The 72,089-nt window shown below is 34.9% G+C and overlaps 2 protein-coding genes and 1 pseudogene across 4 annotated transcripts; all 3 read left to right on the forward strand.

The window, feature by feature from the left end:
• The first annotated feature begins 20,542 nt into the window (after window positions 1–20,542).
• Window positions 20,543–20,660, forward strand: LOC132625600 (5S ribosomal RNA; annotated as a pseudogene).
• Window positions 20,661–26,446: 5,786 nt separating this feature from the next.
• LOC132625564 (putative late blight resistance protein homolog R1B-23) lies at window positions 26,447–39,005 on the forward strand. 2 transcript variants are annotated; one of them, XM_060340155.1, is made up of 11 exons: window positions 26,447–29,274; window positions 32,753–32,957; window positions 33,957–34,045; window positions 34,137–34,232; window positions 35,614–35,710; window positions 36,117–36,209; window positions 36,347–36,642; window positions 37,382–37,497; window positions 37,572–37,758; window positions 38,157–38,229; window positions 38,598–39,005. In XM_060340155.1, the coding sequence occupies exons 1-11, from the start codon at window positions 26,576–26,578 to the stop codon at window positions 38,634–38,636; spliced, it is 3,990 nt and encodes a 1,329-aa protein (XP_060196138.1). In that variant the 5' UTR covers window positions 26,447–26,575; the 3' UTR covers window positions 38,637–39,005. The 2 variants fall into 2 exon arrangements, with proteins under 2 accessions (XP_060196138.1, XP_060196139.1); XM_060340156.1 differs by lacking the exon at window positions 36,117–36,209 and having other exon boundaries at window positions 26,449–29,274.
• A 4,057-nt stretch (window positions 39,006–43,062) lies between these two features.
• LOC132625583 (putative late blight resistance protein homolog R1B-14) lies at window positions 43,063–47,374 on the forward strand. 2 transcript variants are annotated; one of them, XM_060340196.1, is made up of 3 exons: window positions 43,063–44,228; window positions 44,568–46,068; window positions 47,115–47,374. In XM_060340196.1, the coding sequence occupies exons 1-3, from the start codon at window positions 43,367–43,369 to the stop codon at window positions 47,122–47,124; spliced, it is 2,373 nt and encodes a 790-aa protein (XP_060196179.1). In that variant the 5' UTR covers window positions 43,063–43,366; the 3' UTR covers window positions 47,125–47,374. The 2 variants fall into 2 exon arrangements, with proteins under 2 accessions (XP_060196179.1, XP_060196178.1); XM_060340195.1 differs by having other exon boundaries at window positions 43,063–46,068.
• Window positions 47,375–72,089: the final 24,715 nt, after the last annotated feature.

The raw sequence follows: 72,089 nt of genomic DNA on the forward strand, positions 1-72,089 counted from the left end.
GATTTTCTCCAACTTTTGCTTCCTTATTTCATCCGCTTTTCTCTCCCCATTCAAAATTAAGAGATATTGTTACCTAAATTTGTCCAACTTTTACTCAAAAAATCCATTATAATCGATAATTTTTATGTACAAAGTTCATACACCAAAAAACATATATGCATAATTTTTGTATGCAATATGTATAACTGTATAGATTCTTAAAAGTCCATTATAATCGGTAATTTTTATGTACAATGTTCATACATCAAAAAACATGTATGAATAATTTTGGTATGCAATATGTATAACTGTATATATTCTTATAATTTTTATATATGAAATATGTATAAAAATTGTATGTGTATTTTGATTATTATAAAGTACATATAAATTGTATAAAATCTAATCAAAGTATGTATAAATTTGGAGAAAAATATGTATAATAAACTTGTAATTGATACAAACCAGATTCGATACAAAGTTCATACACAAAAAAATAAATATATATTAATTTTTATAGGCAATATGTATAAATGTATAAATTCGTTATAATTTCTACGTATGAAATATGTATAAAAGTTGTATGTATATTATGATTATGATAAGGTACATATAAATTGTATAAAATCTTATCAAAGTATGTATAGATTATGAGAAAGTATATATGTATAATAAGTTTTTTGATTGATACAAACCAAATTCCATCCATATTTCATACACATATTAGTTTTTAACATTTTTAAGACTAATTGATATCGAATTTGTTCGCATTTCATACACATTGTGCGCATATATCTAAAAATGACATATGGCAGACTCCATACACATTTCATACATATATTAGTTTTCAACATTTTCTAAAACTATAGTATGTATAATTTATACAGATTTTCAAAGCGCACATTGATCATATGTATCTCAAAACGATACAAATCAATTTTTATATACAATTAATACACAAGTTAGTAGTAAAAACTACTTTGTAATATTGGTTTGAAAATTTATACTAAGAGAGAAGATGAATTTTAGATATGAAAATGGTGTCTATCATGGGGAGAGAGAGAGAGAGAGAGATTTTTAAAAAGAAGATGAAGTTGAATGGTAACTATCCTAGAATTAATTCCACATTTAAAATAAGATTTTCTTCTTTAAAAAAAGCCTAAAATCGTGGGTATCCCATTAAGCCCAAATCTGATATACTTTGTAATTTTGTTGGTATGTTTTGTAAATAGGGAGAATTATCCTTATATTTTGTAATATATAGTCTTAAATAGGTATTATTAGCATTAAAAATCATTCAATACATAAGCAAAACAAGAGTTTCATCCAACACTTTAATCATAGAATATTTTCATAAACAAGATTCAAGCAAAGAAAATAAATATTACACACTTAGATATTTATTACAAAGCAAGAAATCAAAGAAATGGAGAAAAGTTTAAAAAAGTTCTTTACTCAATCTTCAAAACTTTAACCCCAAAGTGTGGTGCAAAAACCCTAAGCTCTCCAAGACTTATATGAAATGGCCAAAGATCATAAATGTTTGCCCATGTCTTGCTTTTGTAGTTCCCAACTTTTTCCAAGTCCAAAAATAACAACATAAGCCCCAAGTTTTCAAATTTGCAAAATTCTCCCGTTTTTCCACTGGGATTTTTGCAAAACTGTCCAGTTTTTTTTTTTTTACTTTATTTTCACTTGGTTTCTTGCGATGCTCTTCTCAATCATATAAACCTATAAAATAGAAGTAAACGACATTAAATGCATTATTTTCTCAATCAAAACATAGCAACAATCTAAGATTAAAAAGACGATAAGTTGATAAAATACAAACTTATCAAGCATCAACTCAAAAACTCATAATTAGTTTTATTACTAAGAAAGAAGATGAAATAGCTAAAAGCTTAAAGCCCATTTATAAAGAACAAAAAAATATTTAAACAAAACATGAAAAAACATGCAATAAACCCCTGATCACACCCCACTTAAGCATTAACTATGCGCTAGACCAGCCGTGCTAGGAGCCCTCTTTGCATAGAAGTGTCATCTAATATTATTTGTACCCTTTTTAATTTTTCATACTAACTAAATATGCATATTTATTTATTTATTTCGGTGAAGGGTGTCCGTTGGCACCCCTTAAGCCTACGTGCATCCACCCTTGTTCATGAATAGGATATCCTGTTGGTAGAGGTGTATATGGACCGGATTAGTTCAGATTTTTTAAACACCAAATCAAACTAATTGCGTCAGGTTTTTAATTTTATACACCAAACCAAACCAATAAAATTCGGGTTTTTCACCCTCGGGTTATTCGGTTTTCTCGGGTTTTGTCGGATTTTTCTCGGAATAGTCTTGATACAAAACATATAACTTTTACTTTAAATATTTCTTTAATCCTAGTAAGATACAACTATATGATTAAGGTGTTTCATAACAAAATAATAAAAAATGTGAGAAGAGTGATGACATTGTATTAAAATATTCACCAAAAAATAATAAAATCGGTTAAAATAAATATTGTTAATTAATAAGCCATAAAGAAAATAACCATAATCTAAAAATATTAAGTCATGCTAAAATAAGTACGGCTAATAAGTATTAATTACATGACAAGAAAAAAACTTAGGTTGTGTAAGTTATGTATTTTCACTCTGTATACCAATTATGCAAAACTAAATAGCTATCCGACATTATTGTCATTTCTTGTGGTAACTTGAATTTCTTTTGTTAGTATTAGTATTGAGTTGATTTTGGTTTGGACTTTATATGAGTTACTCACATCTATAGGATATAAAACTTATGGACATTCAAAATTCTAAATTCTAAATTCAAGCTTGAATAATATGATAATAGATTAAAAACTACGAAAAAATTTAAGAAATATTTATAAATTACATTACAAATAAATATTTTTATGTATAAAATATTTTTAAAATTAAATACATGTAATGTCGGGTTAGTTTGGTTCGGTTTGATTTTTTTTAGCTAAAACCAAAACAAACCAATTATGGTCGGTTTTTTTTCAACACCAAACAAAGTCAAACCAAACCACTAGTCGGGTTTTTTTCTCGGTTTGACTCGGTTTATCGGTTTGGTGCTGTTTGTCGGTTTACTTTGTACACCCGTACCTGTTGGTAAGTTTAAATTAGCTTAAGGATGGAATAGAAATATAAATTTTTATACTATGTTTGAAGACTACTGGGTTTTCTTTTATATACTAGATGGTTTATGCCCGTGCTGCGCACGAGCCCAACATTTCGTATTATAGTGTATCTATGTATATGTAGTTGTGTTATATATATATATATATATATATATGTATGTATTCTATGTTCAAAATACGATTAATATAACATTGTAGTTTGTGCTCCATATCTAAAACTTTATTTTATTCGTGTTTGCTATGGAAATTTATTAATACTTTTTAAAACAGAAGATTTGTTTAAAAGAAAACTATTTTCCTCTGTTTGAGATAAAATAATAGCAATATTTAAGCATCAGTTGATACTTTCAATTTTAATTCAATTAATTTAAAAGTGCAAAATACTTATTATTTTTTATCAAATTTTAATTTGGATAATTCTAATTCAAATTATTAAATTAATTTTACATATTTGAAACGAAACAAAGTAGAAATTAACTTTCTATTTAAACGAAGAAATGTTATTTTTTAATTTTTGGGAAATATTCTCGGTTTAACTAAAATTAATGAAAGGTATAACGTGGACTGATCCACATTATACAAAATTATTTGTATAATGTGGATCAGTCCACGTTATACCTTTTATTTTTTTTTTAATTTTTTCGTGTGTCTGAAAATGGAAAAAAAATTGGGGTATAACGTGGACTACTCCACGTTATACCCATTTTGGTCTGTAAATTTTTGACTATCTCCTTTTAATTTATACTGTATATTTTTACACTCTTTACGTTCCGGACTCCATTAAAGATGGTCTTATTTACAAATAATATAAGACAAAAGGGCAAGGGCAATAATAGCCTGCAAAAGTAGGAATGGACATGGGAAAAGGCAAGGGCAATAATAGCCTGCAAAAGTAGAAATGGACACGGGACCAACCACAAGAGATCGTTAAAAGATCACACAATAAACCAATAATAAATGTCCACCCAGAGTGCTCTTCACAAAATGAATTGAGGAAACAACCAAAATCCAATTTACAACATTCACGTGTAAGCATAAAACATTGAAATTTCCATTGAGCCCCTGTGAGGACGACGATCCTTAGTAGAAAAATATCAGGTTCTATATAAAATACTGACGTTTCGGAGTTTTGATACACGACTAATTATTGGTCAAAGTATGGAAAAAACATCAAATTTTTTCAAATAAAACTTACTTCGGGTACCTTTTCAACCCCTAAAATGACAATCCGAACGTATATGTATTCTTGATGTATTGAGCCTACATTATTGTACGCAAAAAAAATATTAGGTTCTATATAAAATATAGATGTTTCGGAGTCGTGACACAGGACTAATCATTAGTCAAAGTATGGAAAAAACACTAAGTTTTTCAAACAAAACTTACTTTGGGCACCTTTTCAACCCTAAAATGACGATCCGAACGTCTACGTATCCTGGATGTATTGAGCCTACATTATTGTACGAAGAGAAAAAATCAGGTTCTATATAAAATATTGACGTTTCGGAGTCTTGACACACGACTAATCATTGGTCAAATTATGAAAAACATAGTAAGTGTTGCAAAAAAAAAAAACTTTAGTGCAGTAAAATACTGCGCTAAAGCACTTAACGGTTCCGTCTCCGTGAACTGTTTTATATTGCGCTAAAGGTATTTGTGTAACATTTTTTTTGTTTGGGTATTTTGGTTCAAAATGATTTTTTTGGGGACATTTTGGTTCAGGACTCCTATTTTGTAAAACGGTGGAGAAAAAAATTAATGAAAGGTATAACGTGGACTGATCCACGTTATGCAAAATTATTTGTATAACTTGGATCAGTTCACGTTATACCTTTTAATTTCTTTTTCAATTTTTTCGTGCGTCTGACAATGAAAAAAAAATTGGGGGTATAATTTTAGTCTGTAAATTTTTTACTATCCTCTTTTGATTTATACCGTGTAGTTTTTACTCTTTAGGTTCCGAACTCCATTAAAGATGTTCTTATTTACAAATAATAAGACAAAAAGGCAAGGGCAATAATAGCCTGCAAAAGTAGAAATGGACATGGGAAAAGGCAGGTCAATAATAGCCTGCAAAAGTAGAAATGGACACGGGACCAACCACAAGAGATCATTAAAAGATCACACAATAAACCAATCATAAATGTCCACCCAGAGTGCTCTTCACAAAATGAATTGAGGAAACAACCAAAAGCCAATTTACAACATTCATGTGTAAGCATAAAACATTGAAATTCCCATTGAGCCCCCGTGAGGATGACGATCCTTAGTAGAAAAATATCATGTTCTATATAAAATATTGACGTTTTGGAGTCTTGATACATAACTAATTGAGCCTACATTATTGTATAGGTTCTATATAAAATATTGATGTTTCGGAGTCTTGACACACGACTAATCATTGGTCAAAATATGGAAAAAAAAACACTAAGTTTTTTCAAACAAAACTTCCTTCGGGCACCTTTTCAACCCCTAAAATGACAATCCGAACGTCTACGTATCCCGGATGTATTGAGCCTACATTATTGTACGCAGAAAAAAATATCAGGTTCTATATAAAATATTGATGTTTCGAAGTCTTGACACACGACTAATCATTGGTCAAAGTATGAAAAAACACACTAAGTGTTGCAAAAAAAAAAAAAAACTTTGACGCAGTAAAATACTGCGCTAAAGCACTTAACGGCTCTGTCTCCGTGAACTGCTTTAGCGCAGTATTTTACTGCGCTAAAGGTATTTTTGTAACATTTTTTTTGTTGGGGTATTTTGGTTCAAAATAATTTTTTTGGGGGCATTTTGGTTTAGAACTCCTATTTTGTAAAACGCTGGAGGAAAAAATTAATGAAAGGTATAACGTGGACTGATCCACGTTATCCAAATAATTTTGTATAACATGGATCAGTCCACGTTTTACAACATATATTTGCAAAACGTGGACTGATCCACGTTATACAAAATAATTTTGTATAACGTGGATCAGTCCACGTTATACCTTTTATTTTATTTTTAATTTTTCCGTGCGTCTGACAATGGAAAAAAAAATTGGGATTTTGGTCTGTAAATTTTTTACTATCCCCTTTTAATTTATATCGTGTATTTTATACCTTTAGACTTCAGACTCCATTAAAGATGGTCTTATTTACAAATAATAAGACAAAAAGGCAAGGGCATTAATAGCCTGCAAAAGTAGAAATGGACATGGGAAAAGGCAAGGGCAATAATAGCCTGCAAAAGTAGAAATGGACACGGGACCAACCACAAGAGATCGTTAAAAGATCACACAATAAACCAATAATAAATGTCCACCCAGAGTGCTCTTCACAAAATGAATTGAGGAAACAACCAAAATCCAATTTACAACATTCACGTGTAAGCATAAAACATTGAAATTTCCATTGAGCCCCTATGAGGACGACGATCCTTAGTAGAAAACTCATGCTTCTATTATAGTAGAATACTTAATATCATGCCTCATAAGTTCTCTTATTTATAAACTATGCCCCTCCAAGGATTTATTTGAGAATGTCCTTGCTATAAGATATTATTAATAGTGACTATTTTATTCCTTAATCTTTAGCATTTTGGTTAAACGTTTTGAGAATATAATGGTTTGGATTTATGCTATTAGTTTATGTCTACACCATTGCCATATCTTTAAATTTTTGTAATCAGAGAATAGCGGGCACTTTAGTTGCTATGCGGAAGACATTTTGAACTCTAAAAAATATTCAAAAGAGTGAAGAACGTGTGTTTCAATTATTATGTATTCTTTGCAAAATACGGCTTTGTGTAAGAATTATCTACTAATCTTTATTTCTCCCATTTTTTGCATGTACTCGTTGGAGGAGTCCGGAATCATAATAGCCCTAGAAAAAAGATTTTGAACCAAAATACCCCAACAAAAAAAAAAGTTACAAAAGTACCTATAGCGCAGTAATTTACTGCGCTATAGCAGTAACGGAGACGGAGCCGTTAACTACTATAGCGCAGTAATTTACTGCGCTATAGTGTTTATACAGAGCTGCTATAGCGCAGTAAATTACTGCGCTATAGTGCCTTTGTTTTTTTTTTTTCCAACCCTTTTAGTTAACCATTCTTCCATTACACTTTTTAACGTATTTTGACCATAGATTAATCATGTTTCTCGACCCCGAAACATCAATATTTTATATAGAACCCTACTTATTTTTGTGCGATTAATAAGGTAGGATCAATACATCAAGGATACGCAGAAGTTCGGATGGCCGTTTTAGTGGCTGAAAAGTGCTCGAACGCCATTTTCGTTTGAAGGTTCGGCGACATTATCTTGAAGTTCTTTGTGAATACTTAAACTTGTTCATCAATAATTAATCAAAAGTTTCTCAAAATGACAGCATTCATACAAAAAAATAAACTTAATTAAATTGCACCATTCATTCATAACCTTGAGTAGATGAAAATACTTAACATACTAATATTCTTCAAAATAACAGCATAAAATACAATCATCAAAGTACGAAAAAATCTTAAAAAGCATTCATCAATTAATGCCCTTGAGTTGATCTTCCCCACCATCGCTAGAAGTGCCACCACCACTAGAGGTACTTCCACCACGAAAGTTTCCTCCACCACGAGAGGTACTTCCACCGCGAGATGTAGTTTGACCACCATGTCGTAAGAGACACTTGCGCTTATCATGACCAACATAATTACAAAATGAGCATTTTCGAGTGTATCTCCCCGGTGGAACATCCATTTCATTATGAATAAGCGAGTATGCACTCTTTCTGAATTTACGGATAAATGCTTTATTTGCAACCATTGAAAATGGATCCGGTGGCCAATAACTGTCACTGCCAAGTAGGTAGAACCTTCCAGCATACGTTCTTGCATAATTTTCAACTGTATATTGCTCAGCCATGTACGAGGAGGCATTATTTCCCATTGCGATGAAACACTTGAAGGCATGAGAACATGACATGTGATATGATTGCCACTTGCCGCATGTGCATGTTCTTGGAATCTCACAAATTGTGTGGACGTTACCTCATTTACCTTGGTGTACACTTGTTGTGAGTTCAAATATGCGCTCTGCAGGGTTGTACTCCATCCAGTCATGTTTCTGAGCCTTATATTTGTGGTGCTCGAACAGTTTTGACGGTTTTGGCAACCATCTTAGACCTTCTGTTGCATATGCTTTGGCCTCTTTTGATATAGTGACGAACCGCTCCACAACTTGCTTAAATGTCATTCTCACCATTGCGGTGACAGGTAGTCCGCGTGCAGATTTTAACAAACCATTGAATGACTCAGAGCTATTTGTTGTCAGCATACCCCATCGCCTACCTTCATCGTGGTGTAATGTCCATTTGTCTTTATCAATTGCATTCAACCAGTGGAAGGATTCCTCATTCGCCCGCCTAATAATGTCCATCTGCAGGTTAAACTTTTTCTCCTGATGCTCCGTTGCAGCCGCCCACATCCAATTGCAAAGTGCTGGGGTTCAATATGCCTTTTGGAAGTTTGCCTTCAAATGCCTTAAACAATAACGATGGTAGGCAAAGGGTGGCTGCCACCCATGCAAATTGAACATATTGTGCAATATGCCAGCATTTCTATCTGATATCACACAGATTCCCATGCGATCCTTAATAACGTGTTGCCTTAAGTAGTCCAAAAACATACCCCACGTACTAATGCTCTCATTAGCTGCAATTGCAAAAGCTAGAGGGAATATAGCTCCATTTGCATCAATTCCAACTGCTATTAGCAGCTTTATGTCATACTTCCCATACACATGTGTTCCGTCTATTGATATTACAGGCCGACAATGAGCAAAACCATCAATGCATGGTTTGAATGCCCAAAACACAAAATCAAAAATATTACCGGGCACACCAGGTTTCGATTTGAGCTTCCATTCAACAACAGTACCATGATTGAAATGTTGTAGAGCCGCCATGTATCTCGGTAACTTCTTGAAAGAGCCCTCTCAATTGCCATAGACTATCTCATGTGCACGCCTACGCCCAAGATACGCCTTTCTCCTAGTAACAGTTTTGCTATATACTTTCAGGACGGTTGTAATACAATCTTTAATAGGGTACCTGAAAAAGTTGAAATATCAGCATGTGACAACGACGAACATTATATTAACACCAAAAATAAAATAAACTTAGGTGAAGGGGATACCTTGGGTTTTTGTCCAATGTCGGCAACTAATACACGCGCAATCAAATTAGTATCTAGATTGCAATGATCATCTGGGAGGTCACCCATATCACAAGTGTGCTTTGTGTAGAACTTTGAAATAGTCCACATCTTTTCAGCAGTTTCCTTACCACGAAGCATCCATTCGCAGCCTTGATATTTTCGCTTACAGACCAATCGCCAAACTTTTCATGTGGAATCGTCAACTTTAAACTCCCTCATCCCCTGGATGCAATAAATCTTAACAGTCCTTTGCAATGATTTTTTTGAGCTGAAAATCATCCCTTTTTCAATATGAACCTTATGTTTTAAAATATCCACTGCTCTTTCCACAAACTTCGCCGAACATGATCATCATCCCTAGTAAAGACAAAGGCATCTGGGCGATCTTGAAGATGATCAAGATAGGGGATCTCATCGGAATGCCACTGAATCGGCGTCGGCTCTTGCTGTTGAAATTGGCTTTGCGGCTGAACCGGAGTCGACTCTTGCTGTTCAAATGGTTGTTGTGAATTCAGTTCCTCCTCGTGTGCCGGACTGTCCATCATGTCTTGCAACAGTTCTAATTGATGTTGAGTATTAATTCCAACCTCAATCTCATCGTCACTTTTCTCATCGTCACTTTCCTCCGCATTAGGTAGTTCCTCACTATCGCTGGGTGATGTCACTATATAATTCGGATAATCCGGACCATCCATAGCAGTCCTTTGCCTATAATTTGGTGCAACCACCACATTCTCCCTACATTAGAAATTAGGATGTTTTAACTACTACACATCAAATAACACTATTGATGTTAAAAAAATAGACGTACCGATAGTAATTAACTGCACCGAAACTTGAGGAAGGTCCATCGCTTTGAGTTGTTGGATAGGCTGAGGATGTTCCAACCTGATTCCTCCATCCCGATTGAGGAGACCGTCCGATATGATCCATATCAGGTGTATAACCCCTAAATAATATAATCGACATCATTAGCAGCATTCAAGTGCCACTACAAATAATAATAATAATAATAATAATAATAATAATAATAATAATAATAATAATAATAATAATAATAATAATAATAATAATATTGTAAAAAATGAATATTTACCACTGCCTGTCAAATTGCTGACTTAATCTATCCAGATGCATTTGGCTAGTCAAGATGGTTTCATAGGTACTCATATCAGGGTAATTGTGTTGATAAGTAGGTTCCGCTTGAGTGACTTCGACCTGAATTATAGACGGGGCTTCCCGACGAGGGCTATTTCGGGCTTCCTGAGGAGCCCTAGCCATGAATTCAAGTCGATTAATGGGCACCTTTTCGATATACATTTCAAGGACGTTTAAAGTTATGCATCGCCTATAATCATACGACGCCTTCAAATAATCAGTCAAAGAATCATCGTCTTGAATGTACCACTGTCCATAACTAGTTACACCTTGCGGCGTAAATGACACTGGATATTTTCCAATTATACTTACATCAAAAGCACTTCTACTAACTTGTAGTCTATTATACAAGGCTTGGAGTGGTTTTGAGAATTTTAAGTCAAGTGGAAACTTAACATGGTATTTTGGGGGAGAATCGTAGCGCAAATTATTTTCCTCGAATAAAATTTGTCCGTCCCAGAATAAAGAAACTTTAATTCTTGGAACATCTGTCATATTTTGAATAACTGAGGAGGAATACAGAATGATAAAACTAGTTGAAACTTAAAATTTTATGCTTTTTTTGCCTTATACAGAATGATAAAACTAGTTAAAACTCGGTATTAATAGGACTAACGCATGCATACAATTACAGTGTTTTGCAGTGTTACGTCAAATCAAATAATGGATGGAGAACCGCATAACGCATTAATTAACCGCGTTATAGCACTATAACGCAGTAAATTAATGCGTTATTGAGGCCTTGTGTCGTAATAACGCAGTAAAATCATGCGTTATATAGTATAACACATGATTTTACTGCGTTATGTTGCTGCACAAACATCACCTCACCTGCAAAAATGGTTCGAATCAAACTTTATATAATGTAATTTGACGACTAACTGGTGCAAACGCAACATTCCACACAAAATTGAGTTAAGATGTCATTTTTTGACCAATTTAGAGATATTAATCGTGTTATATCATTCACTCCAGCAAACATCTTTGAAGCAATGGGTAAGACACGGGAACTAAGTGATGATGATTTTCATTACTCAAATAACCCTAACGACAGATTCAATCGAGAATACAATAATAAAATGAGAGATGAGTGGGATTGGCGTGTTAGGGAAGCTGAAGCACTGGAGCACAAGTTAGCGTCAGTAGGGCTTAAACGCCCAAAAAAACGTGCTATGTCAATGCCTCGCGAAACTCCAAAAGAGTTTAATTTGGCTCTTAATCGTTTTCGCGAAGAGAACAATCGGATGCAAATACGTTACCATAGGGTAGAATATGGTATACATGGTAGCACAAGATTTAGATCCAAGTGGGATTCGGACTGTGAAATGTCCGATGAAGATTAATATTTTTCTTACAAGAAGGTAAGTAGGTAGGGTCATTATGACCCTCCCCCCCTCCCCCCTCGGAGGGTTCTTGGGGGTTTGCAACTATATAAATAGCCCTTTATTTTCTTAATAGACTACACCATATTATTCAATGTCAAGCAGTAGAAACTCACCTTGGTCTTTACTCCTTCCAAAAGAACAAAATAGCAGTGATGATGAAAGTTCAAATCATAGTAGTTTTTCGAGCGATACCAGTGATTTCAAACTAGATGAGCTAAATCCCTACCTTCATATAAAGCGTAATGATGATTTCTGTAGTGTGAAATATTCATATCCGTAGGAATATTATTGCGGTTTACGTCGAAAATGGTCACATCGGCTTGCTGAATCAGAACGTCTTGTTCGTGACTTGAAAAATCTCAACGCTCCAATCCCAACAAGGTACTCCTTAACCATGCCTCAAGTAGGTCCAGAAAGTTGCGAGTTTGCCGTGCAAAGAATTAGAAAGGAAAACAACAGAATGCTGGCAAGACGTTATAGATTTTACATGCTAAAGTTGGCCGAAGAACAAGCATCATCAACTGGTAGAGAACTAACTGCTATTGAAAAAAGATGTGTCTTAAGAAACCGTCAATATTTTTCTGAGGATGATATTGAGGACTTGTACTCTGATGATGATTAAGAATGTTGTGATTTTAGTTTTAAGTTTAATTTATGATTATGCTGTTATTTTGAAGAATATTAGTATGTTAAGTATTTTCATCTACTCAAGGTTATGAATGAATGGTGCAATTTAATTAAGTTTTTTTTTTGTATGAATGCTGTCATTTTGAGAAACTTTTGATTAATTATTGATGAACAAATTTAAGTATTCGCAAAGAACTTCAAGATAATGTCGCCGAACCTTCAAACAAAAATGGCGTTCGAGCACTTTTCAGCCACTAAAACGGTCATCCGAACTTTTGTGTATCCTTGATGTATTGATCCTACCTTATTAATCGCACAAAAATAAGTAGGGTTCTATATAAAATATTGATGTTTTGGGATCGTGAAGCATGATTAATCTATTGTCAAAATACGTTAAAAAGTGTAATGGAAGAAGGTTTAACTAAAAGGGTTGGAAAAAAAAAACAAAGGCACTATAGCGCAGTAATTTACTGCGCTATAGCAGCTCTATATAAACACTATAGCGCAGTAAATTACTGCGCTATAGTAGTTAACGGCTCCGTCTCTGTTAATGCTATAGCGCAGTAAAATACTGCGCTATAGGTACTTTTGTAACTTTTTTTTTTGTTGGGTATTTTGGTTCAAAATGAATTTTATAGGGCTATTATGGTTCCGGACTCCTCTTTGGAGCAAATGAAGTTCTAATTCGGGACTCTCTCAAAACGGAGTCTTAAGATGAGACTCGACGCTATCACTATATCCGTGCATGGAGTGTCAACACATTCCTTTTTCCTTAATATCATCCACAGCAAGAAAACAAGTGAAATTCGCTTGAGATCCTCATCAATTTTATTAGCTAATTTCTCTTACCTCCTCGAAACACATCGAAAAAAAATTGAGAAGATGGACGAGAGATATGGAAGATACTCCTCTCTATTACTTTTCAGTTGTTATTATGTCATGTTTGCTTCCTTTCTATGATTTTTGAGCTTGGTATTATGTGATACTTGTTTGTCCTTTGGTTAACAGGGTAGTTATTTTGGTCTAGGAATTGCCATTTGGTAAATAGAGTTAATCAGGTAACTATACTAAAATGTCTACATAGGCCTATTAAGCTTTGATAAGAATTTGCCAAATCCTTTCACTATAATCTTTTGTAATTTAGTCCCAGAAGCTTTAATTTTATGAATTTGTTAAATGTTTTCAAATGGGATTTTTCTTTTAGGTAATCATTGGGTTAATCTTTCTTTTGGCAATTAATCTAACCAAACGTCTGTTAGATCTTAAAACCAAATGATGGAGCTTGCAAAAGGTTTCTTACAGGATCGTTCCATTTTTGGAATTTGGCCAAGTTCATTTTGGTCTTATATTGGTAATTCGTTTGCTTTGTCTGTTTGTTAATCAAGTGACATTTTACTTTCTTATTTTGCTTACTAATAATACTTTATATAATTATTTTAACTATTTTAATTAACCTAAGTTTGGCCGGTTAACCGTAATTAACGGATCTTAAGGGATGCTTAACCCCTTCCCTTTAGGATAACTAAGAACCCTTACCTAGAATCACATTAGTTAAGTAGACCATTAATCGGAGTTAATTTTTAGCATTTAGGTGTCCTAATTCACCTTTAAAAATAATTTGATGGCGACTACTTAAGTTAAATAATTAGAAATCACCAATATGTTATATTCTGCTTTGACCCGGTTAAAATGGGGTATAACAGCACGTGTATTCCATGCTAGTTAGTACAAATTTTTTAATATAGTTGAAATAACATATAATAAGTGCGTGACGAGTTGCACAAAATTTGAAAGGGAAGACGTGTTTTGTGCGAGCATACAAACACCAAATTAGACAAAATAAATTCAAATCTTAGATCAAGCCAAACTTTTTGTGATCATTACGTTTCTTTATAACGAAATCTTAAAATTTGACGAGGTAGATTTTAAAAGTTTTATCAACGAGATCGTTCTTTTTCTTTTCAGATTTGATTGTATCAGTTCTAGGTATAAATAACAGAATTTTAAATTGAATTAGTCATATAGTGGAAATAAATGAGGAAACTCTAAAATTGACAATATATATGAATATATTGTGCCATCAGCGTAAAACGTGTTAGATAAACTATAGAGCAATGGATTATTAAATATGGTTAACCGTACCAATTAATATTTTGAGTTATTAAAAAGGATACTTTTCATAACTATCTTGCTAAATTGTCGATCGAGATTCAAATAGATCCCTAAAAATTAAGCATCTCATTCCTATCAATTAGAATCACCAAATGCCTTAAAATTTTGGGTTTTATTCTCAACTTCATCTTCTTTACTACATCCGTCACCAATATTTTAGTCCATTTGTTTTTACCCTTCGCTCCCTTTAATTTGTTGATTCCATCTAAAAGAAATTTCCTCTCGTTATTGTATTCGTCTTAATTCATTAAACATAGTGAAAGATATACTAATTCTAATTCAGTGCAATAAGTTATATAGTGTATATAATATTTTTATCATACATCAATTGTATTCATATATAGAATTGTTATGTACTGAGCCAACCAGACTGATTGACGCAAACGACACAAACACTAAAAGAAAGGAAAATGAATGAAGAAATCGAGCGAATGCGAGAATTTCAAAAGATAACCGGGCAAAATAATTCAGTTAATATAGAACAAAATCTGAAGATTGAAAACACAAACAATCAACAACAAAGAGCAAAAGAGAACGAAAATTAAGAGCAAAACGAAGGGCTAACCAGCTTTAAAAAAGCTGGTTATATGTGCTATATTAAAGGAAAGCTAACAAACTAACATTAAAATAGTATACCTTTGTTGCAGAAACGGTTGAGAATACACTAAGCATTGAGTATACCAAAGCAACTGATTTAAAGTGGCCCGTGGAATTTATAGAAGGTAAAAAGATTTGAAAAGTTTTTTAATTGATGGAAGCTTAAAAGAAGTAGAAAATAGTAATTAAAAAGAAAAGGACAAACTGATGGAAGCTAAACAAGCAGAAAATGAAAAAAGGGACAACTTATATTAAATTAAGATGATCCCACCTAACCACGTTCTCTATCGCTAACAATTATGTGTTTTTTGGTGAACTAAATGAGTATCATTAAAGTACTACGATTGTATTTCTGATTCCCCCTTATGTAACTGAAATATTAGTAGTAATTAATTGAATACTAAATTAGATTTTGATTTACTGAATTAAAATATTATTATTTGATTAGAAATTTATTTAGATTTTGATTTACTATAGGGGTAAAATTGTAATCTAACTTTTAAGATAGGAGAACTTCCCACTTTTAATATAATATGATCGAGAAATTTACGAAATATCTATATATAGTTCATTGTAAGCCTAATTATTATTGTATATTAACTTGAGATTGTTTTAGGAGTCCATAAACTTAAAATTCTGATTCCGCCATTTTAGTGACTTGCATTACTGGCACTGCTGATGGTACTTGTATCAGTTGCAGTTCATAAATATATCCAAGTATTGATTTTAATTTCTTAAATATTTTTTACTAGAATTTACAGCTGTCATGTCATTAAATAAGTACCAAAAGTTGTATTTCCGGTTAAATTGGCCACGAAGGCTAACTAGACACAGTTAGATGACTTTTCGAAGAAAAAACAAAGACAAGCGACTTTAGTGGTCAATTATCATAAGTTGAGTGACAATTCAGCCATTAATTTTACAGAGTGAAAATAGGATAGTAACTTTTGCCAGAATGAAAGTCTACTTGAATCCCACTTTACCCCCCTAACATTTAAGGATTGGGAAATGATACCTCCTCCCCTCCCCCCCCCCCCCCCCCCCTCACATATTGAATGGGAAGTGGGAACGATAACCCCCCTATTCAATATTTTCCGGTGACAATAAGTAATTAATTTCAAAAAATAATAAAAAATCACTAAACTAGCTATTGAAAAATGAGATTTAATCAACAATTAAAATTAAAACACAAAATTTAGTGGATTGGAAACAAAAGAGAAGATAATTTAATTGCTTATGTAAAATAGTGTTAAATAGTAATTATTAAATTTATCAATATATCTTACGACAAGTAACAAGAGAAAGTTTCTATTTATATTTTGGACGAATTCAAGATCACGACTAATATCATATATGATATTACTTTGATAAACGTAAGATACTAAAAGAAAAAGGAGAAAATAGTTAGATGCCCCCTCAATGTTTGGTCGGTTTAATTATGATGCACCCAACCTTTGCGGGCGTCCTATTACCACCCTGGCCTTTTTTCTGTATTTTTGTACCCTTTTTTCGGCCATTTCTTACATGGGCGTGTCAACACGAAGCAGCAGCGCGTGTGGGCATTTTTTAACATGGCCACGTCAACGCCGTGTCAGAATTTTTTTAAATTTTAGTCTTTTCCTTATCATCCATTTAATTTTTCTTTTATTAATTATATTTACATTAATTAAACTCTAATTAACCATTATAATCATCCAATAATTTTATCTTCTTCATCACTAAAAAAATCCACCACCTCATCTCACCAGAAAGACCATATCAGCCGCCACCTCCGTTATCTTCCTCAATTAACAGAAGATATCTTTTCAATTTTATCTTATTCCCTTTATTTTCCTCAATTAAAACCCGTTTTTTTTTTCTCCGTTAACACACTCACATTCTATTTCATCATCAAACATGCATATCTTTTCAAGAAATCAACATATTTAGGTTTAAGAATCATGATTTTTTTTTCTTTTTCTTTCTTTATCTTTCTCAATTAAAACTCATTTTCTTCCTCCATTAACACACCCACATTCCATTTCATCATCAAACATACATATATTTTCAAGAAATCAACTTATTTGGGTTCAAGAATCATGGATTTTTTTTTCTTTTTCTTTCCTTTATCTTCCTCAATTAAAACCCATTTTCTTCCTCCATTAACACACCCACATTCAATTTCATCATCAATCATACATATATTTTCAAGAAATCAACCTATTTGGGTTCAAGAATCATGAAATTTTTAAAATTTTAAAGAGCAATTGAACAAAAATTAAGTGGGTGACTGGGTGGTGGAGGTGGTGTTGCGGCGGGGGCGTTGAAGTTAAGTGACTGAATTTTTTATTCTAACAGTTGAAATTTTATTTAGTAAGTGATTCGATTTTCACTTTGGTTCAATTTCAGTTAGGGTTTAGTGATGTAAAGAAGAAAAATAGAAGAGACAATAGATTTGAATCAGTTGGAAAGAAAAAATTGAGAAACAGAAAAAAAAAATGACGAAGAAGAAGACCTGGGCGCGTGTATCTCACCTAACACTAAAAAAGTGGGGGTCGTGTACAAATGGCCGAAAAAAGATACAAAAATACAGAAAAAATAAGGCCAAGGCAGTAATAGGACGCCCGCAAAGGTTGGGTGCGTCATAATTAAACCGGCCAAACGTTGAGGGGGCATCTGACTATTTTCTCAAAAAAAAAAAAATAGTTAAATTCTCATAGTAAGAAAAACTGAATGAGAAAAGGGTTAGAAAAATGTATTATATATTCATTATGAATTAAAGCTAAAGATCAACTCAAATAATATTTAAAACTATTAATTTGTTTCCTTTAATTTCACAGAAATTTCGTTAATTTGAGTGTATTATTTTAAAAAATTAGATGATACTTGACATTTTGTTAAAACAATATGATATAATGTACTCAAACAAGCGACATCACAATTCAACATGATTAATGCCTTTTAATATCGTCTGCGCATAGCACGAGTACTAATACTAGATTGTATAATAATTAAGATCTTGACCCTCATGTCCTAAAAAAAAAAAACGAATGACATGTTGCTTGAAATTTATTAACAAATTTTTTCAAGTAGTTGTTATACATTATTTTCAGCGGAATAGGTGAATGGGAGAATAATAAAAGATATATATATATATATATATATATATATTTGTATTTAATTTTAGAGAAAAAAAATCTTTATTAAAAATAAAAGATTCTCACCAAAAAATATTGAATAGGGAGATTATCGTTTTCATTTAATATGTGAAGAAAATATCATTTCTTAATCCTTAAATGTTAGGGGTAAAGCGGGATTCACTCCCAATTTTATCCACAATAATGCCTAGAGGTACACAAAACTGCCAACTTTTAGAAGCAGTCAAAGAAATTGGCTGTTTCAACTCGGAGACAAAATAAAAGACGATCCTAGAAAAGGACGTCCGTTTCAGCACGGCAAATTAAAGACTGTGGACCAAGCTGAAAATATGATAAAAAGTCTTTGCACTTTCTGTGTGTTTTCAATTGAGAAATTACGTAACTTGTGGCAATTAGTCCATTATAATACTGAGAAGTATTCTGCATTTCTTCTCCAGTGCAGAACTCCCTATATATTGCAAATTAAAGCCATCTACTATCTTTGTTTGAACCCAAATTTATTTCTCTTGATAAATTTCAGGTATTTGTGACTCGGGTCGCTTTTATTTTAGTTAAATTCTTCAAAAATTAATAGTTCACTGTTGGCATTTGTCGGCTTGAACGTTTTTGTTTATTTTGTAATTGAGTGGACTCTTCACTTTGAAATCAGTAGATAGGTGTTTTCTGAAGTGGTGGAGCATGTTCTTATTGTTCCTCCATTTCAAATTCCCTTCTTCCTGGAGGTCCGTAATTAAATAAGCGGAAAAGATTCAATTATGCCAATGAACTATCAGAAATGACTCATTTATGTCACTCGTCATTGGTTTAGCTCATTTATGCCTTCTACATGACATGTGGCTTTCAATTTGAGGTCCACATTATTTAATTAAACCAGCAGAAGTTAAATCCTAAATTAAACTAAAACCTCACCCATAAATTTCTGTCGGTCCATTTCAAATTCCTGCGAATTGCCTTCCTTTTGGGGTGGTCTTTAACTTTTGCCCCTCAAATTGGTGGTCTTTAATTTTTACCCTTCGCCTAAAACCTATAAATTCCGAGTTCGAACCCCCGTTCAGTCAAAATTTTAAAAAAAATTCGCACAGCAGAATTTGAATTTCGCTCTGCCTCCTCCGGCAGACTTTGCCTTGAGGCATATATTTTATTTTATTTACTTTTCAAGGCAAACTTTTAGTTATGCCTTAAGGGAAAACTCCGCCTTATAGGGCATGTTTTTAGTTATGGCTTAACTAAAAGTGTAACTTAGATTGATCTAGGCCAGAGACAGACCTACGTCAAGATAATCCACCCTTGAAACACTTTGGTCCATAAAATATAACTAAAAGTATGCTCCATAAGGCGAAACTTTTCCTTAAGGCATAACTAAAAATTTGTCGGCAAAGTCTATGCCTTAAGGAAAGGTTCTGCCTCATGAGGCATACTTTTGGTTATGCCTTAACTAAAAGTGTGCCCCATAAGGCATAACTAAACTATGCCTTAAGGAAAAATTCTGCCTTATGGGGCAGACTTTTAGTTATGCCGGATCAGGCATAACTTTAGTTTTTCCTTAAGGCGTGTATGCCGAATCCCAGCCCTACCTTCTAATTTTTTTTAATTTTTTACCTGAACGAGGGTTCGACCCAAATCCTCAAGTATTCGCCCAACTTTTCAAGCTAAGAGCAAAACTTAAAGACCACAAATATGAGAGGTAAAATTTAAAGACCACAAATATGAAGGGCAAAATTTAAAAACCACCCCAGAAGAAGGGCAATCCGCCCAAAAAAATGAATTCCCTTCTTGCTGGAGGTCCATAATTAAATAATTGCCAAGGCCCTTTCCATTAGGATCTTACAAGAAGAGGGCTTTTAGGGACCGCAAATGATGCAAAAAGCATTGCCAGGGACATTAGTGAACAATGGAGGAAATTCAAGGGCTTCTGTAAAAAACTTTTGTACTACAAGAAATCTATCAAATAGCCAGGGATAGGGTACATGTTTTTAGGTTACAGAATTAGGTGATGAAAGGGTACTAAGTTTTGGAAAAGTAGCTAAGGGTTCATAAAGTGTAATTTTAGTTCCGGGGTCTTCATATTTAGTTTTTTTTTTTTTTTCAAAATCTTCTTCAGTTCTTCTTCATAAAGGGTATATGTTAGTGTTAGATGCAATCATATCAACACTAACACACCAGATCCCATCAGAACACCGAAGTTAAGCATGCTTGGGCGAGAGTAGTACTAGGATGGGTAACCCCGAGGAAGTCCTCGTGTTGCATCCCTCTTTTCTCTTTTAATTCGATTATTGTATTGTTTTGTGGTAGTTACGGCTTTCTTTTTCAGATAACTTTATCATGTTTTCTACAGTATTTGGCTACGTCTTTATGCTGCTTTGAACTGCCTGTCCTTGTGCCGAGGGTCTACCAGAAACATCCTTTCTGCCTCCTAAGGTATTCAGTTGAAGAAATGAAACCATCACATCAATTACTTATTTTGGTATTATCTATTTGGTTGTTGATGTGTACTTCATTAGAACTTGATCCTGTGGATAACTATCTCATAAACGGGGGATAATTTTGTTTATGTATTTATAGTTACAACAACAACCCAGTGAAATCCCACATCTTGGGGTCTGGGGAGATTTCACTGGGTTGTTGTTGTTGTAACTATGTATTTATAGTTATAGATAAGAAAATTCGGTTGGTTCATCTTCTAGTACTCTTCCTATACCCATTGAGGATGAGAGCCAAAGGTCTTCTTAAATGAATGAAGTTACTGAACCTAAGAAAAGGAAATTGGAGTCTAGAGCATGGGACATTTTAAACAGGTGAGCTTTGAGATCTACTCTCAAAGTAGTATATGTTCTGAAATCTACTCCCGAAAGAGTTAAGCTCTGAAATCTACTCCTGAAGTAGTACAATTTTAAAATTTACTCTTGAAGTAGTAAGACCTTGAGATTTACTCTCGAAGTAGTAAACCTTTAAAATTTACTTCCGAAGTGGTAAAACATTATACTTTACTCCTGAAGCAGAAAGAAATGGTAAAATATTTGAGAAATTTCTGAAGCAATGACTTTTTGTGCTTGAGCAAAATAATGATCTAAAGATGAATATCGTTTATCAAGCGCAATAATTTAGTTTCATTTCCTGAAGCTAATGAAGATATACTACAATCTACCTCTTATAGAGATAAAATAACAAAGAAAATGCATGTGACATAGAAGTCATTGCAACACGTACATGTCGTATGTAGAACATTACGAATGATTTTATTAAGGATCATTCTAAGGCAAAAGAAATCAGAGTAGAATGTTTCTACTATAACCACATCGATACATTATGGTTAGTTGTTATTGATATCCTCGAAGAACATAACAATTAATGTATCTTTTCCTGAAGGATGTGATTACTATGTGGTTGCCGATTTGATGCAAAATATTTAGATGTTAATGGCTAATCTCCTTGAAGGAGATGTTGAAATACTGATGTTTGGAACTTAACGTTTACCTTTTGTACTTTATAAACTAAAATTGTCTTAAAATTTTCATTTGATTGTTGTTTTCTTTCATGACACTAATGATGTCTAACCAAATTTTCTTTCATGATACCAGTCTTATCTAAGCGCAATATTTGGTAATACAAAACTATCTTCTAAGGGCTCCAGAAGAGCTAATTGTTTGTTTACAAGAATCATGACATGACCAGTAGTGTCCAAATAATATTTGATTATGGTAAATAAATTAAAGTCTCCTAAAGAGGTTATAATTGATAGCAACATTCATCCTAGATCATAATTGGTAAGATCGGAACACAAATTGTAGTAAAGCTGAAGTTTATTGGCAATAAAAATGATAATCATTTTGATATTACAAATGTTTGGAAGATTGAATATCTCCAAATTATAACGGAGGCAGGAAATTCGTATATGAAACGTTGCCCCAGCATGATAAGATTATATGCCACAATAAACCAGAAGTTTATTGATGTAAAGTATTATGCAGTAGTAAATCAAAAGTTTATAAAATAAATAGCACTCGTCATGCTAAACTTGAAGTTTACACGTACAAATAATTTTATTGGTTGACAAGACCGTTTTGATCATCCTGATTTAAATTTGAAGTGCTAATTGAGTATTCAAAACATATTGAAGAACTAGAAGATTCTTCAAGAATTTGTTTGTGTTGCTTGTTCTCATGATAAGTTGATTACACTAGCTAATATTGGACTGAGTCCCCGAGATTCTAGAAAATATAAAAGGTGAATGTGGGCCCCTTCACCCGCAATGTGATGTCTTAAATAGATGCATCTATGAGACGGTCACATGTAAGTTTATTGTTAACTGGCAGTTTGACATTTACGAAGTTGCTTGCTTAAAATAATTGAGTTGGAAGCACAATTTCCAGAATATGTAATCAAGACAATTCATCTTGATAATGCTTTTTTAAATCTAAGCTGGTTTGGCATTAGATGCCTCCATAATATAGCTAAATCATTGCTTATGAGAACAGAGCTTCAGATGTTGGTCTGAGATATGATATATTGCATACAACGACACCTGTATGCTTCAAACCAATAAATTATGATAAATTCTCCACTCATAATTGGTTCAGGGTCAGGAACTAGATATTTTCATCTTATAGCTTTTGATGTACGGTATATAATTAATGAATATACCATGATGCATACCGATGGATTTTCCAAAGAATATGAGGATATGTGTTAGTTTTTCTAACATAAGGGAGAGAGAATATGCAGCTAAGAAATATGTTGTGAATTATCATCAGTATGATCCTCAAATAATTCAAGTCAAATACTGCAGGCATTTGCTGACCCAACTATTTCATATTTCATCTGCAAAATGCTCCTAATGTCCCTGAAGGATAGAGTCTACAGCATGCATGAAGCATGGTAGACCAATCGGTTCCAAATGTAGTAATCCTTGAAAAGGGGATGAGCAAATGATCATAATAAGAAGGCAATGTGCTCTTGAAGAGACTACGACATAACACTTCATGAAGCCTTATGGGAGGTTCAGGTACCTGAAAATAATAAAGTGATGAGATCTCAGTAAGTTATGTCAAATTGCGAACTGATACAAAATGATATCTCGTTAACGATATCTTTGATACAACACGACGCGCAATATTGTATAAGATTGTGAGGATTTGAGTTCTACATCTCTTAAAGCATGCCGACGTAGAAATGATTACCAAGTGATATGATACATCTTGGTAAGCATAACACTTATTAGACCTACAGTCCAGAAGATGTCACGCCATTTAACTACTAAATGGATGTTGTCACAATCTATATGGCTTACTTGACAAAATTTATATGAAACTTTCTAAATGATTCAAAATGCTTGAAGCATATACAAGTTCTTGCAAAACTTGTTTATAATCCTTAGATGGATTGAATGAATCAAGACTGATGTACTGGAATTTCCTTAATGAATATTCATTAATGAAGGATACAAAGATGAGTGTTTACACTTGCCTCTTTACGATAATCATAATCTTTCATATTGTTCTTCAAGTTGATGACTTGAATATTATTGAGCTCTTAAAGAGTTTCTAAAAACAGTAGATTATCTGCTAAAAGAACTTAAAAATTTGAATTGGTTCTGAAGTATCATATATTTTTGCAATTGATGCAGTTAAATATCTTGCTATAAATATGGACATGATATAATTTTACTCTTACAGAGATGCTAAAGTAAGATCAATTGCGTCTTGCAAATGAAAGCCCTGACATGAATGTGTTTATCCTAACAAATATTATTAAGCTTTTGGATATGCAGGGTATTCATATGATCGACGTACATGTTTGATCCAAACATGCTATTTATGTCCATGAGGGGTTACTATCATAAATGTTCCACATGACAAGATAATAGCAGTTCATAAAGCAAGCCATGAATGTATTTAACGTGATTCTAACAATATTATATGACAAGGATGAACTCCAAGATAGTAATACACATCAAAGAATAAAAGAATTACGCGATTATTAAATGATACAAATAATATCTATATTTATAGATATTTAGTAAATTTCTTAATATATATAGAATTCACGTAAAAACTACTGAACCTGTATGATATACACTAGCTCCGCCTCTGTGACACTGCTTATTGTAGGAATGCCAATGACATTGAACCTAGTCCGTATCTCTCTCAAGATTGAGATGTTAATTTCACGGAACAATATCTCAAATAGTCACTCAACTATGAACAGTTCTTGTTGATTGCGAGACTTTGTATTGTTTCTTCTTTTAATTCTTGTTAAAAGAGAAATTAGACGGTAATGAGAGTAAAATAAAACATCTGTGTTAATATATTTTTAGTGGGGTGGGTGAGTCAATAAAATGGTTAAAATTAGTACTTTTTTATTTCTTATAATTATAATTTTGGCTTTAAATAAAAAATTAATGTCAGTAACACTAATTGAAAAATCACTTAAAAAGAGTGACTTTGTAGGTGAAATACCAATAGTTGAATGACTTTCTGGTCAAAAATAAAGTTGAGTGACTTTATGAGTAAACTAGTCATAGTTGAGTGATTTTGTGATTAGAAATAAAGTTGAGTGAACTAGTCATAGTTAAGTGACCATGTGAGATGTTATCCCTTAATTTCACTCAACAGTACCTACTAGAGACTAGAGTATAGGAGTGGGTGGCTTAATCCAATTTTTGGTTCAAATTTTGTATTTGCCTTAAAGATGTGTTTATATATGTACAAATTACAAATTTTGAACCGACTAAAATTTCGAACCCGATAAGCTTCAGATCTTGACTCCGCCTCAGTGTATAAGCAGACCTAACCCCTACTTTGTGAAGTAGAAAGGTTGTTTCAATAGACTTTTGGCTTAGGAAAAAATATACTCCCTCCGTCCCACAAAGATTGTCTTAGTTTGACTTAGTATAAAGTTTAAGAAATAAAAGAAGACTTTTGAAATATATGATCCAAAATAAACTTTACATATTTGTGTGACTGTAAATTCTCTCATAAAGTTAAATTATTTCTAAACATAGAAAAATATTAATTTTTTTGAGACAGATTAAAAAAGATAGAAAAATCATCTTTTGGGACGGAGGTACTGTAGTAGTAACTTTTGCCAGAATGATAGTCTACATTATTTTACCCCCAATTTTACTCTGTTCACTTTGAGAAGCAGTCAAAGAAGATGGATTTAATTTTCTTCGTTGAAAATATTCAATATACAATATACTTCTAACAACCGTCATTAAAGAAGAGACAAAATAAAGGAAGAGTCTAAAAAAGGAAGTCCCTTCCAGCAAGGAAAATTAAAGACTGTGGACCAAGCTGGAAATGTGATGGAAAGACATATGCACTTCCTATGTTTTTAAATTGAGAAACTAAACAACTTGTGTCAGTTGGTCCCTACATATTGCAAATTAAAGTCATGTGGACCAAGCTGGAAATGTGATGGAAAATTAAAGACTGTGGACCAAGCTGGAAATGTGATGGAAAGACATATGCACTTTCTATGTTTTTAAATTGAGAAATTAAACAACTTGTGTCAGTTGGTCCCTACATATTGCAAATTAAAGTCTTCTGCATGCTTAGAGCGTAGGGGTAGGGGGGTTTGGAACTCGTGAAACTCTCACCACCACCTGATTAAAAGTTAAAATTTCAACTTTGCATATATTTTTAAATTATGTTCCAGTCAAACTGATTACATATAATAAAATTAATGTAATTTGGAAAAGTAAATAATAATTACCAAATTAAAGGTGTTTCACTTCACACAAAAGCTCCTCTTAGTATAATGTGAATACAGGATGGTCCTTTGCTGAAAAGTTTACCTCTTTTCTTGATAGTTCATTTGATATTTCAAACGAAATATACACTTATAATAATTTTTACATTTTCTTAAATATTTTTTCGACTATTCAAATTAGCAAGTGTAAAACCAAAACTAGAGCTGGACTTCCAGCTGGTTGATACAGACTAGAGTAAACTGTGGACCAAGCTGGAAATGTGATGGAAGCTAACTTGTCTCAGGAAATAATTAACAGAAAGGCCTTTCCACTTTCTGTTTTTTAAATTGAGATATTACACAACTTGTGACAATTCATCCATTTCATCCTGATAAATATTCTGCCTTCTTCTCTGTGCAGAAACTCCCTTTTCTTATTACACACATAAGAGAGACATTAAGAGAGAAAGAGTGATATGGCTTATGCTGCTATTACTTGTCTTATGAGAACCATACACCAATCAATGGAACTTACTGGATGTGCTTTGCAACCGTTCTATGAAAACCTCGAATCCGTGAGAGCTATTCTGGAGAAACCATGGAAAGCAACAGACGATCTCGAGGCATTAGCAAGCTTGGAAGCTGAAATCGCAGAACTAGCATACAGTGCAGAAGATATGGTTGACTCACAATCAAGAAAAGTTTTTTTAGAACAAAATGTCGAGGAAAGAAGCAGAGCTATGTGGGAGCTCTTTTTCCACTTGGAACAAGCACTAGAATGCATTGAGTCCTCCACGAAACAGTGGATGGGAACACGGGACAGGTGCAACAGCATGAAAGATCTAAAGGCACAAACTTACACTCTTCATAGTTTGCCTGAACACGTCGAAGAGCGGCCCGAGAATATAATGGTTGGCCATGAAAATGCATTCAAGATTATGCAGGATCAACTCACTGGAGGAGAGAGGGAACTAGAAGTTGTCTCAATTGTAGGGATGGGGGGCATAGGGAAGACAACTTTGGCTACAAAGCTCTACAGCGATCCATTCATTATGTCTCACTTCGACATTCGTGCAAAAGCTACTGTTTCACAAGAGTATTGTCCGAGAAATGTACTCCTGGCCCTTCTTTCTTCTACAAGTGATGAACCATGTGATCAACTAGCAGACCGACTTCAAAAGCATCTTAAAGGCAAGAGATACTTGGTAGTCATTGATGACATATGGACTACACGAGCTTGGGATGATATACAACTATGTTTCCCAAACTGTAATAATGGAAGCCGAATACTCTTGACTACTCGGAATGGGGAAGTGGCTGAATATGCTAGCTCAGGTAAGCCTCCTCATCACATGCGCCTTTTGAACTTTGATGAAAGTTGGAATTTATTGTATGAAAAGGTCTTTGCGAAAGACTCTTTTCCCCCTGAATTTGAACAGCTTGGGAAACAAATTGCATCCGAATGCAGAGGATTGCCTCTAGCAATTGTTGTGATTGCCGGACTTCTCTCCAAAATTGGCAAAGCATTGGATGAGTGGCAAAGTGTTGCCAAGAATGTAAGTACGTTGGTAAGCACAGATCTTGAAGCCCAATGCATGAGAGTGTTGGCTTTGAGTTACCATCACTTGCCTTCTCACCTAAAGCCGTGTTTTCTATATTTTGCAATTTTTGCAGAGGATGAACTGATTTCTGCAGATAAACTTGTGGAGTTATGGGCTGTAGAGGGATTTTTGAAGGTAGAAGAGACGAAAAGCATGGAAGAGGTGGCAAAAACATGTCTAAACGAACTTATAGACAGAAGTTTAATTTCAAATGGTGGCAAAATGACGAGTTATTGTGAAATGCATGATTTGATCCGTGAACTCTGCTTGAAAGAAGCTCGAAAGATGAATTTTGTTGATGTTCTAAGAGGAAAGAGTGATCAAAATTCATGTGCGCAATCCATGCAGTGCTCCTCTAAGAGTCGAGGTCGGATCGGTATCCATAGTGAGGAAGAATTGGCTAGGTGCCGTAACAGTGAAGCTCATTCTATTATCATGTTTGGTAGATTTCAATTCTTCATGCCGGAGTTGCCTTTCAAGCTAGTAAGAGTGCTAGACCTGGCTTCAATTTGGTGTCCAACTTTTCCCAGTGGAATACTACAGTTAATTCACTTGAGATACCTAGCTTTGACTCTTTCTCCTGGCATGGAGCATCTAGGAGTCGGAGAAGAGGTTCTCTCATCAATAAGAGACATTCCCTCGTCAATAATAGACATTCCTCCATCGATATCAAGCCTATTTTATCTGCAAACTTTTATACTTGATGGCACCAATTACGAGTACTATCCTTTCATATTACCATCGGAAATTTTGACGATGCTGCAGTTGAGGCACCTCCATTTGTCCTGGAATTACTTGCCGTATTATGAGTCTACAGAGAAAAGTTTGGTATTGAAAAATTTGCAATGTCTTTGTAGATGGAATCCTTTTAATTGTACCGGGTCTGTATTTAGACTATTTCCCAATCTAAAGAAGTTGCAAATTAGTGGTACCCGAGAAGACTTTCGTATTCACAAGGACCAGTATGATTTTCGCTACTTACATCAGCTCGAGGAATTGGAATTTAATCTTAGTAATCTAGCTGGTATATGCTTTCTAGAAAGAATTAGACCCTCAGATTCTACTCTGCAAAATCCTTTAAGGCTTCAGAGGAGAATCAAGCTGCCAAAGCCACGTTCATCTTTTCCACCTCTGCTCCTACCTCCGCCAGATGCTTTTCCACAAAACCTTAAGAATTTAACTTTGAAAGGACTTTTCTTCTTGCCATGGAAGGATCTGAGCATTGTTGGTAAATTGCCCAAACTCGAGTCCCTTCAACTAGAAGATGGGGCCTGCAGAGGTGAGGAGTGGGAAGTAGCTGAGGAAGGGTTTCCTCTCTTGAAGTTCTTGAAACTAATCAAATTGCACATACGGTACTGGAGAGCCAGTAGTCATCACTTTCCATGCCTTGAACGCCTATATGTTAATGCTTGCTTGTATTTGGATATCCCTCAACAATTTGCAGATATAACCACACTTACTCTAATTGATATACAAGCATGTCCAGAATCTGTTGGGAATTCCGCCAGGCAGATTCAACAGGACATTCAAGACAACTATGGAGGTTCTATTGACGTCCATATTAATCATCCTGTGTAAGACATCTTCTTCCTTGATTTTTCTTATAATTATTTCTTGTATTTGTGCTTCCAAATTATGGGTGCTAAAGCTAAGCCTTGTTTGGTGAGGAATATTTACTATATTTTCAGTTTGATTAGAGGATTGTCCTACAGAATGCCAATTTTTAATGCTATCACTAAAATCAATCGTATTATTATTTTGTATAAACAGAATTAGTTTCGTAATACAAACTAGATATTTCCAAAATCAGTTGCATTTTTTTATTTTTTTTAACTTATGAAACTTTACTTGGCCACATTACTAAAAATATATGTTTATTTTCTATTCTATATTTTTCTTCTTCATATATATAAACGCCCAAGGTGGACGAACACAATAATAATAAGTTGTCCAAAAAGCAACTGAAATTGTACTTTAAGCAGAGACTAACATGTGTACATTCTAAAAGTTGAACATTAATTCTACCTCTTGTGTGTTTTACTTTTTAAGTCCCCACAAGTCAGCAATGTCTTAATTGTCTTTTCATTTCCTTCATTTGGCATGTACTCCCCCTGTCTCAATTTAAGTATCTACGTTTGATTAGACATGGAGTTTAAGAAATAAAGATAGACTTTCAAATTTTGTGGTTTTAAATTAAAAATGTGTATAATATAATAAAATATCTTTTGAATCTTGTGATTATAAACTTGACATATAAGATATTTGAATTGTCTAACTTACTAAATATAAAAAGAGGCGAACATAACCAAAATAAGACAACTTTTATTTTATTTTTTAACAACAAACGTCCAAGTGGACTAACATAGCAACAATAAGTTGTACAAAAAGCAACTAAAATTATACTCTAAGCCAGGATTAACATGTTTACGTTTCAGAAGTTTAACATTAATACTACCTCTTGTGTGTTTACTTTTTAAGTCCCCACATATTCGCAGTATCTCAATTGTCCTTTCATTTTCTTCATTTGACCTTTCATTTTCTTCATTTGACATATACTCCCTCTGTCTCAATTTAAGTGTCGACGTTTGACTAGACACGAAGTTTAAGAAATAAAGATACACTATAAACTATAGACTATCTTGTGATCTTAAATTTAAAATGTGTATAATATAATACATATCCTTTTAATCTTGTGATTATAAAGTTGACATGTAAGATATTTAAATTGTCAACTTACTAAATATAAAGAAAAGACAAACATAATTAAAATAAGATAAATTTTAACAATAATTGAGAAATTAAGAGGAAAAATAAAACAAAAAAAAAATACGAAAGACTAAGAGAATGCCGATATATTTGCAAAATATACAAAACCAAATTAATTCGCCTGCTATAGTTTGCTAGTATATATATAAACCAAGATTTTACCCGCGGAAGATCATTCCACAATTTCTCTCTATTATTAACGCAATGCCTCCAAGAAAAGAACTCTGCAGGAATTTTATGCGCGGCAGGTTAAAATTTATTTATTTTGGGCTTAATTTATATTCAGATATATACTTTATTATATGCACAAATATTTATAGGGTTCTTGATAAACCCCTTAAACCTGCATATCAAGATTCTTGCTTGATTTTGTGTTTAATTGCTTCCTTTATACTTATAACTCGTCCTTTAGTATGGATAAAGTAGTAAATTTGAGTAAAAAATAGTTCTTTTAAACATTGTGTTTAGGATTGATTGGTAGGTTAAAAAAAAAAATTGGTCTTAATTTACATTCACATATACTTTATTATGCACAAATATTTATAGGGTTCTTGATAAACCCCTGAAAAGTTCAAGTCAAGATTCTTGATTTTGTGTTTTATTGCTTCCTTAATACTTATAACTTGTCCTTAGTATGTATAAAGGACTAGGTTTGAGTAAATATTAGTTCTTTTGAACATTGTATTGGAGGGTACCTGCATTGAGAATGAATTTAGAGGATTCATATTGCTGACTGGTTGTTTTGGATTAATGGGTAGTTGATTGCTTGTTGTATGGTCATTGCTAGGAGTGGCAAGCGGGCGGGTCATATTGGATATCGGCGGGTCGAAAATGGGTTAAATAAAGACGGATAAAATATACGACCCAACCATATTTGACACAGATAAAATATCCATGGTCATGGTCTTCATCAAAAAATAAAATATCCATGGTGAGAACACAAGCTATAAGCCAAAATAAGCAAAGACTCCTAGAAGGCAAGAACTCGTGAAAAATATCAAGCAAACAAATAAGTATTGATAACCATATTATCCATCTGGATATCCTTTTTTTAGTGGATAATGTGGATAATATTCATATTTAATCCATTTTAAATGGTCAGTTATCCAACCCATATTTAATGGGCCGGATTGGATGGTTACTTGTTTTTTGAACCAGTTTGCCCTAATCATAGCTAGTAAAGCCCTAAGCTCCAATACCCAAGGGTGTGGCCTAGTGATCAATGAAGTGGGTATGAGGTATCAGGTTCAAATCCCCAGCGAAGGTAAGTATTGAGTCATCACATTGGTGCTTTAGGGGTAGGATGGTCTTTATCAAGTCAGACCTATCTCAATTCATTGTTCCCCTATATTGTGCCCCATCTTATATTGTCCACGCTCCAAATGTCCAGTCGGGCATGCAAGGGTGTTAAGTCCCACATTTGTGCTTTAGGGGTAGGGTGGTCTTTATAAAAAATATTAGGTGATCTTGTCCAAGCTGGGTGGACAAAGTTACCTAGTATTTGTTCTGGTGGGAGGTAGCATGTATGCCTTGGAATTAGTCGAGGTGCTTGCAAGCTTGCCAGAACCTACTGTTATAGAAGGAGGACAAAAAAAAAAGAGTCCTGAGCTTCAAACTTTTATCATCTCCTTATGAACTTCTTGATTTGGCAGTTTTATCTATTTTCATTCACTAAGGAAATAAAGAATTTTCTGTTGGGTTATGGAATTTCTCGGATATTAGTTCCTGCTTGGGATTGGCAAAAAGTTTAAATTGTTGTTTTGGTAGGCCTTCAACAAGTCTGTTACTTCTGAAGCACAAATTCTCAACCAACTTTCAAGTAGATTACATGAGCCATAATTTGTGAGGAACACAGAAAATGCGGTTTGGAGTAATATCAAATTTCTAGAATTTCGGTTAATGTCTACATGGAATTGATAATCAAAATTGTGATCTTTGCTAAGGAGTCTGTGTACTTATCTAGGCAACTAAAACACTGATATGAACTAGTGACTGAAACTATAGGAGGCTCAGGGCTCTGAAGTGCTAAGGTGCAATTGAGGTTTTTTCTGTGTTGTAATAAAAGTTTCCATAAACATTTGGTTGGACACTTTTATTATATTCCAATGAACTAAGATGGAGATCTTTGTCTTAGAAAATATAATTAACGTCTTTAAATTAAAACAGAGAAAATATTATTTAAATTAGTTAGTAGTTTTTTATAGGAGTCCAGTAATGCTTGTTTTGATTAGGTTACTTTGTGAAAGTATGAAAAACAGGAACTGATCGTTGTCTTATTTCGTCCAGCTGTCAATATGGTGAACGTTGTAAATTTCAACATGCTGCCCCTCAACAACCGAAGCCAAATCCATTTGGGTTTGGCAGCCAATCCACTAATTTTCAGAGTACAAATATGCAGCAAACAAAGTCTAACCCTTTTGGTTTTGGTGTTCAGAGCAACTTGCAGCCAAGAGGGTCCAATGATTTAGTGCTCACACAGAATCAATACAAGGTACTTTAGCCGTTACTCTCTAATTATAGCTAGTTCCAAAGCAGATTATGTTTTCTATTTATTTATTTATTTAATATAAATACTAGGCTCTCCCACAGTACCATTTTGAGGAGTCTTCACTCCATGTTCTCAAATTTACTTGCTAATATATGATAAGGGGTAAATACTCCCTCCTTCCCAATTGATGTGACACTCTTTCCTTTTTAGTGCAGTCCCAAAAAGAATGACATCTTTCCATATTTATTAAAAATTTAACTTTAAAATGCTCATTTTACCCTTAATGAGATGATTTGTAGCCGCACAAATTTCTATGACTTATTTTGGACCACAAATTTCAAAAAATTTCCTTTCTTCTTAAACTCCGTGCCCAGTCCAAACGCTATTACATAAATTGGGATGGAGGGAGAATAAGAATGTAATTTTTTGGGGGGTTTAAATATAGAAAAAGGAATGGATTTTGGTTAAACAACGTATACAGTCCTTTTCATTAACTGAAAAAGAAGTATCGATAGCGAGACTGCGAAGTAATTTCATATGCTATTTGAAAATTCTCTTTATAAGGTCACCTTATGATTGCAAAAAGGGAATAATACCACTGATGCTATTTTCAAACTAAAAAGTCACATGAATCTAAAGGAAGGTTGAAAACATATGGAGTTAATTTTTATACATAAGTATGTGGAGTTTAATACTTTGGTGGTAATTAAAGTTTTCTACTGTTAATAGTTACATACTGTCGTCGTCATCAGCAACAGTTTACTGGTGACTGGTGAGTCAATATCTATATATGCTTTTGTTGAGACTTTCTGCATTGTTTATTTATCAGATTAAATGACATATTTATGTAATAGAAATTATGATTATGAACTTGTGCATGAGTATGTGTAGGTTCATATTTATCCAGTTTTCTCGGTGCTATGAAGAATTAAAATGAATAGATAGGTCTTATGATATTGTAAAAATCTACATGATGCTTATTATTTTTTTTTTCCTGTTTAGCCGTTTGAAAACAAGTGGACTCGTTCTGCAAGTACCAACAGTTCTTCATCGCGGCCAACTGATAATCAGCCTGTTGCATCTAATCACACGTGAGTACTCTATGGCCAAAGCCTTTCCGTTTTGCATTTATCTTTATGATTTAAGTGGAATTTTAATGGTTTGGTTCTGCTACATGTGAAGCTGCACGGATCCCGAGTCATGCAGACGTCAGATTGTGGAAGATTTTAATAATGAGAAGCCAATGTGGTTGCTTACCTGCTATGGTCATCGTAAAAAGTATGTTTTAGATCTTATCTTTAGTCTTTACTTGACACACTTTGCTAAATCAGCTTTCCTCATACTTTGAGTTTCTCTCATGAATAAGATTTTTGTTGGGCTAGTTATCCAGCTTCTTTTACTACTATTAATTGGGAATTTGGGATATGAAAATCCCGAACCCTCTCTTTTATTTGCCAATTTAAGTACTCATCCAGCTTCTTTTATTATTATTGAAGGTTAATGAATGGAGAATGAAGATCTCTAACCCTTCGCTTTCATTTGCCAATTTTATTTAAATGAAAAGGTAGAGAATTTTATTACTTCCTCCATTCCAATTTATGTGACACTCTTTCCTTTTAGTCAGCCTCAAAAAATGACCCCTTTCTGTATTTAGTAGCAATTTAACTTCAAACTTCCTAATTTACTCTTATGAGATAATATATAGCTACACAAATATCTATGATTTATTTTAGACCACAAATTTCAAAAGTCTTCGTTACATCTAGTCAAATACCTTCACATAAATTGGGACGCAGGGAGTAATAAGTACCAAGAAGGTACCAAAAGTAGTACATCAGTTTTTTTATTTGCCAATTTATGTGCTTTGATCTCGTCAGACAGTTTGGAGACAATTCAACAGAGTCCATAGAGTTCTCTCTCTGCCCTGAATAATCTACTACTCAAAGAACGTATCATGCATTAACACAAATACTAGTATAAGTTTTTATGTGCTTTTCATCGGCTATTACACTCATATTTGTTCTTCTAATTTGTAATTGACCAGTTTATAACTGCCTGTCTTGGGAGATGATGATTTTCATATCTTAGGGTGTGTTTGGCATGACAGAAAATGTTTTCCATGGAAAATATTTTCTTGGAAAAGAAGTCGGTTTCTTACTTTTTTTTCTAGTGTTTTGTAAGTAAGCCAAAAATATTATCCGAAGAGCATTTTTATGTAATCTAGTAAAACACTATGGGGTTGGAATGGGTGGGGAGTGGGGGTTCGGGGAAGGTTAAGGGGTGGGGGTTGGGCGGGCAGGAAGGAGACAATGAACTTGGAATATCACTTATGGAACTTGTTTCTCCTACTTCCATTAGGGAAAGTCATTCTCCTCATTTTTAAGGAACTTGGTTTCCTCGTGAAAATGTTTTCCAAAATTTTTGACCAACCAAACGTGGGAAAATTGGAAAACAAACTGGAAAATGTTTTCCTTCATACCAAACAAACCCTTAGTTTCTACCCTCCTTCTATTCTAAAACTAAAAGTAGAAGGGAAAAAAAGGCAAACTTTTATTCATATATCTGGAGGGCTCAGATTCCAATTATATGTACATTACCTGTTTCATGAACTGGTAGATCATAGAGATTGATCAGCAGTTGCAATTACTCTTCTATGCAGTTTTGGTCCATGTGATATTACCGGCGATGTTAGCTATGAAGAGCTGCGAGCAGCAGCATATGATGATGCAAAACGTGGACAGAGCTTGACTTCTATTGTAAGACATCACCCTTACTCCCTTCTTGCTCTGTCTTCTTTGCCGTAAATGAAATTTGTTCTCAAAATTCAAGGCAAATAATTCTGTCTTAGCAGAAAGAAAGACTTCTAACTTCTAAGTGAAAGAGAGCTTTAGATTAGTTAGATAAAGGGAAACCTTAACATGATCAAGTTTTTCCTCTTCCATTACCTGGGTGAGTTTTTCTTTTTGTACTGTCCTCGCCTCCTGAAAATATGTTTATAGAGGAAGGAGTTGACTTAAGTAATGATTTTTAAAAAATTTTGCACTTTGATTTTTTTTTTTTTTTTTTAGCTATTTTTCCTTGCTAACAGTGTTGTCTTTAGACCTTTTGTACATAATTGTTTATTATTGCACCTCTTGATGCTTCTGACTATTGTTTTAATAGGAAAAAGGTTCAAATTTGCTCCTGAACTATACACTATCTGACACTTTTGCCATCGGTTATACTTCGCCAACAAAAAGACACGCCATTAAAAAAGTAGACCAGTTGTGCCCCTCGTGTTCAATTTTTGACTGTCTCATTACGTACCAGTAAACTCTATCATGTATCATTCACTAAAATCATCTTGCTTCTAAGTTCTAACAAACTTTTTTCTGTCCTTGTGTTAAATGCAGGTTGAGAGAGAGAGGAGCCTGGTTAATTCTAAAGTAGCTGAATTTGAAAATCTATTGCGAAATCCTTATGCATCTCAATCGACTTCTGCTGCTAATGCTCAAAGTCCTTTTCCTGGTTCTGCACCAAGTGCCTCGTTGAGTGCTCAAAGTCCTTTTCCTGGTGGTGCACCAAGTGCCTCGTTGAGTGCTCAAAGTCCTTTTCCTGGTGCTGTTCCGAATGCCTCGTTGAGCGCTCAAAGCAGTTTTCCTCCTTCAGCCTCGAGTTTTAGTCAGTTGGGAGCCATACTGAATACAGGGTTAGAACTGATGCATAAGTATCACTTACATTAGTGCATTTTACACTAGAGTTTTTGGCTTCTTTGATAAGTAAATTTTATTGATAGCTAAACCAGGCACCAAGTGCTGCACATTACAGTAGGGTATTTTCCTATTATACAAATCAATTAGTAACGAGCTAATAAAATCTTTCATAGCTACATCTTCATATACATGATTTTAACCTACACCAACAAGCTAATAATTGACTGTTTGACTATGCCTCTAAAATTAGCTTATTGTGAAAAGTGCTTTTCAAAGTAGTACTTTTAGTGAGAAGCAGTTTGTGTTTGACATATCAATTTGAAAAAGCACTTTTGAGAGGCAATTATTATTTGGCCATACTTGTAAAAAGTGTTTTTAACTGTATTTTCTCAAAAATGCTTTTCAAAAAGGTACTTTTTGGGAGGAAGCTACTTTTTGCAGCTTCTCAAAAACAGATTATGCTACTAAAAACATTTTTTTCTCCTAAAAGCGTGGCCAAACTCAACTTTGCAAAAGCATGTTTTTTGAAGGAAAAAAAACTTTTGGCCCGGAGAACCTTTTTGATCAAACAGGCTATAAGACATTTATGTTTCATTATGTTAACAATTGCAGCTTTTCCTTCAAAACACCACTGGTCTCTTTCCTTGCAGACCGCCCAATACACAAAACTGGAATTGTTTGCTTGAGTTTTGGCTTTTACCAACTTCTGACTTCGTTTTTTCTCAAAATTAACAGGGCATCTACTCCACCAACTAATAGTATATTTGGGCAACCCAGTCCCCTTGGGAACTCTTTTAAGGCATCAAGTTCTTCTGGGGCGGCGAATGCCTTTTCATTCGGGAATACATCAGGTGATTTGACACGGTTTTCTAGTATTGTGCAGTTCTTGAGTAATGCGTTTTATTTAGCTCGACTATGTTTGCAGGTTCCTTTGGCTTCGGAAGCCAAGTCCCGACCCAGTCACAACAGAATCCTTCCACTCCAAGCAATAACTTATTTTCCACCTCGACATCGCTGCATGTTCCTAATCCATCTGGTGGCCAACTTCCTACTCCTTCTCAGGGACTTTTTGCTGCTTCAGTTACGGCAGCCCCTGCCAGTATCAACTTGACGTAAGTTCCAGCACTAGTTACTTCATTTGCCATAATTATTACTCTCTCCGTCCCAATTTATGTGAAGGTGTTTGATTAACGGAGTTTAAGAAAAAACGGAAGACTTTTAAAACTTGTGGTCTAAAAAGTCATATGTTTGTGTGGATTAAATCCATCCCTTTAAGGGTAAAATGAGAAATTTAAAGTCAAGTTGTTAGTATTAAATATAGAAAGGTGTCATTCTTTTCGGGACTAACTAAAAAGGAAAGAGTGCACATAAATTGGGATAGAGGAAGTATTTAGACTATGTAGAATTAAGTCGTCAATATATTAGTCTTGTCATTTTCTATTGAAGTTTGAAATGGTAACTTTCTAATGAGGTCCTTTTGGTTGTTCTTTCTTATACCCTTGTTTTGCAGGAGTGGTGCATCAACAGAAGAGTTCAGTGGTGATAACAGCATTTGGACAAAGAATGAATGGAAAATTGGGGAGGTAAAGCTCTAAATATTTTCCTGATTTTGGCATTTGAACCAAGAGACCATATAGAGAACACTAAATATAAAAGTAGAAGTAACCTTCCTTGAAAATGTCTCGATGGGATTATGCTCATGCAGTTCTGTTTTTATTGGAGATTATCAATTTGATCCAAAATATGATATTGGAACGTCATAGCCCAGAAGTGTTTTCATAGCCCAGAAGTGTTTCATTTATAGCATTCAGTTGTGTTTAGCCAATTTTGGCAGTTGATACGGTGCATCGGCAAGCATGTCTACTTGTGTATTTGATTTGGTGCTGGCGTTAAATATTTGAGTAACAATCTTTATAACATATTAATGTGTTCTACTGGTCGTGCTTTCCAGATTCCAGAAGAGGCACCCCCAGACAGATATGTTTATTAGGAATGCTTCTGGCACCTGACTATTGAAGGTTGTCAGTTCAAATCAGATACAGAAGAAACTTCCTTTTCGTGACATGGTTCATCGACATATCAACAGGAAATTTTGGGCATTTGATTAAGTTCCTAGGTAGTTATGCTAGTGAAAAAAGGTTTTACAATATCTTTACCTTTTATACAGTTTCGAAGAGGGGTTAAATGTAGTTTTCTTCAGCTATTTAAAGAGTTGTAATGTGATCATTGTACATGCTGCTTTTTGTATGAAAAGAAAATGAAGTAGTCAAATATGTTTGTTGGCAATTAAAAAAAAAAAAAACTGATAAGATCAGCCAAAAGATATCTAGATATCTTTACGCTGTTTGTTGAGAAGCTATTTAAATTGCAATGTTCAGGTACCAAGAAGAATATTGGCAAATTGTGGTTGCCAATTCACATGCATATTCAAGCAATGTTTGAGTTTAGAGAAATTTTGTCAGACCTCATTATGGTGTAGCTACTTGATCTGTCGAAATTATTCAGAGATGTTAAAATGATGCAAAAAAGATATATTATATTTTGGTGATACAATCAATCAAAGAACAATGTAATGCTGATTTGAAGATCAAAATTTGGGTCGTATGTCAACTTGGAAACTAGATTTTTTATATGAATAAAAAGGATCATGTTTTACCATGTAAATGTTTCATATTATACCAGATTGCCTACTTAAGAATCATAGAAACAGTAATAATAATTTAAAGACTACAAAAGTAGAATAAATTGCTGGATTGCAGCCATAGATTAATTGCTACTCGAAAGATCTAATTTTGGGAAAGAAACACTATATTGCATAGGCAAAGGCATTGAAGTTAAAAAAAAACAAAAAAAAAAACAATACAGTCAAGCTTTTCTGTAACAACATTTAATGATAACGGTCGAGTTTTCTTCGGTTCGAGTTCATATTATGTTATATTACATATGCCCTCGAACAACACTTCGTCACAGCAGCCAAATAATATACACTAGAGAGAGATTTGACTGTAGATCCCGAATTGGGTCAGTTGGTGACAAGTAAGGTAATGATAATGTAAGTTATCCTTCAGGTATATGCAAACAAAATCAAATAACAAGATTAAAACAAAATAGATCAGATGACAAAGATTTGACTAAAGATGGCTTTCATTATACTCAATTGTTAGCTCATCCCCACTTAATATAACAAAGTTCTTTATTTACTTCAGAATTTATGAAAAGAAAAGGGAGTTCTTATCAATGTGGAGCAGCATCAAGACCAATCTTCAGAATTTAAGAAAAGCAAAATTTGTATTACAATATGTGCAATGAATGCTCGGGAAAAAAAAATAGACGATTCGTCACCAGGTTTAACAGCTGTTAAGGCGCACAACTCGGAAAACACCAGCTTCCAACTGGCACTGGTCTTCAATCTAGTTAGTCAACCCCGAAACAACAGTTGATGTGTACCTGTTTCACAGTAGTGGACCAAAAACATCAAAATTAAAGAAAATAGATATTTGTTCTGGATACTACTTCCTTTCAGCTCTAACTAGCATTAGGAGACACTTAGTCTTGTTTACTGTCTCAGTGGTAATTTTTGCTGGAGGTACGTAAATTCTTGCTCTTTTCAAAATTTCAGCAACAACCCAGTGCTTACGCTTGCTCAGTGGTCTTCAATGATTCAACTTAACCTGAAATTGGATTTTCATCCCGAACTCAATGAGTGTATACAAAATTGAGATATGCAAAATCTTATACGAACAAGCAGGAAATTAAACACAATGACGGTCAGATACAATGCACCATACACGAAGGACGTAATTTGAAGTTCTATTGCGATGACATTAAAGTAAACCATTCTGACTAATCAATTCAGACATAAGAGTTGCACCCACTGCAGCTATATATTAGTAACTTATGATTTGACGGGGAAAAAAAGGTAAATGAACCTTTAATCACATGAAGCAAAGATATAAATCATTTACACTTATAATTCAGCAAACCTTTATATTTGAATAAGTACACCTTTCAATACGTACATGGCTTCCTTCCTACCACTCCCCTTCTTTCTGAAACTCGTGACTAAAAGTGTATTTCATACTTATTTGTCAAATTCAGAGAGATCGTCTCCCCTTTTCTCTCTTCTTGTATAACTCCTGTTGTAGTATGATTAGTGATGTAATTAAAAGAACACATCAATCAACCACACACAATTCCAAATCAATTGTGGTCCTTCAAATGAATCCTCTTAACAAGTTCCACCATGAATTAGTCTTCATAGGTTTATCATAATTAGACTATAATGTACCGTAGACCTCCTTCTTTATCCGTAGTTGGGACCGGGAAATAACACCATTAACAAATTTCAGCTGACAATAAGAAGGATTCACCAACTTATGAATTTTAATGGATTGACTTTGTAATATTCTTCAATAGTGGGCAATTTTTACTACTCTGCCTTCTTTTACAATATTTATGAGGGTGTTTCGATTGGCTTATTTTAAGTGCTTATGGTTTTAAGCTTTTTTCTACTTTTTATGGTATTTGATCATTGGGTAAAGTTGATCTATAACAATGCATAACTCATCCTAGCAAGCTCGATACAGTAATAGAATAATAACCTGCTTTATTAAGTAAAATTGCACCGATAGTGTGAAATTTCTTTACAACTATCATTTTTGTATATAATTTAAATCCGTCCAATAATGTGTAAGTTCTTATACCATTAACAAATTTCAGCTGACAATAAGAAGGATTCACCAACTTCATGTACCCACAAACAAAATTCTTTTTTGTTTTTTTTTATTTACCTGAACATATTTGGAACATCAAGCATAGATATTCGTCAAATGTACAGCAGAGTAGATGCATTTATTTATTTTTATACTGGGAATTATTTTATTAGCAATTTGGTTAGTGGGCACTTTCAGGATCTGATAATGATCACAAATCTTTCTCCTTTTGACAGATTTAAGAGAAAAAAGAGAACTTTGGTTTTTGTCTTTCAATTTGTTTATTTGAGAGATTAGCAAAGTAAGGTCAGTGGACACTTTTAGGAGGTGATAATGATCATTTTCTCTGTTAACAACCTGTCCTTTTGATAATGTTAAAAAAAAAAAAAAAAAAAAAAGAGAGAGAGAGAGAGGGAGAAGTGGGAATTTTGCTTTTTCTGTTTTTTATTTGAGAAATATGGACTTTTGGAAATTCATCAAGTGAAACAAGCCAAACAACAAAGACATACACAAAAAGAAAAGTAAGGGAAAGTGACCATTGATAGGATCCTCCTAAATAAAAGAAAGTAAATCACAGCCAGAGAGAAACAGGAAGAAAAGTTGAAGAGGAATTTAAGTCACTTTCAGCAAAGAAAATGAAAGGCATCTTCATTTACGCTTTTCATTTTCCGTGTCTTATGGATAAATCAACTCCGTGTCTGATGTATAAATTAAAGAAATAAAAGCAAGACCTTTTGCTTTTTCTGTTTTAAATTTGAGAGACTATGAGCTTATGACGATGCATTCACTATCATAGTGAGAGATTCTTCCTTGTTTATGCACAAAACTCTCCCTATTGTTAATATTAGTGCAACATTAAGTAGTATTGATGTGAGAGATTTACAATAATCACTGAGTTTACAATTCAATATTTATAGATAACAACAATATCTGTTGTAATTTCATAGATGGGGTCTTGAGAGGTTGGGATGTACACACATATTTCTCTACCTTTGTGGGGTAAATAAGCTATTTCCGAAAGGCCTTCTGCTGAATAGAAAAGAAAGGAAAAATAAAAGAAAAGAAATTCAACGCAAATACAAAAAAAAATAAAAAAAATATGGTAGCAAAATCACAAGATACAAGGCTAAATGTGTAATAGATAGTAATACACATCGAAGAATAAAAGAATTACGCGATTACTAAATGATACTACTAATATCTATATTTATAGATATTTAGTAAATTTCTTTAATATATATAGAATTTACATAAAAGCTACTTGATTTCAGTTAACCTCTATACTATAGACTAGCTCCGCCTCTGTGACACTGCTTATTGTGGGAACGCCAATGATATTGAACCTGGTCTGTGTCTCTGTCATCATTGAGATGTTAATTTTACTGGACAATATCTCATATGGTCACTCAACTATGATTAGTTCACTCAGAAAGTCACTCAACTTTATTTTCTAACCACAAAGTCACTCAATCAACTTTGTTTTCTAACTACAAAGTCACTCAGCTATGACTAGTTGACTCAGAAAGTCACTCAACTTTGGTTTCTAACCACAAAGTCACTCAAGTATTGCTGTTTCACCCACAAAGTCACCCCCAACCTATTTAAATATATTTTTAATTAAATTTATTTGACATGAAATTTTTAAGCCAAAATTATAAGAAATAAAAAAATACTTATTTTAACTATTTTATAAACCCGATCCACTAAAAATATATTAACTTTTTGTTGAATGGAAATTCCTACATTTTCTCTCTCTAATTCTCTCTCAAGCCGCCATAAAACCCTAGCCTCTATTTCACTAAAATTCGTTCAAATCACCAAGTTTTCAGACTTGCAGCTGGTTGATAGAAACTAGAGCAGACTGTGGACCTTTGCACTTTCTGTTATTTAAATTGAGATTACCCAAATTGTTACATTTCATCCTGAGAAATATTCTGCCTTCTTCTCTGTGCAGAAACTCCCTTTTTTATCATACACATAAGAGAGACATTAAGAGAGAAAGAGTGATATGGCTTATGCTGCTATTACTTGTCTTATGAGAACCATAAATCAATCAATGGAACTTACTGGATGTGATTTGCAACCGTTCTATGCAAAGCTTGAATCCCTGAGAGCTATTCTGGATGAATCCTGCGATGTAACGGGCGATCTTGAAGCATTAACAAGATTGGAAGTTGAAATTGCAGAGGTTGCATATAGTGCAGAAGATATGGTTGACTCGAAATCAATAAAAGTTTCTTTGGCCGAAACTGCAATTACGCGAACCAGAGCTTTCTGGAAACTCTGTTGTTCCTTGGAACAAGGGGTAGAACGCATTGATTCCATCATGAAGAAGTGGATGGCAGTACGGAACTGGTACAGAAAAATCATAGATTTGAAAGCACAAACGTTTTCTCTAGCCAGTACTATACCTGAACATGCTGTAGAGAGGCCCGAGCACATAATGGTTGGCCATGAAAATGCATTCAAGATGATGCAGGATCAACTTACTAGAGGAGAAAGGGAACGAGAAGTTGTCTCAATTGTAGGGATGGGGGGCATAGGGAAGACAACTTTGGCTACAAAGCTCTACAGCGATCCATTCATTATGTCTCACTTTGACATTCTTGCAAAAGCTACTGTTTCACAAGAGTATTGTCCGAGAAATGTACTCCTAGCCCTTCTTTCTTCTACAAGTGATGAACCATATGATCAACTAGCAGACCGACTTCAAAAGCATCTTAAAGGCAAGAGATACTTGGCAGTCATTGATGACATATGGACTACAGGAGCTTGGGATGATATACAACTATGTCTCCCAGACTGTAATAATAGAAGCCGAATACTCTTGACTACTCGGAATGGGGAAGTGGCTGAATATGCTAGCTTAGGTAAGCCTCCTCATCACATGCGCCTTTTGAACTTTGATGAAAGTTGGAATTTATTATACAAAAAGGTCTTTGTGCAAGATTGTTTCCCCCCTGAATTTGAACAACTTGGGAAACAAATTGCATCAAAATGCGGAGGATTGCCTCTAGCAATTATTGTGATCGGGGGACTTCTCTCCAAAACCGGTAAAACATTGGATGAGTGGCAAAGTGTTGCCAAGAATGTAAGTACAATGGTAAGCACAGATCTTGAAGCCCAATGCATGAGAGTGTTGGCTTTGAGTTACCATCACTTGCCTTCTCACCTAAAGCCGTGTTTTCTATATTTTGCAATTTTTGCAGAGGATGAACTGATTTCTGCACATAAACTTGTGGAGTTATGGGCTGTAGAGGGATTTTTGAAGGTAGAAGAGACGAAAAACATGGAAGAGGTGGCAAAAACATGTATAAACGAACTTATAGACAGAAGTTTAATTTCAAATGGTGGCAAAATGACGAGTTATTGTAAAATGCATGATTTGATCCGTGAACTCTGCTTGAAAGAAGCTCGAAAGATGAATTTTGTTAATGTTCTAAGAGGAAAGAGTGATCAAAATTCATGTGCGCAATCCATTCAGTGCTCCTCTAAGAGTCGAGGTCGGATCGGTATCCATAGTGAGGAAGAATTGGCTAGGTGCCGTAGCAGTGAGGCTCATTCTATTATCATGCTTGGTAGCTTCCAATGCTTCGCACTGGAGCTGCCTTTCAAGCTAGTAAGAGTACTAGATCTTGCTTCAGTTGACTGTGAGGCTTTTCCCAGTGGAATACTACATTTAATTCACTTGAGATACCTAGCTTTGTGTCTTTATCCTCTCTTGAAGCAGTATCGAAGTTCCGAAGAAGAGATTCCCTCATCAATAATAGACGTTCCCTCATCAATAATAGACATTCCTCCATCCATATCAAGCCTATGTTATCTGCAAACTTTTATACTTAGGACTCCATTTCACTTTGGTTACGGGGAATATCCTTTTATATTACCATCGGAAATTTTGACGATGCCGCAATTGAGGCACCTCCATTTGTCCTGGAATTACTTGCGGTATTACGAGCCTACAGAGAAAAGTTTGGTATTGAAAAATTTGCAATGTCTCTCTGGATGGAATCCTTTTAATTGTACTGGGTCTGCATTTGGACTATTTCCCAATCTAAAGAAGTTGCAAATTAGTGGCGACCCAAAAGACTTTCTTATTCGCAAGGACCAGTATGATTTTCGCTACTTACATCAGCTCGAGGAATTGGAATTTATTCTTAGTAATAAAGCTGCTAAATGCTTTCTAGAAAGAATTACACCTTCAGATTCTACTCTGGAAACTCCTTTAATGCTTCAGAGGATAATCAAGCAGCCAAAGCTAGGTTTATCTTTTCCACCTCCGCCAGATGCTTTTCCACAAAACCTTAAGAATTTAACTTTGAAAGGACTTTTCTTCTTGCTATGGAAGGATCTGAGCATTGTTGGTAAATTGCCCAAACTCGAGTCCCTTCAACTAATCAACTGCAGAGGTGGCTGGGAGTGGGAAGTAGCTGAGGAAGGGTTTCTTCGCTTGAAGTTCTTGCTACTGAACCAATTGGATATACTGTACTGGAGTGCCAGTAGTGATCACTTTCCGTGCCTTGAACGACTATTTCTTTATGGTTGCATCAATTTGGATTCAATCCCTCAAGAATTTGTAGATATAACCACACTTACTCTAATTGATATAGATCGATGTCGAAAATCTGTTGGGAATTCCGCCAAACAGATTCAACAGGACATTCAAGACGTCTATGGAGGTTCTATTGACGTCCATATTCATCGTCCTCTGTAAGACGTCTTCTTCCTTAATTTACTTCTTATAATTATTTCTTGTATTTGTGCTTCCAAATTATGGGTGCTAAAGCTAAGCCTTGTTTGGTGAGGAGTATTTACTATATTTTCAGTTTGATTAGAGGATTGTCCTACGGAATGCCAATTTTTAATGCTATCACCAAAATCAATCGTATTATTATTTTGTATAAACAGAATTAGTTTCGTAATACAAACTAGATATTTCCAAAATAAGTTTCATTTTTTTTTTAACCTGCGGAACTTTTTGGGCGAATAGTTAAAGTTTGGGGTCTCATACGTCTGATTGGTCTACGTTATCTGAATTTTAATAGATTGACTTTGTAATATTCTTCTATAGTGGGCAATTTTTACTGCTCTGCCTTCTTTTACAATATTTATGAGGCTGTTTGGATTGGCTTATTTTAAGTTCTTATTGGTTTTAAGCATTTTTCTACTTTTTGTGGTGTGTGGGAAAGATAAAAAGTATTTTCAAGTATTTAGTTTTAGGCTCAAAAAATACAAAAATAAGTCAAAAGCTAAAAGTTGGATATTACAACTTATAACTTTTAAATTTTAGCTTACAAGCTTTTAAAAAGCCAATCCCATCACCCTAGTCCCATATTAGATCCGTTCGCTCTCTTCTTCTTTTTTTCTATCTTTTCGGAAACAAATAGTCTTACGTTAGATTCATAGTTTGTTGCTCTAGTAGCTATAATTTGACCAAGCAGACATGCCCAAAAATATTTTAAGTTATGCGCAACGATGTGCATTTATCATTGGATAAAGTTGATCTACAACAACATATAACTCATCATAGCAAGCTCGATACAGTAATAGAATAATAACTTGCTTTGTTAAGTAAAATTGCACCGATAGCTTGAAATTTCCGCAGCTGTCATTTTTGTACATAATTTAAATCCGTCCTATAATGTGTAAGTTCTTATACCTGCATGCTAATTCTTGCTATAACTTTCTCTTGTGCCTTCATTATGGGAAATCTAACATATCATTTTTCATCCTTTGCACCTTTTTTTTTTCTGCAGCTCGTGGTGATGACCTTAGGTGTGCTGCGGATTATCCAGTTCTCCGAAAGAAATGTCAATTCAGAAGTCAAATGTGTGTGGTGTAGCTTTTGTTTATTTTCATTTTCTTTCAATAATATTAGAATAGGGGGCAGGATGATTGCAAATGTCTTGTAATTTAATTGTATATGATCTTTAGTATAGCAGTTTGTCAGTGTTTTGTAAATATTCCAAATTTTATATTCATATTGTATGTGCCAAAACAGGCTCCATTCCTCAAATTTAGAGTTAGATTTCTTAAAAGGTCACTCAACTATTCTCATTGCAACATAAAAGTCACTTAACTTTGTTTTGTAACTGAAAAGGTACTCAACTTTCATCTTTATAACACAAAAGTCACTTAACTTTATTTTGTAACCGGAGAATCACTTAACTTTCATCTTTATAACACAAAAGTCATTCAACTCATTTTAATCAATTCTTGCTGACGTGATATTTTTTTAAAAGTTAAATTCTTATTTAATATATACTCACCAATTTTTATCATTTAGTTTTATCCATACCTGCTAGTGTTGGAAAACTTAATTGACAACACAGGATTGCAAGTAAATCATTAGACAGTGACGTAAATCTAGCAGATTAGTAAGGGCACTTACTTGATCCATTGCAAAAATCGATTGAATGAAGTCATGATCTTCTAAGTCATGTTACTTTCTTTATGACACTTCTCTTAATGGGTCAGAGAGGAAAAAAATTCCGTAACAGACTTAGAGACCACAACTACTATATAATTGCGAAACACCTCTTCGGAAGAAACATAATTCTTCAAAGGCAACCTTTTAGACGACGTATAACTTTTCAGTTATAAACCCATCAATTATAATTGAAAAGTTAATTAGGTTTCTATGCATATAAAAATTCATACCTTATAAAATAAGATTTATATATAGCCCATAAAAATAACATTTTATTAGATAAGAAAAATGAGCGTCTTTAATTTATAGCATACCTATGTACAATTATATTAAATATCTGAGTCCACTAAATAGAGAATTTATAATAATCTCCCACTCGGACCACAAAACTTTATAGTGCGCACAATTTGCTATCTCTAAGCAATCTGGTCCATTAGTCGTACTAATATGGGATCAAAGTGATTTTCATAACATATATTCTTTATTAAACCCATCAGTGGTCACAATATCAACAAATCAATGACATAGATCAAGTATGGATGCATAGCATGGAAATTGTATGTAAAATTGATCCAGTCATTCTTATTTTCAACTGGTCTTACTTTATGACTTAAATAGTCAATAAACCACTTTCTTACACTTTATGCAAAACCGCAGTGCAAAGTCAATAACTTTATATTCAGAGTTTTCAATAAACACTTGAAATTTATAAATTTCATAAAATTTTAATCTGTACATAAAATATATTTAAACATGTCAAAAGCATAACTAAAACAATAATCTCTCACTGAAGTGGCTCATCATATAGTCCAACGACATCCATATAAGCTTCAGGCTCATTATATGTTTGATCGATACATACTTTATGAAAATGTTTTATGAAAAGACATCAGCATCACCTTTAAAAAGGGTAGTCTCTAAAGTCAAAAGATGTTCTCTTTCTTTTCTTTCCCATCTCTAAAAAAATAAAGTATCAATAACTATTTCAAACTTAAAAGACTCACTTCTTCAATCAAATTTTCTCAATCAATCACTTTTTAAATTAAGTTTTCTCAATTAACTCTTACAATAGAACAAGGTTAGTGTTCCTATAATTATTTTTTATCACCGTCTATTAATTTACTTGCCATCCTATGTTATTAATTATTCTTACAATAGAACAAGGTTAGTGTTCCTATAATTATTTTTTATCACCGTCTATTAATTTAATTGCCATCCTATGTTATTAATTATTTTTTCCAACAGCTAGTACACCTTCTCTTCCATACTTGTCAAGTAATGATATCTGAGAGTAAAATGGCCAAAGGATTAGAATTTTTTTTTTTTGGCACATTTAACACTTGCATCAATAGAAGAAATAAAAAATATAGAGTTTCAACTCCATTATTTTGGCTAAAGAGACTCTAGGATCTGATAATGATTGATCACAAAATTTTCTACTTTTTCCTGTTAAAATACTATCTTTTTTGATAAAGTTTAAAAAAAAAGGAAAAAAAAAAACTTTGATCTCTTTCTTTTGTTTACATGATAATAGGTTAGTGGATACTTTTAGGATGTGATAGTGACCACAAATCTTTCTGCTTTATCCTGTTACTCACTTGTCTTTTCTACTTTTTCCTGTTAAAATTCTATCTTTTTTTATAAAGTTTTTTTTTTTAAAAAAAAAAATCTTTGATCTCTTCTTTTGTTTACATGATAATAGGTTAGTGGATACTGTTAGGATGTGATAGTGACCACAAATCTTTCTGCTTTATCCCATTAGTCACTTGTCTTTTTGACTACTCTAATATGTTTATTCCCATAAGGCTAACCAATATAGCTTATGTTGAATGCATAAACTAGTAACATCTAGGTATAGTTTGATTTAAGGACTCATTAGTTTCGAAAACTAATTTATTTTATGTATTGAAATTATTTTATATCATTTAAAAGATGATATAAAATAATTCCAGTATAAATGGGTTAAGAAGGTATAAGATTAGTTATTCCAGCACTAATTTTTATATTATATTTGGTACAAGGTATAAATTTATCCAACATTAATTTATATCTTATACTAAACATGATATAAAAATTAATGCTGAGATAACCCAATTTATACCTTAAACCAAAGGATCATTAGAGTATTAATGCTTTAATATCGTAGATTTTCTTAAATATTTTTTGCGACTTCCAGCTGGTAGATAGAGACTTGAGACTAGACTGCACGAAGCGGATTGTGGGACCAAGCTGGAAATGCGATGGAAGCCACCAACACGGTAGCTCAACGATTCTTTTTATATACAAGAAATAAAAGAAAGACCTTTGCACTTTCTGTTTTTAAAAAATAAAAAATAGAGAAATTACACAACTTCTGGCTTGTCATACTGAGAGATATTATGACTTCTTCTCTGTGCGGAAACTCCCTATTTTGATCATACACATAAGAGAGAAATTAAGAGAGAAAGATGTGATATGGCTTATTGACATTAACTGTCATTATGTTCGAGATTGCTTAGCTGCTGACCTTATTTCTTTACATCATGTGTCCACCTCCTCACAACTTGTTGATATATTGACAAAGTCTCTTCCAGTGCTCATCATCATCTTCTTTGCTAGCTTGGAGTGGCTTCCCCCTCCAGCTTGAGAGGGGGGGCGGGGGGAGTGTTGGGACTAATGAAGTTTAATTAAATAGGCCCATTATTTAGTTAGTCTTCATAAATGTTCATTTAATTAGACATGGCCCAGTTCCGGAAATGACTCGTGGCCCAAGTTGTATTTGTAACTAGAGAGCAAACATTCTAGACAAAACAGATTTTTCATTTTGTGAATTGATAATAAAATCATTTTTTCTCTCTCTACTTTTTCTCTCTTTCGTTTAGGGTTTCTCACATAGAGATTCGATTAAACCAGCTATGGAATCGAATCTAACATGTACAAAAGAGTATACATTAGAGATAACGTTCCAATTATTTAAAAATTTAAAGGAACACGAAAAAAAATACTACCAGAGATTTGCATACTAGAAGAGTACAGTATTTTTGAAAAGTAAAAATCCAAAAGTCAAGACCACCAATGTGAACAAATGATTACCTTAGCTAAAAGTTTACCGCTTTTCCTGGAAGTTTATTGGTATATCAAACGAAATAGATTATGAACCTGAAATCAAATTTCCCTAAGTTCACACACACTGTGTCAGACATGTAAGTCTTGTAGCCTCTAGAATCCCATATCAAAATCAAATATAAGCTGAGTTATGATAATAGATAGATATTGTTTGAGGTGGAGTTAGAATTTGAAGTTTACGAGTTCAGAATTTTAACTCTTTTATAAGTTATTGAGTTCTAAGTAAATACTTTTTACATATTAAATGATTTTTTTAAAGACAAATACCACCTTTGGACCAAAGTTGGCCGACTGTTTGCGCCAAGACCTCTCTGTGCCACTATTTCCATGATCATTTTCATTGCTACAATTTTGAGAAATGCAATCTTCTTTTTGCTCTCCAATAACTCCTGCAATTAATTGCTTAGTCATTGTGCAGGTAATCAGCAGTTTTCAAGTTGCCCCTGTTAACTCGTCATATTCCAAGGTAAGGATTTCTTGAAGTGCATCAAGTTTCTGACTTTCTGGATTCTTGATTTCTTTTTCATCCTTTGTAGAAACTTTGGTTCTCTTGTTCATTCTTGGCTTGACATTACTTCATTATACTAATGAAATATATTTGCTCTGCTTGTATTCAGTATTGGAAGCTTAGGGAAAGGTGGTTATTTTGCTCGAGTAGAAAACATTCATGTGAGTCTTATTTTATTTAGTATGAGGCAGTGATGATTCATACAACAGACTCCAACTTATTTGAGACTGAAGCGTAATTGTCGTAAACAATAGTCATGTGAGAAATGTTGTCTTCTATGCAAGGAAATGATAATACAAGTTAACAAATTGCTTTAACTACATATTGAACTGTAAGGTCTGCTACTTTCTCTGTAAGGTCTGCTTATCAACTATTGAGACAGAAGAAAAACTCTAGAAAGATCTATGAATACATGTGGCTGAGTAAATTACCTGTAAAAATGAGTTTCTTTGTTTGGAGACTGTGGCAAGCCCAATTGTCTCTAGATGACACTTTAAAAAAGTGGGGATTCCAGTTTGCATCCAGATGTAGTTGTTGTCAGACACCTCAGGAGGAAACAATTGCACATGTGTTCTTAAAATCAGAAGTGGCACAACAGATTTGGAAGCATTTTAGTGGACCAGCAAGTATTAAGAGTCAAAGATTACAGTTGTCTCAAGTTATTACAGCTTGGTGGGAAGCATCTGTAAACCATCACATTAAGATAATCTATCAAGCTGTGCCAATTGTTATTGTTTGGGAACTTTGGAAGAGGAGAAACACTTTATTGCATGGTGGAAAGCTGTCCGTGAATAGCTTAAAGTATAAGATTATGCATTCCATTATACTATTTATGAAGGCAAGAAGGAAGAATTTCAAGTATGCTCCTTATAATTGGGTTGATTTATTGAAAGCATTACATACTTATACTCCCAAGCTGAAGATTACTCAGGTATGTTGGAGACCTCCGGATATAGGTTGGATGAAATGCAATACTGATGGGGCATCAAGAGGTAACCCTGGCAGAAGCTCATGGAGTTTTTGTTTGAGAAATGCTAATGGAGATCTGGTATTTGCTCAGTCCAAGAAAATGAAAGAAGGCAATTTCTAATACTGAGGCTGAAGCAAAAGCCATTCTGCAGGCTTTGAGACACATGGATATAATGGAGATAAATCAGATGATTGTGGAAACCGACTCCATGTTGATGAAAAATGTAATGGAGAAGAAGTGGCACAGTCCTTGGTAGATCATTAACACAGTGGAGGAAATTTGGAGGATTATGAGTGAAAGAACTATTTTGGTTTCCCATTGTCACACCTCATTTTAACCCGGAGTGGATTTAGAGGTAGTATGACGTATTGGTGATTCCTATTTATTGTTTTAAAGAGTTGCCACCTAATTAATTCAACGGTGAATTAGGACACCTAAATGTTAACTAAGGTAAAGTTAAAACTAAACCTCTGTTAATAGTCTGCTTAACCAGTGTGATTCTAGGTAAGGGCTCTATATTATCCTAAAGGGAAGGGATTAGGCATCCTTTAGAATCCGTTAACTTACGATTATCCGACCAAACTTAGGTTAATTAATTCAGATTAAATATAATGCTTAAATGTTAAGAAAAAATAGGCTGTAAATGTTGTTGAGGTTCTAAAGGAAAACATAATGATGCTATTTAAACTAACTTGAAAAAATACATAGTAGTCCACTTAAAAAATAAAACTTATAAATGTTGTTAAGCTTGAGATGATAATTTTATTATAAAAATGAGGCTTGCAAAATATAATAATTTGTACATAAATAGAACCCTTTAAGAAAATACCTAACCAATTTAAACTTAGAGTAAAATTACATCATACGAGTGCAATGGCGTAGAAAATCATAGACTTAAAATAGGATGCAAAAGATGATAAATTTTCCTTTTTTTTTAAACTTTATTTAATTATGCTTGGTTAAAATATATATGATTGATTCAAACTTGAAGAGTTATTTATGAAAATAATACTTGAATTTATATTTGAGTATTAACAATGCTTTTGAAATGTCTATGATAGTAAAATATGATTCCTTTTACTTAAAATATATAATCATGCCATTTTGCAAATCAATTATATAAAATAAAATAAATATTAGATGTTTTAACATGAAAAGAAGACAATAAAACTTATGGAATTAATTTTAATCTTCTTTAAACTAACTACCCATTACTAAAAAAACTAAGCCTACTAATTAATTTAAGAATCATCTAAGTTCAGGAAAATGAAAAATAAAAAGAGTATTAGTTGCACAAATACAAATCAAATGTATAAAATGAGATAAGGAAGCAAGAAATATTAAATGGGCTGTTGATTGCTGCTGTTGGGCTTTTAGCCCAATAGTTCCTTTATATAGCCTGCTGCGGCTGTTGTTGTCAATTGGGCTTCGGCCCAAAAGTTTATTTCTTTAGAATGAGCTGCAGACAGGGATGGGTTGATGAAGAGATCTCGTTGGGCTTTTAGCCCCAACATCAAATGCGGAGGAAGAACGAGTCTCTCGGACTCGTATATGTGAGGTTCATGCAAAAAAAAATGAAAGAAAAGAGAGAAAAGAATTAAGACATAACCCATAAATACGACTAAACATGTATAATGTAAATTCAAGGTGGACAAGTGGATTATGCATATTTGCAATGGATAACCATACGGGGAGGGACACGATATGCAGTACCCTGCTAACAGACGTGTGCATTTGAAGCATAAATGTAAACCAAACAGACAGCAGGCATAGAATTTGGTCATGTGAACAGGCCTTTGGCATCTTCCTTTTTTAACACATTAGCTGGACATAGTAATCTCAACATCTTTATAAATCCCAGCAAAACATCATACAAAGGCATGTACCCATCTAATCCTAGAATCTTCTTAAGTGAGCCTAATCAGGTTTACATTTAACAAGGAATGATCACATAGTATTGGTACAGGTTCACGAATGCTGAAGTTAAATCTGAATCCTTTTAATCCCTTTAAAGCACATTCTGAGACTTGTGATGCACAACAAACCAAATGACATAGAACACATATCAGAGACAAAATTCACTAAGTGAGCATATAGGTGGTCTGGTTCCTCTATTAAGCCAAGTAAATGTCATTTCTAACTTCAATGGATACCATTTCAGGTCCAGCAGACATAAGAGTTCCATTTTTTTCACCAGTAACACATTCTGAGAATAATATTTGATTCCGGGAACACCACAGGGAAATCATTCTTGTAAATCAAATACATAGGTCACAAATGACTCTGGACTTAATTTAAACGGGGTACAGGTATGTCTCAGGCAGTCAAGGTTAATTCCCATGCTAGTTAAAACCAGACAAAGAGTTGAGTACACTAATTATAGTGTTAAAACAGGAAAACTTATACACTGTCTAATGTATATTTAACCATATTGATCAAGTCCAACACACATCAATCCAGATTTGACGCAAACAGTCAATAGGATTACCAATCATAGCACATTTTAATCATATTAGCCTGATTAGCAGATTTCTAGGCCATACATGGACATACACTCATCTGATGTCATAACATTGAGCCAACAGACCCAAGTTCCAGAAAATAGACGAGGATTAATATCATTCTTCTAACAATAGGCAAAAGTAAACCAAATAGGCATGATAATGGTCTTTATTAGGCCTTAATCAGATGAGATCCCAACTAAACAAGTGGTGTTGAAACACTTTGGACATGTTTAGCTTAGGACAAATAACATGATTCAAACAAGCTCGGATACTTAACCTTAACATACTTAGTCCTTTTACAGTGTCATCATCTCATTTAATCTGGCTATGAGACTTCATTAATGAATGAACTAACAGGATAGTGAATAGGATTATATCATATGCTTAGGAAAATGATGAGCAGGAATCGGACTGATATGCACCTTACATTAGGCTTTAAACTAATGACACCTGAATTATTCTAAACAATGATTAAATCAATGAAACTCTACTAAATCCGTATATGAACATGTTTAACTAGAAACAAACTGAGCTAAACTAACAAATAAGACAAGCTTAACTAACATCAACTAAGCTAGCTTATTACCATGCTTAACTCGACAGACTAAATTAACATGTAAAACATGCTTAACCAAACAGATCAGGCTAAACCAACACACGAGATATGTTCAAAAAACTAAGTTAGAACTAGTCACACAAAATATGTTTAACTAAATTAAACCAAACTAAAGCCATGTCTAATCAAACACAGAAATCAATCGAAATGCTAAAAAAGGGTCACCTTTTTCGGGTGCAGCGAATCCGAGGTGTGAGTCTTCGATTTCCGCTCGAACACTAAAAAAAAAAGTTCCTCGACGCAAGCTCGAATCCAAACAGATTCCAAAGGGGGCAAAAATAAACGAAAAAGATCGATTTCGATCTCGACTCGATATCAAGCCACTGATGTCATTGCTGAATACTCTATATTTTAAGAAAATTTAGGCTATTAAACTTGTATTTCTCTAGATGGTATCCTCGCGATTCAAAAGGATATCAGTGTTTTTTGGGGTTTTTTTTTCTTCAAAAATCTCCTCTTTTTTGTTCCTTTCTCTCCCCTTTTCTTTTATAGTCATTTCAAGGAAAAACCTGCGAGGGAAGGGCGTGGGGAACAGGATATAGTGGAGCAGGGTATGGGCATGGATGGAGGGAGAAAGGTGTGGTGCGGTGTGGGGTGTGTCAGAGGTGCGTGGGGAGCAGGAGGAGGTGGGGTGTCAGAAAGGGCAGGGTATGGCGGAGATGAAGAAGACGACGATGAGAGAAAGAGGGAGAGAGAGAGATGAGATGCGGCGGGGACGAAAAGAAAATGAAGGGGAAACCCTAAGGGTTCCCCTTATTTTGAATGGAAAATGGGCCGGACCCGGTCCATTTGTGGACCGAGTCGATTTTAGACCGGGTATTTTAAGAATGGGCTAGTGAATTAAGACAATGACTGGTCTAAAATTTTGAGACAAAATACGGTCTAGTCCAAAAATATTTAGGAGTTAGTCGGACTTTGATTTGGGGTTCGGTAAGTCAAAATACGGACCGAGTGCAAGAAATAGTTTGGCTTCTAAATTTGAATAAGAGACCCATTTTGATTAACGGTGTACTAAGGGCGCTAGGATATCACCTAATACGAAAATGTATAATTATGAGAGATCCGGATAATAAAATTATATGATGTTGTAATAGCCGTGCAATAATATTTTTTTTTGAAAATCCACAGTAAAATAAATACTATTATTTAATTATGCAAAGATAAATGCGATGCGTATGCGTAAGCTGGTACAATGCCGAAAATGTAAAAAATTGTGAATTATAATAATAGTAATAAATAATAATAATAATAATAATTATTATAATAATAATAATAATAATAATAATAATAGTAGTAACTGTAATAGAATAATGAAGTGTCGGTATTGATAAGAGGCTAATAATTTAGTAAAAAATAACTCTATATATTTTTAATATTTTCTAAAAATATTAGAAGCGTAAATAGATATTTTGGAAGGGAGGTGGGACAAAATTGGGTGTCAACAACTTGTCCCTCTTTGCCCGGTAATGATGAAAAGAGTTGTCGGGCAAAGATGTTGACTCAATAGCCTATTTTGTCCCGGCTAAAGGAAACTTGAGAGGATCATGACCGAACTCCGGTCTCTGAGTTGCCTACATATCTCGGGCTGTACGAGAATCAGGTCGAGTGTAGTTCTGGGATACTTACGACACTTGAACCCCGATTGGCCCGAAGCTTGCAAAATATTGTCCCAGGGTATTATGATAGAAACTTGAGAATCCTGAAAATTGAATTGCTGGAATGCAAAGAATACTAGTGATTAGAGACGAGTGTTCGAGGTAGATCTTTGACCCGTGTCGGGAAGTCTGATTATCCTTCCCGACAAATTGCCCCAGTTCGCTGCCGAAGAAAAAGTTCCACGATTTGATGTGTGATGCCAACTTCGATATTGTTCAAAGCCAACAGCTAAAAACAAATGTTAGCAATAAAGAAATATGTATAAATAAGACAGGGATGGAGAAGTTACACTTGCAACCCTTGTTTGGAAAGGTGAATCCACATTCGGAGGTGAGTGCTTGAATGAAATGTAAAATACCCGCATTCGGAGGTGGGCGCCTGAACTGAAATATAAAATACCTGCATTCGGAGGCGGGTGCCCGAATTGGAATATAAAATACCCGCATTCGGAGGTGGGTGCCTGAACTGAAATGTAAAATACCTGCATAATGAGGTGGGCGCCTGAACTGAAATATAAAATACCCGCATTCGGAGGTGGGCGCCTAAACTGAAATATAAAATACCCGCATTCGGAGGTGGGCGCATGAACTTTGAATATAAAATACCCGCATTCGGAGGTGGGTGCCTGAACTGAAATATAAAATACCCGCATTCGGAGGTGGGTGCCTGAATTGAAATTGAAATACCCGCATTCGGAGGTGGGCGCCTGGACTAAAATATAAAATACCCGCATTCGGAGGTGGGTGCCTGAACTGAAATATAAAATACCCGCATTCGGAGGTGGGCGCCTGAACTGAAATATAAGATACCTGCATTTGGAGGTGGGCGCCTGAACTGAAATATAAAATACTCGCATTCGGAGGTGGGCGCCTGAACTGAAATATAAAATACCCGCATTCGGAGGTGGGCGCCTGAATTGAAATTGAAATACCCGCATTCGGAGGTGGGCGCCTGAACTGAAATATAAAATACCCGCATTCGGAGGTGGGCGCCTGGACTAAAATATAAAATACCCGCATTCGGAGGTGGGTGCCTGAACTGAAATATAAGATACCCGCATTCGGAGGTGGACGCCTGAACTGAAATATAAAATACCCGCATTCGGAGGTGGGCGCCTGAACTGAAATATAAAATACCCGCATTCGGAGGTGGGCGCCTGAACTGAAATTGAAATACCCGCATTCGGAGGTGGGCGCCTGAACTGAAATTGAAATACCCGCATTCGGAGGTGGGCGCCTGAATTGAAATTGAAATACCCGCATTCGGAGGTTGGCGCCTGAATTGAAATTGAAATACCCGCATTCGGAGGTGGGTGCCTGAATTGAAATTGAAATACCCGCATTCGGAGGTGGGTGCCTGAATTGAAATTGAAATACCCGCATTCGGAGGTGGGCGCCTGAACTGAAATATAAGATACCCGCATTCGGAGGTGGGCGCCTTAATTGAAATATAAAATACCCATCCATTTCTTCAATATAAAAAATGTGAATCCACATCTACTTCCATATCCGTATTATACGGTGCAAAATAAATCCACTTCTACTTTCAAAAAATCAGTCTGTATCCCCCTTCCATAATTATATGTGCATTTTCTTTTGTAATAAAAATCTACTTCCGCCTCCACGCTCATCTCCACAATGTACTTAACATGGTATTGTAGAAAGGTATTCACATTTATATCCACAACCAATAACGGGCGACCACAGTCAGTATCCCCCTTGAAGAAAGTTAAATCCACGATTTATGTGTATTTGATCCCTTGAGAAATGCCACGAGCTAAAGCAACTGTTAGTGATAAGGATATGTAAATAGCTGGTTTTGAAAGAATTATACTCACAGCCCCTTGTTGAGAAGATAAATTCGTGTCCACTGCTGCGATCACAATTTCATGATGATTGGAACGACGTCCACCATTTAGCGCAAGCTATCTTTGCATCCACCTTGAAGAATATATATATATATATATATATATATATATATATTATTTTATTTTTGAAAAAAGCCAACCTTGATCATGTCCATAATTAAAATTTTAAGATGAGTTGAATATGCACAACCTTCATGTTAATTGAACCTGCCTCATTAAAGAAAAATTGTGAGTTTAAAAGAAAATTGATTGACTTGTGTGTATCGGGGAACTTGGCCCTTGAATTGATTCTTGTTTCGGTCGCATCCACATTCTTCGATGTCTCACCACATATTTTGCTTTGCCAGGGAGTTTCAGTCATAAAAGTGTATTTTGAAAATAAAAGTAATGAGATTTGGATGACTTTGAAAGAAAATACTTAGTGACTCTAATTTGTACAATGATTAGAAAGACTCGAATTTTGAATTTATTCGCATTTTAGAAATATGGATGGACTTTTATTTAAGAACACTTTTATGCTACTTCTAAAAATCTGTCCCAGTTTCAGTCCTAGAGATGCTTGATTCTGGACAATTGAAAAGTAAAAACTTATAATGAAAGTTTTGAAAGTGATTTGACCGACTTCAAAATTTTGTCCCAGTTTCAAGTCCTGGAAACATTTGGTTCTAAACAATTGAAAAGTGAGAAAGTTGTAAATGAAAATTTTTGAAAGTGATTTGAACGATTTCAAAAATTTGTCCCAGTTTTAAGATACTAAGACACATGAATTTAAACGATGGGAAGACCAAATCTTGTATAAAAAATTCTTATGTGTTCTACATGAACCAAAATGGTTGGAAAATCGAAGATATTAAAAATTTTAAAATAGAAGGGCCGAACCCGCCTCGGGTTGCCTACGTATCCCAAAGGAATCAGGCCAGGCGTAGTTCGTGATAAAAAAAATAAAGACTTTCGAGTTTTGTTTTTAATAAAAAGGGGGCCGAACCCGATGTGGGTTGCCTACGTATCCAAAAGGAAATCAGGCCATACGTAGTTCCACCCATACAACAAAACACTGAAAATATTTTGAAAAAGTGGCCGAACCCGATGTGGGCTGCCTACGTATCCAACAGGAAGTCAGGCCAAACGTAGTTCCAAACACAAACAAAGATACCGAAATAATTTAAGAAGAGTGGCCGAACCCGATGTGGGCTGCCTACGTATCCAACAGGAAGTCAGGCCAAACGTAGTTCGTTACAAACAAAATGACAGAATCTTAATTTAGAAAGGCCGTAACAAAACATGGAGGCAACATGACAAAAGGAACAAAATGTTCTAGTTGATGCCTCCGGCCTATTACAAAAAGGAAACTTAAAAATACTGAAACTCCCGACAGACTGGGCTAAGATAAAAGTCCAATTCTGCAACTTGGGTCTCAATTCAGCAGCCTATAAAGTCAATATTTCAGCAAAGTCTTTGATTATCACGGCATGATTATCTTCCTCTTCCACGAACAGGTTTTTGACTCCCTCCACAATATCGTCATAGGCAACTTCAACAATCATATCTGAAGGTTTTGAGAAAGTTTGATCAATGGTAGGAATAGGTTTTGGCAATGGAATATCCTTTCCTCTATTCTTTCGTGCTTTCTCCACTTCTCCCTCAGTTGGCTCATATCCCAAACCGAATGTAAACTGTTGCGTAGGGAGAACGACTGGCTCAACCCGCCCATTTAGTGTTTTCCCTAGCCCAAATCCAGGTTGGTACCCATTTCTCACCATTTCTTTTGCAACCATAATTGCGGCACATGACCTTTTGAACTCTTGAGTTTGACACACTTGACTTTCCTTAGTGACATTCACAACCTCCCAAGCGTGGTAAGCTGCTCCGTCGAACCCTCCTTCTGCTTCGATGAATGGGGTGAATTGCTCTAGATAGAAAGACGTGTCTCCTTGTCCATGTATACATATTTGTTGCTGATCCCACTCGAATTTGACAGTTTGGTGTAAAGTAGATGGTACAGCCCCAGCCAGGTGAATCCACGGCCTACCTAACAGCATATTGTATGATGTGGAAATATCAAGTACTTGAAAGTCCATAATGAATTCAACAGGGCCAATCAACACTTTCAACTCTATTTCTCCAATAGGGCGCCTCTGAGCCCCATCAAATGCTCGAATATTCAAATCACTTGTCTTAAGCTCACTAACATTGTATCCGATCTTCTTTAAACTTGTTAATAGATAGATGTTGAGTCCAGAACCCCCATCAATCAATACTTTAGCCACAAACATATTACGACATTTGACAGTTATATGGAGTGCTTTGTTATGCATGCATCCTTCTGGCGGCAGTTCCTCATTATCGAAGTTGATTCGATGACTATCAAGCACGCGCTCAATCATCCCAGCTAACGCCTCACTAGTTGTCTCGCTTGGGACATATGCTTCATTCAAAATCTTCAACAGTGCATTTCTGTGCATATCCGAACTCAAAAGCAAAGAGAGAATAGGAATTTGAGCATTAGTCTTTTTCAACTGATCCACAACTGAGTACTCACTAGCCTTGATCTTCCTCAAAAATTCTTCTACTTCGGCTTCAGTCACGACCCTTTTGGGAGGTACATTAGTTTCTTTAATTTGCTCCAATCTAACTAGCTCTTCTGGAGAATAGCATCTTCCAGACCTCGTCATTCCTGATGTCTTAACCTTGTCAGTGATCGCGTCCTTTCCTCGACATTCCATCACAGTTTGTTGATAATTCCATGGTACGGATTTTGTATCGAGCACTGGTAACTGATTTGGTGCTTGAACTACTTCCACAGGCGTTCATGAAGCTCCTAATATCTCGACAGGCACACAACCTCTTATCACTACAGCCGGAGAAGCAACGGCTACAAGATCATGATCTCTCGCGCTATCCACAGGAACTATAAATTTGGCTGGGTTGTCATCATTTTCACCTATTCTAATCATATTTATCGTGGCCCCCTCATGGGCCGGGAGTGGATTGTTAACCACATTTGGTGCCGGTAGCTTGACCGTGATCTGTTTTGCTTCAATAAGATCTTCAACCTTATGCTTCAATGCGTAACAACGATCAGTGGAATGGCCTTTTACCCCCGAATGATATGCACATGTTTTAGTGGGATCAAAGCTTCTGGGTAATGGATCTGGAACTCTACCTTCCATAGGATATACTAAGCCTGAAGCTTGCAGTCTTTAAAAAACAATGCTCAGTGGTTCTCCCAATGGTGTGAAATTGTGAAATGGTTTATTTGGACGAGGCGCGGATGCATTGTTTAAATGATGAGGTTGTGATGGTGGAGCTGGATATGTTGGTGGTCGTGGAGCTCGGTGTGTCGGTTGTGTGTTGTAAACAGGGTAGGATATTTGTGAAGATTGAGGTTGGTAAGATGACAAAGCTTGGTCGTATGTATATGGATAATATTGGAAATATTGTGAGTGGTGAGCGTTAGGCTGGTATCGTGGTGGTCGTTGATGGCGGTATGATGTGTTTCCCAAGGCCATTACCGATGCTGCTTCTTTTTCCTTTTTCTTTCCGTTTCCGAGAGCACCAATTTGTAAGGACCTACTAGTAGACTGTAAAGCCGCAAGACTTGTTATTCTTCCTGTTTTAATTCCATCCTCAATCATGTCCCCAGCTTTGATCACCTCTGCAAAAGTTTTCCCGCCCATTGTCACCAAACGTTCATAGTATTCCGGTTCTAGCGCTTGAATGAAGAAAGTGACCATTTCTGTTTCCTCCATAGGTGGGTGTACCCTAGACGCTTCTTCCCTCCACCGTATAGCATACTCTCGGAATGTTTCGATCGACTTCTTCTTCAACTTTGTAATCGAAATTCTGTCAGGAGCAATCTCAACATGAAACTTATAATGATCCACAAAATCATTTGCCAAATCATCCCAAGTACGCCATTTGGTTGTATCTTGCTTGGAATACCATTCCAACGCTTTTCCACTCAAACTTTGATTGAATAGTTTGACTCTTATCCCTTCATTCTTTCCCACGCCAATCAACTTTTCACAATAGACTTTCAAATGAAAGAAAGGATTTCCCGACCCATCAAACTTCTCAAATTTTGGAATCTTGTACCCTGGTGGCAATTCTACCTCAGGGAATGCACATAATTCTTCATACCTCACGCTTTGATTACTACCCAGTCCACGCAAACTTCTCATGGCATCTTCCAAACTTTTGAGCTTTCTATTTATCATTTGATCATTAACTGACCGTGCTTCATTTTCAACTTCGACATAACGATCAACATCGGTGCGACATTGTCCCTGAATCTGTGTCATGGGTGGAGCTGTGGTGTAAGTATACACTGGTGGAACTTGATGTGTATCATGCGCCGGCGGTATGAATTGGGCTTTTGAAGAGGTGGTTGTAAATAAAAAGGGGGCGTTTTGAGTGAGGTGTTCGGAGCGAACTGGCTGAGAAGTGGTAAAATAATTTGCTTGGTTAAATTCATCCAAATTTGGGAATGGAGGTGGCACAGGCAAAGTTTGATGAACTCCCTGGGACGGAGTCATATGTGGCGGTGTTTGAGAAAATGACCGGTTGTGAAGTACCATATGACTTAGTTCAGCGACTCGTCGTTCCAGACGAGCAATGATCTCCAAATGTGTTTCTGGTTCATTAGAGGATGTGGGATCATTTGTGATTGGTAAACTAAGAGATGGCTCAGATGAAGTGGTTGCATTGATCAAACTTTGTTCCATTTTAGAACGAGTCCTTTTGGTTAACCAGGTGATTAGTGATGGATTGGGATCTGATTTCTTGGCTCTGGACCGTGTGAAATATGAATGCTCCGCCAGTTCCCCTTTTAGCACAAGTCAACCGTTTGTTTTGAAAATAAGTTTGAAGAGAAAAAGGAAAAAACAAGAAAAAGAGAAAAAAAAAAAAAAGGAAAAGGAGTCAGTGTTGACACCCAATTTTGTCCCGCCTCTCCCCCGAAATACCTATTTATACTTCTGGTATTTTGAGAAATTAAAACATGCACTTAAATTTTACTATAATTATTAGTCTTTTATTAACACCCACGTTTATTATCCTACTGCAATTATTATTATTATTCTTATTTTTATCATTATTATTATCACTATTATTAATTATTGTTACTATTCTTAAATTATTATTATTACTAATTTGTCATTAATTATTATTATTCGGGTTATTCCCAATTACCATCATTATCATTATTATTATTAATTAGTATTATCAGTGTTATGTTGTTATCAATTATTAATCATCATTATCATCGTTGTTTCATTATGATCGTTATTTTCATCGACAATTGTTATTTATTATTATTATTTTATTAGCATTATTATCATTATCATATCGTTTTATTACTGTCATTATTATTATTATCAATTATCACTTTTGTTATCATCAATAACTGTTATTCTTTTATTATTATTATTATTATCATTAATTTGTTACCATTTACTGTTATTTTTATTATCAATAATTGTTGTTTATTATTATTATCATTATTTTTTTTATTTATTATTATTAATTACCATCTTTAGTATTATTATTAATTATTATCATCATTATTATTGCTACTTTGTTATTAATCATCAATATTTGTTATCCATTATTGTTGTTATTATTATTATTATTATTATTACTATTAGTATTATTATTATTATTATTATTATTATTATTATTATTATTATTATTATTATTATTATTATTATTATTATTATTATTATTATTATTATTATTATTATTACCACCACAATCATTATTAGGGGGCGTCAGTATTATCATCATCAGTTATCGTTATCATTGTTGTTGATTATTAATACTATTATTATTATTACTATTATTATTATCATTATTTGCAGCGTTGTCACCGCTAGTTATTCGTTACGGTGTTTAGTATCGTTGAAACCGGCATTTCTCGGCATTTTATCAACTCCCGCGTGCACATCGCATTTATTTCGCGCATTTAAAATGATAGCTTTATTTACCGTTAACATTTTTTATCACACGGTCATTGCAACAGCATAAAGTTTATTATCCGGGTCTTTTCTCAATCACACATTTTTTTTTCTTTTCGTACCAGGTGATATTCTGGCACCCTTAGTACATCGTTGATCAAAATCGGTCTCTTACTCAAATTTAGGAATCAAACTATTTCTTGCACGCGGTCCGCATTTTGACTTACCGGACTCCAAATTAAAGCCCGATTGACTCTTGGTAATTTTAGGACTAGTCCGTATCCCTTGTCTCAATTTTTAGAATAATCCATGTTTAATTTACTAGTCCGTTCTTTTAATACCCAGTCTAAAATTTGACCCGGTCCACAAATGGACCGGGTCCAATTCATTTTTCAGCTGAATAAGGAAACCCTTTTAGGGTTTCCCCATCACTTTCCTCCATACCACCGCCGCAACTCCCTCGTCTCCCTCCCCATTTTCATCGTCATCTCCACCATCGCACCTCCCTCCGCCTCCCATCTCCGCCGTCTCCATCTATCTCTCCGTCGCCACCCACCTCGTCATCACCCACCTCCATCGCCATCGCCCTAACTCCACCCACCTTCCACCATCTCCACCGCACCTGTACCCCCCACGTGATTTCCACTTCCTCTGACACACCCCATCGCCACTGCACTCGTTCTCTCTCCTCCATCGCCCTCACTTGCCATCTCCACCGCACCTGTACCCCCCCACGCTTCTGCCATTCTCCGACACCCCTGTTCCCCATGTTCTCTGACGCACCACGCACCTCTGCCGCCTCCACCATACCATGATCTTCACGCGTCTGACACCCCCACTTCCCCAACGCTCCCCTCTTTGTTTATTTTTATATACAAAACGAAAACAGAATTGGGGGATATAAATAAGAGTTTTCTGTTAATTGAAAGGGAATTTTTTTTTCGGATCAGGGAGAAACCCCCAAAAAGAAATCGAAAAAAAACTCTCATCTTTATCACTAGAACCCCTGAAGGTATTAAGATCGCAGCCGTCGTAACGTTCTACATCGATTTAAAATACGAAATCGATCTTCTGTTGCTTTCTTTTTTTTTGTATTGCATCGAATCCGAGAACACATAAGTTTGATTCGGGTTTGGGTCGAAGGAGATTCGAAGTGTTTCGCGGATAGAGTTGAGATCCCGTACCCACTTCGCTGCACCCGAAGAAGGTATACTTTCCTCCTTTTAGTATAATGCCTTCAATTCCACATTTGCGTCCGTATGTTAATATTGGATTATGTTTGTTTGGGTTGGTCTACGATTAGTACCGATGAATCTGCTTTAGATCTGATTTTTGTCGTTAAGTCGTAAGTTGTCGACTATGGTTAGATTAATTAATTCGTTTGATGTTGATATCAGTTCATATGCGGACATCTAATTAGTTTGGCCATTGGCCATTTGTGCAAATAGCTGGTCAATCTGTTAATTGTTATGAAGTCAGTCTGTTAATTCCCTTTCCTCTCTTTTATTTTGCATTTTTTGTTTCTTAGCTATTATGTACTAGTTTGGTCTATCGTTTGTATGATTCAGCATGTTATCATGTTAGTTCAGTTTGCGGTTCAGGTGATTAAAACATGTTTACGTGCTAGTATGATTGGATTGTGTTTTTGATAATGTGATAAGAAGATAAAGGATACTAAGAGGTTTAAACATCTTAATGATCAAATACTAGTCTTTTTTTTTTTTTAATCATTGCCTTCGCTTAAAATGTCAGGTTTTCTGCTTATGCATAACTGAAATTTCTGTGGACTAAGTACCTAAGGTCAAACTAATGATATGCCTATATGCCCTTTAAAATCTGTGTACTGAGAATTATCATATCCTTGCCTATTCTCTAAATTGTCTGTGTGACCTACTGCTATGTTGTTTAGTGAAACTACATTTGGCTTAGATGGATAAAATTTGCTAAGCATGATTGATATGTGTCTAAAGGCAGTTTGATTGTTTGTGATGGTTGTTCATATAGAATGTTAGACTTAATTTCCTAATCTAAAACGCATATTGAACTAGTTCTTAAGTATCTTTGTTTGCAACAAGACTGATATATCAAATCACCTCCTTGATCTTGAACCAATTTCTATTAGTGATTGATTGTAGGCAAAGGATCACACTTGTTCATGCCTAAGCTTAACCATTTATGACTCATATTTTAAGGCATTGGATGGCCTCCTCTGTACTGTATTTTGTATGAACCAAGCTCTGTTTTTTTTGAAATATATTTGAGGATTAAAAAAATGAACATCATGTCGATTGGACCCGAATTGAATCTTGGAGATAAAAATGATATATGACTTAACTGAGTAATGTCCAAAGCCTCTGTATATTTCCTGAATCATCTTATACCAAGCTATAAGGTTTATGCCGCTTGGTTCTACTGTTGGTCTAGTGTCATAAACTTAAAAAATGTGTCAAAGGGGAGCTTGAGTTTAATCTGCTTCATCTCTGAATCAACATTAGAATTCCGTCAAAGTTTCACATTGAATATTTGAGATGTTATTGTGGGAATACACTTGAAATATACGAGCTATGCATGCCCCGTATGCACTCTAGTGTAGATGGGAAGCTATACTTTGTATATACAATTCTTCTCTGTGTATATATTTGAAATTCCCTTACTGTGTTTGTCTTGGCCAAGTTAAAATTTAATTTCCTTACGGTGATGGGATAATATTCCCAATTCTTGCTATGAGTTATGAACCTTGCCTTAATAATTATCTAGACCCATACTAATCCTTTTTCTTTCGTTTTTATGCATGATCATCGTATACGAGTCCGAAAGACTCGTTTCTTCTCCGCATTCGATGTTTGGGCCAAAAGCCCAGCATAATTTCTTCAAAGTCATCTTCCATCAGCCCCTGTTCGTAGCAAAAAAAAAAAAAAACAGAATGCACAGATTCTGGGCCAAAGCCCAATAGATCGGAACAGTAGCAGCAGCCGCAACAGTCTAAAAAAAACTGGGGCAAAAGCCCAATAGCAGCAGATCAGCGGCCCAAATGGGCTGAGCTCACTTAATTTATTTATCCCTCTATTCTATTCCTTTATGCATTTAATTGGCATCACATGACTAACATTTTGTTTCTTTCATATTGATTTAGTTGAACTTTAGTGAAATTAGTAAGTTTAGTTTAGTAGTGGGTAGTTAGTTTAAAGAATATTAACAATTGATAAGTTGTTTTCTCCTCTTCTCATATTAATTTATTTATAATGTATAATATTTATTTTATCGAGAATAATTAATTTGCAAAAGGGCATGACTATATATTTCAAGTAAGAGGAATCATATTTTCAAAACGTCATCAATGTACAAATATAAATTCAAGTATATTTTTATAAATAACTCTTCGGGGTCGAGTCAATTATGCATATTTTTAGCCGAATGTGGACTAATAAAACATAACATGCAAAGTCAATTAACGCCCCATCATTTAATTCTTTTTCAAACGTTTCATTAAAGTGTTAGTACAACAATCACATTTTTCTTCGTCTACTCGCATGCATATTATCTTTTACAAATTTTATTTTAAAATGGTTTTATTATTTCAGACTTTAGCAACACTTTTAAGTTTATTTTTATGACATTTGAAATTTCTTTTCTTTTGCAAATTATCATACTTTTCTACAAGTTTCATTCTAAATAACATTTTATCTAAAGCCTTAACGATATTTATAAATTTTATAGCATTTGAAATCCCCTTCAGTACTAATTATTATATTATTCTATAAATTTCGTTAGCACGTTTACTTAAGAGCCTTAGCATATTCATAAACTTTATTTCAAACAGCATCCTAGAATTTCCTTTTATACGAATTACTAGTCCCATTTTTTAATAGCATTATTATTGGAAATCTTTTTTTATAAAAATGATATTTAAAATCTTCTTTTGCACAAATTGTTATCTCTTTTACAAGTCGCATTTGCATAAGCTATTTCCTAAAACTTAAATACTATATCCAACATTGATTAATTAACCTAAGTTCGGCCGGACAACCATAGTTAACGGATTCTAGAGGATGCCTAACCCCTTCCCTTTAGGATAATATAGAACCCTTACCTAGAATCACATTGATTAAGCAGACTATTAACGGAGGTTCAGTTAAGCTTTACCTTAGTTAATAAATTAGGTGTCCTAATTCACCGTTAAATTAATTAGGTGGCGACTCCTTAAAACAAAGTAATATAGGAATCACCAATATGTTATACTCCGCTATAACCCGGTTAAAATGGGGTATAACAGCTTGGCGACTCCGCTGGGGACTCTAGGTTCTAACCATGACAAACTTAGGTTGATAATTAATTTGTTGGATGTTTGGTTGTTTTCTTTATGCTTGCTTTTATTTGTTGCCTTGTTTGTTTCTTTTGTGTTCTCTTAAGTATTTGCTTTATTATGAGAAATTTTCTATGTAATAATATGTTACTGCTTTCCTTAAATTGGCATCCCGTTCATATTTCCTCCACTTTTGGAAATCTCACACTATCACACGTACACGCGAGGTGTGCTTAGCGCACCCGCAAATTTCTTCGTAGAATCCAAATCTTAGGAGAGTTGGCGCGTGCGCGGGGGTGTCCGAATAACGGTGACCGCGTAGCCTTCTCACTCGAGTAGTCCACTCGGGAACCTTGTGTCTAGTAAGCCAAATCTTAGAAAAACTTAAGATAGAGCTTTGCCACCAATTTTATTAAGTCATGCATGCATAAACCTTAGGTGGGCCAATCTTTGGTATCGGTTCCACAATTAGAAAACCTACCAAATCGTCGACGGGTTTGCATAACCCAACGACCAACAAGCATATTATGTGTAACGTGATAGTGATAGATGGGTCCAAGCCTAATCATGACACTTCGAGTTTGGGAAAGTCTGTATTTTATTTTTATTTTATTTTTGTAGATGGATTTCGTCCCGCAGATTCCCAAAATTAAGATGGTCCGCGGCGTCCCGAGCAAATTGAAGTTATGGTGGGAAGATCTAGACTTGGGTAGTAGACTGGCGGTCACGAGGATGTTGAAGTTCCTCCCTTCGCTGCTTCAAATCGCTCCTGACAAGCATATAGTTAGAACTTTACTCCAATTTTGGGACCCTGACCGAGCAGTTTTCAAATTTAAAGATTTTGAGCTCACACCTACATTGGAAGAGATAAGCTACTTCACGAATTTAAAATGCCAAGGGAAGGTTCAGATTACCCTGCACAGTCAATCGGGAAAGAAATTTCTCCGCTATTTTGGGTTGAAAAACACAAAGGAACTTCGGTGCTTCGAAAACAATTGGGTATCGCTGGACTATTTATATGAGAGGTATGGGCGTCAAGATGGGTACAAGTTGTTCAGAAAAGAATTTTTATGCACTCCGGCACATTGGCAAGTTAGACGACCTATCGTATTCGCGGTAGCCTTACTTGGGATTTTGGTATTCCCACGTGAATATGGAAAGATCAGTACCTGCATTTGTTCTGTGGCTCGAGCGCTTTTTGAAAAGGTGGATGGTGCACAACTCACTTTGGTCCCAATGATTTTAGCATAAATATTTCGGGCCTTAGGGAAATGTAGACGAGGGAAATCGAGTTTCTTTGAGGGTTGCAATATTCTCCTTCAGATGTGGGCAATGGAACACTTTTATCAGCGTCCGAATATGGCAGACATATGCTTAGGTGAGTCAAATATGATTACTAGTTTTTACGAAAGGATGAAGGCGTTCGTATCCCCAGTTGGCACTCGCGATTGGTATGGGTTCTTAGCTTCCCGCACTGGCAATCAAATTCAATGGAAATACCCCTTGTTACCCCGTACCACGGCTTACATAAGAGGAAAGGAAAATTATTACATTAAGCTTATTGGACTGAAGGGCCTCCAGCCATACGCCCCGGTGCGCGTACTTCGACAGTTTGGTATAGATCAAGTAATTCCCCTGCAAGCTAACATGAGCGGCTCCGAAATATTCTTTGGGCATGACTTTAGAATTCCTAAAGTTGGCTTAATCCTCGACGAATGGGTTAACATCAATCCCACAGACATTGGGGTTGGACCAGCAGAAAGTAGTCCAGAATATCGTGCATGGTTGCACGAAGATTATGGTAGCATAGAGCCTAGCCCAGCAAGCGAATCGGGTTTTGAAGACAGAGTAAAAACGATCTGGATAAAACACGCTCGCTTGGGAACCATGGTTGTCACTCCCGAGATGTGGGATCAAATGACGAACATCATGCAATATTTTGGGAATACCGGAGCACAGTCCAACGTTGATGGAGCAACATCTTCAGCTCAGCAGCCAGCATGATTAAATTTAGGCCTAGGTTGTGGATTGTTGTTGTATTTTATTATCTTTTGATGTATCCGTGTTTGTTTTGGATGTACTCGCTTTTATTTTATCTAATGGCACTTGGCCTTTTATATCCAAAGTCGCATGGTTACGATTAAATGGCTTGGATCACTCTATCATAATCCCGAAATCTGCGCTATGCCTACCTTTGGCACAAAAGGGTCCCTTGCATAATAGGACGCATTGATTTCCTCTCGATACGCTTTGTTTGCTATTCAATATATGCTCGTTCGCAATATGTTTGTTTGCTATTTCATGTATGTTTGTCACGCAATATGTGCTTATTTGCTACACAATATGCGCTCCTTTTCAACATTGTCTGCTAAATTTTAGCATTAATTTCACAGCAAGCATTTGCCCTATACTAACGTAGTTTTCTTCATTTTGAAGGTTTATTTTCTTTTGTTTATCCCCCAGAGGTTGATTCGTGTTGACTGCGAACTGGCAGACCATCCATACTTCATGAGATCAAAAGCACGAACATCCGGCAATATGAATGATTCAGGGGCATCCGAACAGACTGGCTTGGGACTCGTCACTCTTCCAAGAGAGGAACCTGAGGCTTCAGGAGGGGGAAATGACGAACTCATTGCCCAATTGTTGCAACAAATGGCCAATATGCAGACCGAAATTGAGCGACTGTGAAATCTCACCAACCTATCCATCACACTGAACGCCCCTCATCCGGAACACAGAACGAACACCACAATCCCACCATCCTTTTCGCCTGTCGATTCACCCGCACCTCAGCCCTCTCCTACCAACCCTGCGC

This window comes from Lycium barbarum, unplaced genomic scaffold (assembly GCF_019175385.1).
Source record: "Lycium barbarum isolate Lr01 unplaced genomic scaffold, ASM1917538v2 unchr_scaffold_07, whole genome shotgun sequence".
Lineage (NCBI taxonomy): Eukaryota > Viridiplantae > Streptophyta > Magnoliopsida > Solanales > Solanaceae > Lycium > Lycium barbarum.

Coding starts and splice junctions, on each gene's coding strand:
- LOC132625583 (XM_060340195.1), top strand. CDS start 43,367: ATGGCTTATGCTGCTATTACTTGTCTTATGAGAACCATAAATCAATCA.
- LOC132625564 (XM_060340155.1), top strand. CDS start 26,576: ATGGCTTATGCTGCTATTACTTGTCTTATGAGAACCATACACCAATCA. Junction 34,046..34,136: donor CCTGTTGCATCTAATCACAC/GTGAGTACTCTA, acceptor CTACATGTGAAG/CTGCACGGATCCCGAGTCAT. Junction 37,498..37,571: donor TTCATTCGGGAATACATCAG/GTGATTTGACAC, acceptor CTATGTTTGCAG/GTTCCTTTGGCTTCGGAAGC.